This window comes from Nestor notabilis, unplaced genomic scaffold (assembly GCF_000696875.1).
Source record: "Nestor notabilis isolate BGI_N333 unplaced genomic scaffold, ASM69687v1 scaffold26165, whole genome shotgun sequence".
Classification (NCBI taxonomy): Eukaryota; Metazoa; Chordata; class Aves; order Psittaciformes; family Psittacidae; genus Nestor; species Nestor notabilis.
The window spans coordinates 1-53,269 of NW_009928324.1; the positions used below are offsets into that span (position 1 = coordinate 1).

Below are 53,269 nucleotides of genomic sequence, written 5' to 3' on the forward strand. Positions count from 1 at the left end.
GAGGAGTTGGTTACTCCAAGCATCACCATCAGCACGTTGGGTGTGCGCAACCACCTCCATCTCCAGGCAGAAGACACCCCGGGGTGGCTCCGAGCTGGAATCCATGGAGCATGGTGAAGTCCTGGTGGGATGCAGAGTCAATGGCGTGAGGTCCAGGGTGTCCCCTGCAAGCCCAAGCTCTCGGTGACCAAGCACCAGCCACGTTTCAAGGTATAGATGTGTTTTATTTAGGAAGGGTTTACAGGTCTTTCATTGCACACAACTACTGGGGGGGTATCGTCTGGTGGGGTCCAGGTGGCTGCTGGGCCCACACTGCAGCAGCAGCACAAGAGGAAGAAGCTGAAAGAGGTGCCAAAGGGCAAAACACCCCAAATCTCGTCAAGTATCACCCGATGGTACCAAGCACAGGCAGGGAACCCATGGCCGTTGCTGCTGCTGCTGCTGGCACCCTGCTGAAGTGCCAGCAGGACTTGGATTAGGAGGATAAAAGAAGGATAAAAGAGAAGAGAAAGCAGCAAACACTTTCCTGATGGTCATGAGGAGGGTCCTGCTGATGGAGGACACCCAGTAAGTGGGATGGAAGAGGAGCACTGTCTCTACAGCGTGTGTTAAGGGATGGGTTGGAGTTCACCATGGACATGGACACGCACGGCTGATGGCAAAGCTCTGCTCCAGCCTGTCCCCACATCAGCATCCTCCTGCATCCACCAAACCAAGCTGTGGGTGAGGAAGAACTTGGCATGGAGGTTCTCCAACTGGGCCCAAAGCACCAGGTCCCACCACTGAGGGACATGAGCACTTGGCTCTTCATGTCACCCAAAAACCTCAATGCAAAAGGAGATTTGAGAGGAATAGAAGCCAAAGGGTGTTTCCAAACAGTGCCAAGGGGCTGTGACAAGCTTTGGTAGTGAGGAACTCAACCTGGGATCCGTCGTGGGCTGCTGGGAAATTCCCATCACCCGGACAGGGCACAACGTGACACTAACGCTGTTGTATGAAGAGCAAGACCCTCGAATGACCAAAAAGAGCCACGCTGCTTCAGCAGGGCTCCACCTTTTCTTCCAGGCTATGTAGGTGCAGGTGCAGTTACAGACAAGGAAGTTTCTTTTGGGAGAAAGAAGATAGGGGAATAAAAGAGGTGGGAATGATGGAGAAGCAGCAGATGGCAGGATGGGGCTGGGAGCAGCACCCCCAGCCTGCTCCGCGTCATTCCCTAGAAACCCCTCACATCCAGGACTGACATCCTTCACAAGCAGCAATTTGGTAGCTGGGATTTCTCCGGGACAACCCTCTGCAGCGTTTCCAGCACTTGGGGATGTTGGGAAGAGCCAGGATATACACGTTGTGGCTCTGAAGCCACTGAGCCATCAACACACAGAGCTTGGACAAGCCCCATGGTCCCCGCTGCATCCATGCACCCAGGGCAGGAACCCTGGCAAGCTCCAGCTTTAGGGGTAGGCTTATTTCTTGGGAATCCCTGTTTAGCAGAGTACAGCTATCCCAAAAGGAAGGGGATAAATCCACATCAGAGGATGGAGCGCTGTTGTCAGGGTGCCTGATGTGCCCACACTGCAGCATCACTGCAAGAAGAGCAGAAAAAGCAGCTAGAAGAGATGCCAGAGGGCAAAACACCCCTAAAGCTCTTCAAGTATCACCTGGTAGGTCCCAAACACAGGCAGGGAACCCACGGCCATTGCCATAGGGAAGCAAAACCTGGAAGGGGGGGGGGGAGGTAATTAGAACACTATTTTTATACAATATTGAAAAAATACAAATTTTTATTGTGATTTTTTTTCCTTTTTAATCTTTGAAACTGATATCACCACCCAGCACTTAACTCTACTCCTAAGTAGCACCTACAAGTAAAGGTTATAGCACAAGCAAACTGCTAGGGCAGCAGGTAAGCAAGTTAAACAGTGCCAGCAAACCCTGGCCCCTCCCTCCCCAAAGTAATGAGAACAACAGCGTGCTAGATAAGAGTTAAGTACACCATTACATGTTAAATAGTTAATATTACCCTTCCCACAAGCCACAAATGCTAGATAGAGAACTTCAGCACAGTCACTAGCCACAGCCCTAACATTACTGCTTTAAAAACCAAAAGTGGGGGGGAAAGGGAGAGGGGAAATAAAAACCTTTGCTTCATGCCCATCATTAACAGAAAGGAACGTGGTTGTAAGGTTTTATTAAGGAAAATCATGCTAAAGCAAAGTGGTACTTTATGAGTTGTTTCTTTTCTTCCCCCCCACCCGCCCCAAAGAAAAAGGAATTGATTGTGCTTTATGAAGCAGGAATAGGATTGGGACCTTCCAACCCCAACTTGGTGGCATTCCTAAAGAAAACTCCCAAATAAACCCCAAATCATTCTGGGAAAATGACAAAAGAACCAATGTGACATTCCAAACTCTGCTCCAGAGTTGCTCAGGGTGGGTGGGTTCATTGCTCCATGTTGGTTGCACCACAAATCAAAACATCTTGTCCAAAACAACACCCCCCCAAAAAAGAATACAGCAGGTAACATTCAGCTTTAAAGAAATCCAGCTTCAGTTCGAATCTCCAATGCACAATGATCCAAAATCAAGTTACACTGGCACCCCAGGTAGACATTTGCTAGATTAGATTTCATAGCATTAAACCAAAACACAAATCTCAGCTTGCTGCAGGCCACCAGGAGAACTCAAACATTCCAATGCAGAAGCATCCTGGAATAAAGAAGAAAACAACAAACCAAACCCCAAAACAAACCAGAGCAGATTCACTTTGCTTCCTCAGCGGGTGCTTTTAGGCTTTTTTATTCATCTCAATTATTTTTCTAGATCATATTCTTTTGTTAACTTTTAAAGGAACTTTAATCCTGTTGTACACACACAAGCAGATGGCTACCAAGCTGGTGCAGAAGGGGAGGCAAAAAGGAAAACAGAAACCAGTGCCGATGGATTCGTGGACTACAGCCAATGGGGCCAATCGTCGTGGATCTGAAGCTCTCAGCAAGGCTAATCCATCTGGTCAGAGGACCCTCTCTTAGGAGATGGAGAGTGTTTGCGAGGTGTTTAACCATACTTCAAGCAAGAGAAAGAAAACAAACCAACCCCCCAAAAAAAAGCAAACTTGAAGCCATTAAAGGGCAGCAGTTTCAAAACTATGACAAAGGAAGAGTTTTGACTTCACATGTGCTCCAGCTAAATCAAAGCACTGTTCAGAGAGCATCACTTGTGGTTTGTGTTTTTCTCCTTCTTTCTTTTTTTCCTCCCACGAAGGGAACAGCTGGTAATCCAACACCAAGAAAGTGAGTAACATCCAGATGAAAGGCTTTCAATAGTCCCAAAAAAGCAAATAGACCAGTGGTTGTCAGTCCCTACAGTTCAGAAGGGCAGGCAGGAGTCCACATAGGAAAAACAGCCTTCAAATCCAAGTCAACTTAGTTTAAGCTTCAATGCTCTCAAATAGCTCCATGCAGTTGTATTATCTCTTACTGGGTTTTTAATGTGACTCCATGTGAAGTAGGATCAGCAAGGTTGACCTGAAGGAGCACCTTTTTATTCCACTGTCTGATCTACACGCTTAAGTATATCATCCCCCAGACTTTAGGCTTTGAGAAAACGCTGTTCCACGTTAGCATCCAAGGTGGTGTCTTTGGAAACCTTTGATAAAGAAAGCAAACATCTCTTTTGACTAACTCCCTACCTACCAGGGCAGCTGTTTTAGCTGACAGTTCAGTAGCACACAAGTTGACTTGGCCAAATGGAATTTGAATGCATGCATTCGGGCTGCATATTGCTACCAAAATGGAATGTGGGAATATGCTATGCACCTCGGGTTCGAGAAATGACCAAGAAAATCAAGATCTAAAGGGTGATATATATATCTCAATGCTATTATTCATAAAAACCTTGTTTAGTAATAAAAAAAATTGCTTTGTTTAAATATGAATATTATAGTCTGCTTCTCATGGTTAGGAAATTAAGAGTCTCTCTGAAAAGCAGGTTGCCTCTTCTACTACAACTCCATATCCTGAGCCTCATCTTCCGAGAAGTCGGACATGGAGCTCTCAGATGAGCTGTCCCCGGTGCCTTCTTCCTGTTCTTTTAGTGCTTCTTCTGTTGCATATTTCTGAATGTATTCTGTGTGTGACAGAAGAGAAAAGACACATCAGCAGCATATATTCAACAGTCAGAGGATGAGTGAACTATGACTAACAGCTGGGTTGGGGGCACATCGTGGTTGATAGGTCATAGACTCCCATATTCGCCAGACCAAAGATAGGTCATAGATTCCCGTATTTCTCAGACCACTGTCCAACAACATGTGAAAACAGCTGATGGAGACCTTAGAGACCTGCAAGACCCTTGAAAACAAGTATGATCCCAAAGCTCATCACGTATAGTTGTAGCTAGACACAACCAAAGTCCTCCCAGGGATGGTGTTATCTCACTTAACAGGACAGGATTTGATTTACTGCCAAAACAGGAGCTACATGGGGACCTAGAGAACAAGCCTAAAACCAGCAAGGTGTAGCTACAGAGCCTGACTTTGAGAAATGAGCATCTGAGGGTTTAAACTGATAGGGCAGAGCAACCAGCACTGAAGCCAAGCTGAGAGCCAGACAAAGGTTCCAGGCTAAACTCTTCGTGTGTAAAGAAGGATGGACAGAGAAAGCAGAGAAGATGTCTACTGCAGGAAGAGCTGCATTTGTTTAGCCCCAGTATAAACATGGTTCTGCCTCAGGCTCTGTTTTCAAAGCCCAACTCTTGCAACTGCTTCACATCAGACAGCAACCACAGGATTAGCTGAGAAGGACCCGCAGGGAACCGGGGCCACCTCACTGCAGGTCACCGATGGAAACCGTGTCTCACAGCAGGGGCTAAACCACACTGGCTCTGGGCACCCACATCAACACCTTGAACTCCAGCCAGGAGCAAGCAGGAAGCTGTACAACAAGCAGGAAAACTGGTTTACTGGGATTCCTGCAGGCAGGTAAAGTAACTGCTGCCAACTGTGGCTTGTGTGGTCATCTCTGTGCAGAGGGACAGAACAAAGAGGCACCACAAAGTGGGTCAGGTCAGACTGAGTCTGGCGATCCCTCTCCTTCCTTTGCGGCTGCAGGAAGCTCCCAGTGTCCCCTCTAAGATCAAGGAGGTGTTGGTGATCCCACCTTGAGCAGAGAAAGCCTGTTCCTTACACACATGCAGGCCTGCAGAATGGAGCAAGGGTGAAAACCTGGCACAAAACTGGGCTTAAGGAAGCGTGCTCAGCCTCAAGGTCAAGTCTTCCTCTTTATCTCCTCTTTCCCACCTCACACTGAGAAAGGGGCTTCATAGCATGGACAAGTATGAAGACAATACATCCCTCAAACCACAGGTCCTCTTTGGGGAGGAAACGGGGAATTTTGTGTATGAAGGTTCTAAAAGACAGCAAAGCCTCCTCCAAACAGCAGGATGAAACTGAACGAAGAGGGAATACCACCATCCCTCTGTGCTCAAAGGTGAGGCCCTGTGTGGAAATATGAATGTCACATCCCAGTCCCAGCCCAGCAGCCATCCCAACTCTATGTGCTTTAATTCCTCCTAGGGAATGAGGTCCACAAGGATCATCTCTCCTCCAGGAGCACAGATCACTGCTTTTCATCCCATACTGTTTCAGCAGGTAGATGCACTGATAAAGCTGCAGGAGAACACACCTAATGCCAGATAACCAAGTGCTACAACACAGCTTTTAAAGACTGCACTTTGCAGAGCCTAAAGCTGTCCCTCCTTCCCTCTGCACTTCCATCCTTCAGCCTAATGGGAGGGAAAATACTGTGCAAGAGGCCTGCATCACTGTGGGGTTTTCCCACATTTCTGGAGCTGATGTAAGGACTCAGAGCCCAAACGTGTTAATCCAGCTCCAGGAGCATGGCATGGCCAGAGCAACCCAAAGGCAGCACTTCATGGAGGAGTTCCCAGGATGCAGCAGCTGGTGGCCTTGGCAGACCTGCTCCACTCTGGAAAAGCTGGAAGGTGCTTCTGAGCTTCAGCTCCTCCATCTGCTGACGCACTTGGCTTTGGTCAGAGTGTTTAATCTACATGATTGACCTGCTCACTCTGACCACAGAAGCAGCTGCTCAAATCTGGTTTACAAGAACTTGTGAAGAACTGATAAAGCACTGAAGGCAGCTATGTAAACACTGGGAAGCATGGAATGCTCAAGGTCTTGGATTGCCCTCAGGCTGCATGTGGTATCAAACAGAAAAGCACCTCTGTGCTCCATCCTCAGGTCCTGGCCACTGAGAACCCTCTTCTTGAAAGGTGCTGCCCATGTCACCACGAAGCCTAGGACCTGCCTGATCACATCTGCCTATACTGGAGAACAGGAGTTGCAGAGTGTGGGGCAGGGACCATCTGCCAAGAGCTGGATACTGCAAAGTGAGAGGAACTGCTGTGACAGACCCAGTGGTTTAAAGATGAGAGGGGCTAACTGAAGGAGGGACCCAAAAACACAGCGTGTCCTCAGGGAATTTACATGGGAAGGTGGGTTGGCAATAGGTGACGAGCTGAGCTAAGGAGATGGGATGCTGACATGACATATCCTTGTAGAGGCTCCTCCCTTCCCACAGTTATCCAGTAATGTCCCTCTGGAAAAGGGTTGGTTACCCAGAGAAGTTGTTATTCCTTGTACAGTCCAGCAAAGGGAACCCAAGTGCCTTTGCTGTATGACTTTGGATGTCCTTGGATGACAAAGATAACCCCTTAGTGGGAGCCCCAAGACACAGCAGCCATGACCTTGGGCAGGAGAAGCTTCTTCACTGACTGCTTCAAGTGCTCTCTGGGCCACTGGACGTCTGGCCATGGGAGCCACCATCTCTGCTGAAAAAGGCCTGCTTGAGCCTAAGCTAAACACAACTTGAAGCACTTCAAGCTTAAAATGCCACCTTCTACCCAGGAAAGCTACTGAACTCTTGGGCTGGGTTTTTTAGAACGTTTAATCTGGAATATGTCAAACTTCCAGGCAGCTTCTGTGCTGAATATTGGGTTGAACTTGGATCTTCTGCTTATTCAGGGAAGATTATTATGTGGTTGGAATTGGATGATCTTAAGGTCCTTTCCAACCCAAACCATTCCAGGATTCTGAGAAAACCAAAACATCTACATACTGATGAACATGCTTCTGTGGAGGACGGTTTAAGAAGGGAAAGCCTTGATAGAAACATTCCTACCAGGGAAACACCACTTGGATTCAGTTGTTTTAAAATCCTGGAGCAACAAGGACAAGCTGTGGTCATGCCCCGTGGCTGGTCCATGTCTGTGAGCCATGCTGGTGTTTCAAAGGACTCCATGGAACTCCAGAGCTGACACGTGGGATGGGAGGACTGCTCCCAAAGATGTCCTGTGCTCCCTGCAAACACCCAGCCTGCCCCTCAGCACCCTTCAGCTGCCACCACCACCCTTCCAAGAGAAGTTTTCACATTAGATCTACCAAAGAGGAAGAAAAGCAGCACACACCAAAGAGTTAAACACCAATTCCCAACAGCTCAACATGAATATTGAGCTGGTTTTGTGTAGCTGAAGCCCACCTTCTGGTGCTCTACTAGAGATCAGGCAAGTCATCCCATCAAGGACTGTCAGGGAGATGTTAAGGGAGCATTCAGGTCTGTGTCCATGAAGTTCACATCTACCTGAAGGCTCTCATGCTAAGAATCACAGTTTGTATTGGGAGTATTAATGGACATTTACAGGTTTCATGATAAATCCTCACTTGTTTGTGTCTCACACCAACAAGAATCACAAGATCTACAAATCTTGGGCCACATCTCTAAGCTTTTACCCATGTCTTCACTACCACCATGTCAGACAACTGCTTTATGTGCTCATAACTAAAAAATGAAGAAAAGCAGCAATAAATTATGTATTTGCACTACTGAGTTTCCCTGAGCAGAGAAGCTGCTACAACCCATTGCATCAATTTTAGCATGTCCAAGGCTATTTTTATACATGCTACAAGATGAGGGATGACAGTGTTGAGCTCCATCTTCTCCTTGGCACGCAAGCTTGGGAAGAGACAGGAGAGGCAGGACTCTGGGGTATATGGAACACAAGACATGTTGCAAGCACTTAAAGATCCTTCCAGATCATCTTCAGAGCCTATACCTGGCTGTCAGGAGGGAAAGGATGGAGCAGACTGTCCCATTTAGCCTCCCTGAGGGATGTCCTCAGATCTGCCCCCAAGCTCCTGCTCTTGCTAGCATGAGTTGATCTGCTTTTTTTCGGCTGTGTCTTCTTTTATCCCTGTTTCATTAAAACAGAAGAGGACACCCAAAGCGTCCCTTGTGTTGGCCCCAGGGATTATATGTGACAAACCCTTCTGCCTGGAAGCTTCTACATATGGAACAAGCAGCAGTGGACTTCAGGACACCGAGCAGGCCAGATCTGCAGGGTAGTTTTCATGCTCCTGTCATGCAGCTGTCAGAGGAGTCAAGCAAAGTGGGCTGAATAACTCAGCCTTTAAATCACAGCTTTGCTTGGCCTCATTTGGAGTTCCACCCACAAACAAATTGCTGCTGCTGAAGAGTCATTGTGCATCAGAACAGAGTGACTCCGGGTTTAACCACTCTGGAGTGACGTGGCAGAGCTGATGGAAGGACTCCATCACCAAATGCCACTTCTTCCTGGGACACCTGAGCTCTCCAAACACAATGCTGGTAGGAAAGCTGCTATCCCACCTCACACCAGGAAGACTATGAGATTGTGAGGCTCATGGAGGCTGTACTTGTTGAACTACAAACCTATCTGGCAGGGCTCCCGTGGGCAAACAAGCCTTATGGTTACTGAGTAACAGAAACAAAAATCAGGCAGCCATGGCCTCTTAAAACCTTAGTGGAAGGCCAAATGTGGGCCAAAGGCTGTGAATTTCCCACCACTACATGAAATGCTGATTGTGTTCACTGGATCGGGGGAGAAATGAAGTCAATGGCTTCACCACAGGCTGTCACAAAAAGGAATCATGGAATGGTTTTGGTTAAAGGGACCTTAAAGCTCCTCCAGCCCCAACCCCTGCCCCGGGCAGGGACACCTTCCACTAGAGCAGGTTGCTCCAAGCCCCTGTGTCCAACCTGGCCTTGAACACTGCCAGGGATGGGGCAGCCACAGCTTCTCTGGGCACCCTGTGCCAGCGCCTCAGCACCCTCACAGGGAAGAGCTTCTGCCCAAGAGCTCATCTCAGCCTCCCCTCTGGCAGGTTCAAGCCATTCCCCTTGGCCTGTCCCTCCATCCCTTGTCCAAAGCCCCTCTCCAGGTCTCCTGGAGCCCCTTTAGGCACTGGAGCTGCTCTAAGGTGTCCCCTTCAGGAGCCTTCTCTTCTCCAGCTGCCCCAGCCCAGCTCTCTCAGCCTGTGAGAAATGATGCCCTGCACCTGATTCTAGGGAAAGCACAAATTTGAAGCACAATTCTCATTTTTTAGCTTATTTCTTACATTTGCAAGACTAATTCAATTTGCTTCTCATTTACCAGTTTGCTAGGACAGTCCTTCTACCACCAGCCTTATCCAAAGTACTTGAGAGTCCTTACTGGAGCCTTCCCAGGCCCCAGGAGGTACTGGCTCCATTTCCTGGCCCTGTCTAACATGTCCTTCCAACCCTTCCAGAAGCAGACACACCAGCACCCTCACTGGCTCTGCCAGCACTCACCTACCCTCACCAGTCACTGTTAATGTTTAGCCTGGGCTCCCCCACCTCAGTTAAATGCCTGTGACCACATCCTGCTCACACTATCACAGGATAAATCATTCCCTTCCTCTCTGAAGGAAGAAGCTTTGACACATCAAAGCTCCTAACCCAAGTTGGTTCCCTGAATTAGACTCCTCCAGTTCTTTCCCTGCCTCTTCTTAGGACACATCTTCAAGACTGTCTGCCTTTCATAGCATGGTCTGGGTTGGAAGGGACCTTAAAGCTCCTCCAGCTCCAACCCCTGCCCCGGGCAGGGACACCTTCCACTAGAGCAGGTTGCTCCAAGCCCCTGTGTCCAACCTGGCCTTGAACACTGCCAGGGATGGGGCAGCCACAGCTTCTCTGGGCACCCTGTGCCAGCGCCTCAGCACCCTCACCGGGAAGAGCTTCTACCTTATATCCAACCTAAATTACCCCTGTTTCAGTCTGAACCCATCACCCCTTGTCTTGTCACTCCAGTCCCTGATGAAGGTCCCTCTCCGGCATCTTTGTGGCCCCCTTCAGACACTGGAAGCTGCTCTGAGGTCTCAATGAACCCTTCTCTAATTGTTACCCTTGTTACACTCTACAGACTTTACTGGTCTGCAGCTTGCTTCAATGGCAGCCCCTGAACTGGGCACAGCACTGGTGAGCCTCGGCTGCACTAGGAAGTAGCAAGGAAGGATTACTTGGCATTTACCTAAAACTCCTGCTCTGTCACAGTATGAAAGTGCTTTATGCAACAGCACCACCAATTCCTTGATTGCAGCTCTCAAATCACTTTCCATGCCACTTTCTATCCAGTAATTGTGCAACTGGATGCTCCCATTTAAGTTCAGCCCTTTTCCTTGTCCCTTCTTCAGTCACATATCTTTTCTTCCAAGTTGTTTCTCCAATGTCCCAAAATCATGTGGAATCCTAACCCAGTTTGCTCTCAGCCTTCCCTGCTTAGGGTTTGCTATGATTTAAACCCCTGCTCCACACACTGCAGTGATTCATCCACCCCTTACTTCAGACTACCCCAACTTCAAACTGATGAGGGCCCTGCAGTGGGAAGGAAGAGGCAGTGACACACAAACAGGCAGCAAAGGCAGCCCTCACTCCCCCAGGGTGGAATCACAGCAACACCATCCACACCATCATGTGTCATTTATGCCCTTACCTTTAATTTTCTGTTTGTACTCTTCTGGTCGGTGGAGGTACATGGCTGCAGCATCACCATTTAGAGGATCTATAGGGTTGGGATAGGCCAGCAGCTGGGGCAGGAACGATTCAAATATATTGGTGAGATCTGCAAGCAAAGACACAGACACAGCCCCAGAGTCAGCCTGATCTATCAGCCTGCACTGACACAGCAGCACGAAGCTGCAAACGCACTGAAAGCCTGGGCACAAGTTAGAGTAAAGGAAATGGATGTGGAAAGCACACACATGCTTGGTAGGAGAGCTGCTGCTGGAGGAATGCTGCAGCTCCTCAGCTAACTGCACACATTAATCAACATCCCAGCAATGGAATACAGAATCATAGAATGGTTTGGGTTGGGAAGGAGCTTGTATCACCCAGTTCCAACCCCTGCCACGAGCAGGGACACCTTCCACTAGAGCAGGTTGCTCCAAGCCCCTGTGTCCAACGTGGCCTTGAACACTGCCAGGGATGGGGCAGCCACAGCTTCTCTGGGCACCCTGTGCCAGCGCCTCAGCACCCTCACAGGGAACAGCTTCTGCCTTATCTCCAACCTGAACTTCCCCTGTTTCAGTCTGAACCCATCACCCCTTGTCCTATCGCTACCGTCCCTGATGAAGGTCCCTCTCCAGCATCTTTGTAGCCCCCTTCAGACACTGGAAGCTGCTCTGAGGTCTATATAGATATCTGTGGGTTAAGCAAAGAAATGGAAGGGCACAATTGTGTCTTGTTTCCCACTGAAGTTCAGCTCTGGCTTTAAAAAGGGGAAAAAGTTAAACCAAACAATGCTGTGCTTCATCCCTCACTGAATTCTTCTGCTTCTTTCTATTAAGTCTTTAAAAGTCTTCTGCACCACTGATGTATTGATGACTAAATTGATGTACCTTGAACACAAAGCATCTTCCAGAGTGTTTGGGATAATTGTGCTAATGAAAGAGCAACCAACAAGTCCCTTCTCCAACTCAAAACAATTCTCAGAATGTGAAGAGCTCACATTAGCACCTTGGTGCCAGTTGGCACCAGTCACTAAATAATCCACAGCAGGAAACATACTTCTGGTGCTGATGAGTAATTGTGGATACATGAAACCCTCTTCCCACATCCTTAAGACAAGAAGCACCACACTTCAGGGGTGGAGGTGTTCAGAAAGAAGCCCTGCATCATCATTCCTCCTTGGGGCCTTCAGGAGGACCACAGGCACCCACTCAGAGCTGAGATTAAACTCCCAGTGCAGGGCTGTGGGCCAGGTTTCCCTTTAGCCTCAGGAGAACTGCTGATGGAGACAGAGCAGCTTTTGTTTTGTGGGCGTTTCTGATGGGTTTCATCAACATTCTACACATCTTTTATCAGGATTCCTCCTTTCCTCTCTAATTAAAAAGGGTCTTTCATGGTGGCAGAGAAACCCTGCTTTGGATGAGCATCACCAGTCCCATCTAGCATGGATCTGAGTGGAGCTGTCAGAAAGGAAGCCCAGCACTGCCCAGGATCCACCACGTAAGCAGCTGAGCCACCTCAACCTGCCTCTGACAGGAACAAGCTGTGACTATTCCCGAGCCCAGACAATCCTGAGCCTCCTGGAGCTGCTACATTCAAGCAGATCTGATGGTGGGCAGGGACCTCAGAGCCATTAACATTCTGAAGGAGCCATCACAAATGGGTGGGCAGTTAGGGGGGAGAGATCTCCAAGAGCCCTCCCTGTGCAGTCAGTGCAGCTCTGGGCTGCAGCCATAGAAAACCAGGCTCTAGCTCCCTCACCAGCAAAGAAAGAGCCTCAGAAGAGCTGTACTGTATGTCCAGGTAGATCTGTGCCATTGTCCCATGATACCACCTCTGGAGATCTACCAAAGGGTGTGCTTATTAGATCTCTTCACTCAGGAGGCTCAAAGGAGACTTGATGTTTTGTGAGTTCCACCCTCCTCCATCAACACATCCAGGGTGTACAGACACTGTGCTATGACTGCTTCAGTCACCCACTCAGCATCAGCCCTGCTGAGCAGGAGGAAAGGCCGTGGCTTTATGTGCTCAGAAGCGTGCATCACCCAATTCCAAGAAGTAATGACACTAATTGCTATGGAGAGAGATCAGCTGGTCTCTGCTCTACAGGAACACCACTAACAAATCAGGTGCTTTTACCCTGAAATCTCTGCTGCACAGAAGCTGTTGCCCCTTCCAATATTGGCTGAGGACAGTGATGAAGCACTTTAGAGCACACATTCTACAACGAAGCATAACAGCAACTGAAAGAAGGATCCTAATGCAAAAAGGGGGCTCAAAAAAGCAGGGAGTATACTCTGGAAGTATTTGCTGCTGTGGCAATGGCTTGCCCTTGGTAAACCAGTTAAACCTCCTAGGACAGAGTTCAGACACTGTCAGCAAGAAGTTGACTTTAGTCTGTGAAAGCACCTGCTTTGGGACAAGCCTCTGCACAGGCTTAAATCAAGTACCTCTTTGTGGCCATTAGACAACTACAGTCTCATAGAGGCTGAGCAAGCAGAGCCCTGGAAGGACACCACAGCTCACAAGACACACTGCAGGGATTTCATGAGACCTCATAATTCTCCTTCTTTTCAATCCCTAAAAAGCAGCATTGGTTTAGCAGGAACGAGCTGAACACATGTCGAAGCCCAGCCATAGCACTAAGGACTTCCTTAGGGAAGGAGAAGAGATCTAACCATGAGGTCCTCATGAATTTGCTAGTGACTATTCTGGATCTTTTCTGTCTTAGTTGCTCCTTGAATTGTCTGACCCATATCCTCTGACCCAGGAGTGTTCTGGTTTGAAGGGGTGACACTCCAAAACAGAGCTGTGCTGAGAGGTACTTTTTATGTGAGGAGAAAGTTCTTTCCAGTGAAGGTGGTAAATCACTGGCACAGGTTGCCCAGGGAGGTGGTGGATGCACCATCCCTGAAGACATTCCAGGCCAGGCTGGATGGGGCTCTGAGCAATCTGATCTAGTTGAAGATGTCCCTGCTCACTGCAGGACATGGGACTAGATGAGCTTTGAAGGGCCCTTCCAACCCAAACCATGCTATGATTTTCATTTCATGTTCAGAAATGGGCCACATCCTCATGCCCTGGAAGAGAAGAGGTGATACAGGTACCCTAGTGTCGATGACTTCCAAGAGCAGGGGCAGAGGGAATGCAGTCACCCCAGTGTCCTCCCTGCAGCAAGGCAAGGGAAGTTTGCAATGAGGAGACTGTCAAGTGATGCACTTTCTAATGCCATGTTTCACCAGCTGCTTTGGGAAGTTCCCTGTACCTTCAAGTTGCCTAACATCTATCACAAGGAGAAACGCAGGAGGGTTTTGGAGGCTTGCTGGTATGGATACAGCACAAGCACACTGAATATCAAGCTGTTTTCTTCTACCTTTATGAGCAATGATGACAAAAATACAGCAGCACTCATTAGGAAACCTCTCACAGGAAGCCTTCCTATGGAACTGTTTGGCAATAGTGCAGAAACCCCACTGAGGCCTTCTGTGAGTGCGTGCTGCAGCACAGGGAGGTTATCCCTGCATAGAACCAAAGCAGAATCCAACTGAGCACAAAACCAGCACCACACTGGTTATACTGGAGAGATTTTCTTTTGTCCAGCCATCCCCATGATCTGCAGGTGGCATTTAAGGCTGTGGAACAGCAGCACTCGCTGCACTGAGCTGGATTCATGCAGTTTCATCCCCAGCAGAGGGCTTGGTTTGCTAACACTGGCCTCGGATCCTCCCAGGACACAAGGGCATCCTCTTCCTCCATGAACACCACCACCAGGGTTACAGCTAAGCTGGTCTCTCACAGCAAACCCATGTGAAGTGTGTGCCTTGCATCTGCCACATGAGGACTTCAGGCGTTCAGATGAGGAGTAAAGTTCAACAAGTTGCATTAGCAATTTCCCACCCAGGATTCACCAAGGCTGGTATTCCCTTACAAACTGTGCTGGCGAGGAAGGTGAAGTAGCTTGTCTCTCTAGCAACTGCTTCAAAGCTTCAACTTACACAGGTAACATCAGCTTTTCATGGACAAAGGGGAAGGATTGGATGTGCACATTCCCAGGATACTCTTCCACAAAGCATAATTGGAACATCTGAAGAAGTTCACATTTAAATGAAGCCAACCTAGGCTACATACCCAGCTGTACTCCCTTGAACCAATTCAGCTTGCCCTAAATGCTATTTTAATGGGTCTTCAGCTACCAACTGATCTTTTTATGCCTCTAAAAAGGAGAGTTATAGCCAGGAACAACCTAACAGGAAACCCAAAACATCCTGCAGCAAGCAGTGCAGTCACGAGATGCAATCCCACGTCCCAGCCTGCAATGAAGTGATGCTGCCACCACAAACAGGAATGGTTTCTGATGCCAGCTTCTGCACAAGTGGGATCATAGCCCTGTGCACAAAGACTACCAGCTCGAATGCATTTACAAAACATGGATGGGAGAGCTGGAACTAGGTTTACTTGAGATGCAGTCACTCTTTCAATGCTGAATCATGGTGAGGTGCTGTTGTGCAGCTGCCAGACAATGCCAAGTAATGGACTGAGTGATCCTTTGTGAGGTTTATGGAATATCTTCACCTTTCTGGGATACAAACAGGTTACAGAAGTAACCTGTCTAAAACCTGAGTAAAAAACCCCTCCAAAACCCAACCAACAACTTGGCCTAAGTTCACCTGTCTCCAGCAAGCTGTGTTATGTTACCATACCAAACAGGGATGTCCATGTGAGGAGCTTTCAGGGGAATACCAACTCACCGTAGAGAGCTGTCCAAGTTTGATTGATTACATCTAGACATACAGTTCCTGACCTGAAACATACAGAAAGGATGGAATTAAACACAGTCACACTCAAAAATACTCTGGGGTTCTAATAGCATCTACCCCCTCCATTCCCCTGTGCCAGTGTTTCAGGTAAGCTGTGATTTACTCCTGTCTCGTGGTTAAGAGGAGGGGCAGCCTTTATATACATGATGCCAAGGAGGAGGGGGACTACAACCTTGAGTTTTCTGCAAGCGAAGCACGTTGCAATACAAAGACCATGTCTGCAAGAGAATCTGCAGCATGCAGCTCTCTAGTGTTACCCACAGCCTGACCCACCCCTGAAAGTCAACCTGTGACAACACCTACATCTATCAAATCCCTCATGCTGGACCCTTAAGATTGATGAAAGCATCATTCAACTCATCAGCATTAATACTGCGAAGCCAACACAGAGTTACAATTAGGTAACTCCTCAGGAAATGCACACACTGGGGATTTACTTACGCTTCGTCAATGTTGGGATGGAAAATTTTATTCATGAATCCTGCAAAGAAGAAAACAAAGATTTTTCCTTTATTTTTTGTACAAGAGAAGCCTGGAATTCACTGAACAAGGACCCATCTGACTGGTTTCAAAGAGAGCTCAGCCTTAGCTATATATAGCGAGGTAACCTTTAAAATACACAGGCACATTCTGACCCCAGGGGCCTTATCCATCCCCTTGAAATTCAGCGCAAGCCTCTGCTTCCACTGCAGCAGCACCACAAAGGTTTTGTGGTTCAGTATTATCTTGAGAAGAGCTGCCCATCAGAACAATGGAGCAGCCACATCCAAGGAAGTGTTCTTAAAGCTGTAAGGATCTTATGAATAAACACTAAACACAAAACTGAAGCTTAGTATTTGCTTTAAGATGAAAGGCTTTTTAATGTCTCCCAACAAAGACTTTCTATGAACTTGAAGCTGCAACATTAATCATAGAATCAATGAATCAACCAGGTTGGAAAAGACCTTTAAGCTCATCCAGCCCAACCATTCCCAGCCCTGCCAAGGCCACCACTAACCCCTGGCACTGAGGCCTCGGCTCCACGGGCTGGGAACACTTGCAGGGACGGTGACTCCAGCCCTGCCCTGGGCAGCCTGTTCCAATGCCTGAGCACCCTCTGGGCAAGGAATTGTTCCTCAGCTCCAGCTAAACCTGCCCTGGGGCAGCTTGAGGCCGGTTCCTCTGGTCCCATCCCTTGTTCCTTGGGAGCAGAGACCAGCCCCAGCAGCAGAAAACTAACACTTCAAGTTTTGCATCAATACAACAATGAATTCATCAGTTGGTACCTCTGGTCTCTAGAAACCAGCTCAGATGCAAGGTCTAGAACAAGATTGCTCACCATGTCTTTGTCCACATTTCAGGTGTGTAGATTTGACAGTGCTTTCTCTGTTCTGACTTGCAAATTACACTGATAACTAAATCCTGGGGTTTCAAGATGTACAACATCTGGGCAGAAGATGCCTCACACTTGAAGGACTGTATCTGACAGCAGCAGCTGGAGGTAAACTGTGTCTTCCAGCTGCCTACTTAAACCTCAAGTTCAAGTACGGAACCCCAAAACTACTCCCCTCTTCTCCCACAAATAGAGCTTATAAACCAAAGATATTAAAGGAGTTATAACACACCACACTTGGCACCAAGGCCTGTATAGAAGCACATCCTCCCCACAAGCAAAGTTCAGTGTTGCAGAACCTGACTTCCAAACTCTTCCCTTTCCTTTCAGTAGGAGGATCCCAAATATCTGGGTACAGGACACATCCCCAGTGCAGAACTGACACGAAGCAGAGATGGAAAACTGGCTTTTCCAGTTATTTCACTGCCAAATGGATTGAGTATTCCTACACTTTGGTTGGCTTGGCCAAATCATTTGGGCTCTGCCCAGAAGGGCTGCGGCAGCCCTGGATCAGCACCAGGTTAAGCTGCTTCCAGATCCTAGCATTGCCTTTTTCCAGAACTTAAAAATAAAACCTCATCCCCCTGTTGTGCCACCCTGCAGCCTGTAGAGCCCTACAGATACTGTCCATGTAGGAACTGCACCTTCCTGCAATAAGGAGTAATCTGCTTAAGCCAACAGCAATGAATTCTTCTGACAAAGGTTCATGTTTATACAAATGGGTGAGAAATTTAGGTCTGGGATATGGCCTCAATCCATTTCAATAGCTCCTTCCAGACTCAAAACCACACAAACATCTTCTCTCCAGAAGAAACACATCCCTGTGTATCATTCAGGAAACCCCCTTCCTTCCCCACCTTTATCCAGCCACTCCAGCCGAGACACAGCAATAGCACTGATGCACCAGCTCTGCCCAAACAAGCCGCAGTCGTGATTTGAGGAACAGCATGGTTCCCATCTGGGGTAAGAGCTGACATATGGATTTAACTCCCTTTCTTTCCACGTATTATGACACAAATATCATTTCATGTTTACTTGTACTGCTTGGATTTTGCATAAATACAACACAGGGCTGAAACGCTGCCCGAAGCCAGAGCAATCTCTAAAGGAACCACCAAAACCTGCATAAACAAACCCATGCTAACAAGTGTCCTTTTACCTTGCCATGATTTAGCTTGAAACACTGAAGCAGGCTTAAAAAAGGAAGTTCCATCAAATATTTACATTATGGCAGCTCTCACAAGTTTAAATCAGGTCATGGATCCATTATGCTGGCACTGGAGAGCTGCAGCGAGCACTGATCCTGATTCTAAATCCTGGCTGTCTCTTGGGGCGGGAGGAGTGGAAAGGAAGGAAAAGTTAAGCTTCTGATAAAGCAGAACAGAAGAGAGGATGGGGGAAGACACCAAGTAACAAGAATAGGATGGTAATGTGTAGACCTGCTGAATTAAACACACTCTGTTCTGGTATCTGGGACATAGAGTGTCTGTGTCTAACCCAGCCAGACACAGGCATCTCTCTGCCTTCTCTCATTCTGGGTTTGTGATGATTTCTCCTATTTCCCAGTATCTTCTACCACAACCACCTGCAGCTGTGCTGCAAACCCACCTGTAAGGTTTTGGTCAACTCTTCACTCACACACTTTGGCATTTAAGCTGCACTCGATACCCAGGGAGATGAGATTATGTTGTCTGTTGAAGCAGCTCCTGTGCTAGAGATTTGTAATTCTTCTCTGTCATCTTTGCATCCACCCAAGCAAGGAACAATCCCTTCTTTCATTTGGAAGGCTTAAGACCAAGAACAGTGTGAAACAATTGTTCTTCAAGAAAGAACACAAACATCCTCTCCCTGCACTCCTCGCTTCTTAAATTGCTGTCACATCTTCTTGCAACTCTTCAAGGTCCTCCCAGTCTCATTCTCCTACAGATACAAACTGCCCAGGCCAAAAGCAGCTCTGTTCCTTTCATATCTTTCTTTGTCCTAACCTAGAAATAAGCCCAAACCATTGAAATGTAAAGCCTCCTGCAGCAACAAGGCTCTAACATCGCTCCAGTAATCCCAACTCTGTTATTTAGATTTACAACTACAAAAGCCAAAGCAGCACAAACATCCATGTAAAAATGAAACTCCAATTTAAAGAGGAAGCCAGGAGCAAGAAAAACCAGCACTCCCAAGCCAGCATAAACACTGGAGCAGGTTTACTGCCAGCCTTGAACACAGCACACCCCAGTTAATACACTGTGCAGGACTCAAGGTGAGCGCTCCATGAGGAGTGCCAAGGGACAGGCTCATGACTTTGGGTTCTCACCACGGCCTGGAGCATGGAGTCAAGGTCACAGCCTGAGCAGTCGTGATTCTCTCTGCTGGACTGGCTGTAAACCCTTAATTTAATATTTAAAACCAATACTCACACTGAACTGTGGAAAAGCCAACACTTGGGAGGAATCTGAGCAGCAGAGTGGCTGCAGTCCACCCTTTCCATACAGACACCGAGCTCCAGGGTTGGTTTTGAAGGTAAAAAGCAGGACTGCCTAAAATCTGTATAGACAAAAAGCCTTGGGGTGGTAACAGGAGAAAAAAACCCTGTACATCCACAAAGGAGTTACACAACAGAGAGGGACGCATCTGTTCTGATCCTGGAAGATGCCGAAACCAATATGCAGATGCTGACCTTCAAACAGGCTGGTATTTCAGCAACAGCCCTGGAGGAATGAGTCCTTGGGTGGACAAAAACCTTTGAAGAGTAGTTTTAAATTAAAAAGCAGCTCACTGAAAGGCTGTCAATCTTCCTGGTGCAGCAAACACAGGGACATGCATAAAGCTCCGGCAGCCGTATGTGTTGCAGCGTGAAATTAAGTTCTCTTACCGTGCTCACACACCAACTGTGGATGGGGCTGAACATCCAGGGCCTTGACCTGCAGCTGAAGATCAGACCCTGTGGCTGGGTGATAGCTGAACACTCTCCAGGTGAGCAAACCACAGCAGAGAAACAGGGAGGAACTGCAACCTGGTGTCAGTGCCTTAGAACCACGGAATCAACCAGGTTGGAAAAGCCCTTCAAGCTCATCCAGCCCAACCATTCCCAGCCCTGCCAAGGCCACCACTAACCCCTGGCACTGAGGCCTCGGCTCCACGGGCTGGGAACACTTGCAGGGACGGTGACTCCAGCCCTGCCCTGGGCAGCCTGTTCCAATGCCTGAGCACCCTCTGGGCAAGGAATTGTTCCTCAGCTCCAGCTAAACCTGCCCTGGGGCAGCTTGAGGCCGGTTCCTCTTGTGCCATCCCTTGTTCCTTGGGAGCAGAGACCAGCCCCCTCCTGGCTCCATCCTCCTGTCAGGCAGTTGCAGAGAGCGATCAGGTCCCCCCTGAGCCTTCTCTTCTCCACACTAAACCCCCCAGGTCCCTCAGCCCTTCCCCATCACACTTGTGCTCCAGGCCCTGCTCCAGCTCCGGTGCCCTTCTCTGGCCCCATCCAGCACCTCAATGTCTCTCCTGTAGTGAGGGGCCAGCTCTTGGACAACTCCAGACTAAAGCTCCCAGAAAAAAGCTAGAAGGCACCTGAGAACTGACCTGCTGCCGTGGGTTGCTTTGCCAGAAAGCTTCCCTCTGAGAGGCAGAGCCCAAATACCTGGGTAACACAGAGGACTCCTGAGGCATCTCTCACTGTCCTGTAGTCATCAGGCTGACAGCTCCTCCAGAGGTTGTTCCACACGGATTGCTCCCCTATTGCTATGCCTATAGAGCTGGACTGTGATTTAGAAAGGGCCCCCTACCTTGGTACAGCCCCCCCGAACCACTGAATGGTTTGGGTTGGAAGGGACCTTAAGCTCCTCCAGTTCCAACCCTCCTGCCATGGGCCGGGACACCTTCCAGCAGAGCAGGTTGCTCATGCACCATTCAGGCAGAACAGACTCAGAACTTGGAGATAAGCGGGATCAGACTCTTGGGCTGGAGACTTCCTCCTTGCTCCTTCCACAGCTCCAGCTGCACAACACTGTCCTGTAGCAGTGGAAACCCTCCTGCACTCCTCAGTCCTCCAAGTCAGGAACTGGCTGCAATCCAACAAGCAGCACTCCAGTGGCCTGTTGCTCACCTTACCCAGCTGAGTTGGTAGGTTAGGGTGAGAGGTTCCCAAAAAGACACTTCTCTTCCTGAAGTACCCCTCTTCCAAGTGCTGCCAGCCCCATAGAAGCACAGGGGAAGGAGGAAAAGCAGCACATCCCAGCGCCCCAGCTTTGCCTCTTCTCGCTCAGTGGGGCCGACCCACACCAACAATCAACACAAGAGGACGTCCCACCAGCTCTTGGGAGTGTGGAGCTGGTTTCTATCCACTCATCCATCCCAAACTCACCTCTGCTTGCCCACATGCCAGCTCTCTTGGCTCACAGAATAAGGCCAGCTAGACACTTCTCTACCTTAACAACCGGGACAGCACATTCCTACCTGTGTGCCACCATGGTGCCAGCAAACAGCTGATGGGACAAGTGTATGCAACAGCTCCTGACTTTTCAGTGTGGCAAGACCGACCAGCCTCTAAGTTTCCTTTTTAATGGGAAATTAAGGCCCAGTCAGGAAATGGGTCAGGCTGGCTGGCTGGCGAGGTGGGAAGGTGGCTGCAGTGTTTTAAATGCCACACCAAATCAAGTTGGCTTGGGTGACCACCCAAAGCTTGGAGCAGAACTGTATGTACAGAGATCAGCACACAAAGCGCTTGCGTACAGCACAGAGAGGTCAAGAGCAGGGGTTTTTCCTCTGCTTCTTTGAAACCACCACACAACCTACCTAATGGAAAAAGATCTTCCAGGTACTCGTGCAGCGTTGCCAAATGGCCAGATGAGACTGGTCTAAACTTGCTGTTTATTACTTCCCCCTCCCCAAACACCCAAAAGCCTACAAGGGAACATATATTTAATTATTACTTTTAAAAACACACTGCACTCACTTCAGGGACAAAGTTCTTGTGATCATGAGCCTGCCACGCACCATGGGTTGAGAAACCGTGGTAGGAGATGGGGAGAGGGCACAAGAGCAAGACCTCTGCCCCCAGTCTTTGACCGAGTACCTGCTCCCCTCTGCAGAGTGGGGCAGCTGGTTTAGCATGTGGCTGTTCCCCATCTGAGGGGCACAAGATCATAGATCACAGGATGGTTTGGGTTGGAGAAGGCATTAAAGCTCCTCCAGCTCCAACCCCTGCCAGGGCAGGGACACCTTCCACTAGAGCAGGTTGCTCCAAGCCCCTGTGTCCAACCTGGCCTTGAACACTGCCAGGGATGGGGCAGCCACAGCTTCTCTGGGCACCCTGTGCCAGCGCCTCAGCACCCTCACAGGGAAGAGCTTCTGCCCAAGAGCTCATCTCAATCTCCCCTCTGGCAGGTTCAAGCCATTCCCCTTGGCCTGTCCCTACATCCCTTGTCCAAAGTCCTTCTCCAACCTTCCTGTAGGCCATGCCCACATGTGGGATGTGCCCACCTTGGAGGGACACACCTCATCCAGTGCTCTTAGGTCAGTAAACTCTCACTGAAAAAGGCAAAGATTCCTTTCTTGATGGAAGTTGGAGCTTGGGAACCCAATCAGAGCACTAATTCTGGGTTCAGAGTCAGGACTCTGAAGTCAAATACAACGCTGTGTGCTCAGCACAGAGGCATCTGCTGCATGGCAGTGGCGTGAGGTGCTGTGTAACATCAGCTTGCGAACGGCACGAGTAGAACAGTTTCTACCACCACACTCAAATTCTTGCAGCTTTTCAAAACAATACCATAAATAATTCTGTGGCAGTTTCATGAGGGAAACGATCAGCACAGAAAACTACGGCTGCAGCGGATGGAAAACAGTGGCAAGCTGGAAACTCCAGACCTCCTGCTCAGAGTCAATCACTGAGTGGCCCTTGGAAGCAGAAAAGCTGCATCCACAAGCTCGGACTGGTGCTAAGAGCAGCAATCTCTGGAAAAACATCCAGAACTAAGCACAAAGCAATTGCCCACTATCAGTTCATCTCATTGCTTAGATGCAGCATCACCCAGGCTTCAGAGCCTGGCGCAGAAGGCAGTGAATTTGTGCCAAGTCAGGTTGAAAACACCTACCCCGTTTTGTCAGTGTCTTCCCATTCTCTGACTGTAGCAGGGAGTCTGCAGAGGGTGCAGAGTTGTGCGTCAGACAGGAGTGGAGACAGGGATACAAATTACCTTTAGGTGTCTCATCTTTCCCCTTAGACAAAGCCAAAGCACCTTTGAAAGAAGCAGCATTTTCCCATCACTTATAGGTCAGAATAAGGGGCAACACAGGGAGGGAAGAGCAAGCTCAGAATGGTCACAGGCAATAAGTGACTCATGAAATTCTAAGCAGCAGAATGTAAGGCAATCCAGAGAGGAGCTGGAGTAAAAATAGCAGCTGCAGTTCAAAAGCACAGGCCAGGAGAGATCTGTTAAATCCTGGCTGGAGCTAAACACCTCTTCATTCCTGTACCGGCTGCCACAGTGTCTTGTGACAGACATCCACACACATACTTCCATATGTTTTGTGCATATACTGACCATTTTGTTAGCAAAACACTTTGAGAAAGGTGAAATCTAAATGCAAGATATCTGCACATAACTGGGCGAGAGATGGAAGGAAAATGAGAACTGTGTATAAATATACAGAAGTGATTAGAGAAATGGAGGCTCTGAGCACATTGTACACAAGCTTTGACATTTGATCATTAAGAAGCCAGTGCTGGCCTAATATTCCTGCAGATTTGAGCAATAAAATAAATGCCACAGTGCTGCCAGGTAAGAGCTCAGGCTCCCAGGTTCATACGTTACTACTGCTCTTATCATCCGAGCAGGGCAGGACATTCCCACTGCGCTTCCTTCCATGTTTATGGCACCAAAGAGCATTAATCTCCAGCTCTTGGCAGGCGTATGGACTGATTAAAAACATACAAGAGTTACACAAAGTGTTCTCGTGACCTGGGAGCTGAAAACAGGACTTGAAGTACTTCATAACTCCCCTTTGGAAAAGCAGGAACAGACTAAGCAGAAAGTTCCCCTGAAGATATTCAATCCCAGAGGGAAGGGAAAAGCAGCAGAGCTGTGCCAAGAGGGTTACTGAAATCATCAACAGCTCAAAACACATTGTCTGGGTGACAGCAGAGATGGAACCAAACATCTAGCAGAGGAGTGCTTTGGGTCCTCATAAGCACACAGGGATCTTTACATTGATAAAAGCCTCAAGAGCAGCAGCGTTCCCTGGCTTCAGGAGTTGGGTTTGTTTTACCAAACTGCTCTGGTTCAGGTTTGTTTCCAACCCGAAGATGTGGCTATTTAGGGATGATGAGTGGAGTTAGTTCATCTCAACGGGAGCACTTGAGCCCAGAGCCAAGACGACAGCCCCACATCTGGCTCTGGTTAGATCCGTGTTCTTCCAGGATGCACATTGCCCTTTTTCCTCTAAGCTGTATAGGTTTTGTTAGGCACAAAATCACCCTGCACCAATATGGGATCTGTCAGATTACACAGCAAAGAGCAAGCAAGGCACAGGCAGTGCCAGAAATACCAGAGAGGTACTGCAGGACATGCTGAAACACTGGAAGCTCTCCCAGAACTGCTCTTTCCACAGAGATTCCAGGATTGGTTTAGGTCTTTAAGTGGAGGCATCTACCCACATTGCCAGGAGAATGCTGCCCTGGAGCAGCATCATTTAATAGACTACAGCAAGAAGTACCAACCTGAGTAGGGCAGGAAGCAAATGCCACATGTAGTTGAGAAGGGAGCCATGGATGGGACAAGGGAGCTAAGATTTGGCAGGAGGAGAGCTGCTACACCAAGCGAAGGCTTCTGCTGGAGACCCTCAACAGTGAAGGAGACCACCACTCATTTAGGGTTTAAGAACAGGTCCTCACCTCGTCAGATGACAAATCTGAAGCCCACTTTAAAATCCTTTTCTATTCAGGTTTTCAGTCACACTTGAAAGAGAACACCAAGTTTTCATGTACTTTATACTTACGTTGGGATAAAAGCAATTTGAAGCGACTAGAAAGACAACTATTAGCAGTGATTTCTCAGAAGCAGCTCTCTAGAACACATGGATATGCTTCAAGCCATCATGTTATTTGCTGCAAAAAGCCCATGCCATGTTCAAGACTGCATTAAGATGGAAAGAAAATGTTAGCCTACAGTAAAAGGAACAAGGAAAGCTGCAAGGACAGCACTTCTGCTTTAAGCTTCAGCATGAAAGTGTAATTTATTAAAGGAAAAGAAACTGCTGGATTCTATACTTTATACAAGCCAGTGACTTGTACAATGTGAACTCTGCATGTCATCACCATAGTGGGAGCCATGTGGTGGTGAGAAGGGTTGCAAACAAGCTCCATGTGTGCTCTACATGACCTTCTGCCCATTTACAGGCTCCACCACCTCTCAAATCCTTCCATTTCCTTACACATTAGAGATTGCCACAGCAAGTTTCTTCCCTACTAATTCCCCCCCCTGCGTTATCCAGAGCTCAACTCCAGCTTATCAGACTGTTGGGTTAGGACATTCATGCTCACTGAACAGACAGATCTAGGAGAGGATCACGTCTCATTTACAAGCTAGTGAATGCTCCCAGTTCAGCTCTGGAGCTATCTGTAGTGCCAAAACCAGTGGTATCAGGCACTGCACACTGAGCCTGCCTCCCAGAGCACTGGGGTGGAGATCAGGCTGGCCCAGGGGAAGGGGCTGAGACGTCACTCAGCCCTGGCCCTCCAGATAAGCCAGGCTGGGGCAGCAGAAATGGGAACCAGACAAAGCAAAACAAACCTCTTCCTGCAGCTGGCTGGAAGCTTCCACAGGTCCTTGCTCTCTCCTTGGCACTTCCACTCCTTCCTCCTCCCAGCAGAGCCGAGCCCTGCTTTGCTAAGCCAGCTCTTGTCTAGCACTGACTGTTTATTCAACCTGAAACCTCAGCCGCACACTGCTTCACTTGGGAGGGAACTGCACTTCCAGCAGCCCTTGCCCAGCAAGGCAAAGCCCCAGGTCTGATGAGGCTGGACTAAAACAGTTGCCACACAGTGGGTATAAGCAAGAAAACTGCTGTAGTAAAAGGAAGACAAAAGCACCTCCTGTATGGAGACAGGCTGAGAAAGTTGGGGCTGTTCAGCCTGGAGAAGAGAAGCTGCTGGAGACCTCAGAGCAGCTTCAGTGTCTGAAGGGGGCTACAAGGATGCTGGGGAGGGACTCTTCATGAGGGACTGTAGTGATAGGACAAGGGGTAATGGCTGTAAACTTAAACAGGGGAAGTTTAGGTTAGATCTAAGAAGAAGTTCTTCACAGTGAGGGTGGTGAGGCACTGGAATGGGTTGCCCAAGGAAGTTGTGAATGCTCCAACCCTGGCGGTGTTTAAGGCCAGGCTGGACAGAGCCTTGGGCGAGATAGTTTAGTGTGTGGTGTCCCTGCTCATGGCAGGGGGTTAGAACTAGATGATCTTAAGGTCCTTTCCAACCCAAACCACTCTATGATTCTATGATTAGAAGGGACAGAGCAATGTAGTGAAAAGGGGGAATGGCTTTAACCTGCCAGAGGGGAGATTGAGATGAGCTCTTGGGCAGAAGCTCTTCCCTGTGAGGGTGCTGAGGCGCTGGCACAGGGTGCCCAGAGAAGCTGTGGCTGCCCCATCCCTGGCAGTGTTCAAGGCCAGGTTGGACACAGGGGCTTGGAGCAACCTGCTCTAGTGGAAGGTGTCCCTGCCCGGGGCAGGGGTTGGAGCTGGAGGAGCTTTAAGGTCCTTCCAACACAAACCAGGCTGGGGTTCTATGATGATTTAAGCAGAAAACAACTCCCTGCACACCCACCCCACCCAGAGCTCCCAAGGAGAAAGGCCATCCTTGTGGTGTCAGCTCTGAAAGCACAGCTGGGCTCACTCTGATCCCAGTTTACTCCCAACCAGCACGAAACAGCCTCCAAGCCAAAACACCCAAAGGTCAAAGCTACCACCTTCCACACAGCTAACCAGGGCCTAAATCAACAGCACGATGAAGTTACGAGAGCCTGGCCAATGTTCAGCTGCACTGGCTTCACAGGCTACCAGAAAGAAGGTTTGGTTTTGCTTTAAGGCAGCAACCCTCATTTCTGATAAACACAGAGCATCAGGAGAGAGAAAAACAGACCTTGAGCAGACCAGCACCAAGACAATGAGCAACAAGAAACTGGGTTTAAATGGTGAGAGTTTGTCTGTAGCCAAACCCACACTGAAGATTGCCAACGTGACAGTATCCTGATGTGCAGCAGGGAGGGGAAAACGACTGGCACCAAAGAACACATTGTGCATCTCAAACAGTCTCTAACCTAAGAGGTCTATAGCAAGTTTCAGAGCTGATTCAAGAGGAAGGAGAAAAGGTTTCACATAGCTGCAGCATCACTGTGTTGTTACTCAGGGGTGTGCATGTCTCTGTGGTTCAGTTAAGGTTACAGCAGTAAATATAAAGGTAACGGATGGTGTAAACCCAGTGTTGATCTTTCCCAAAGGCACAGTTCACATTTGGGACCAGCCAGATTATTTTTCACACCAGAGATCTTAAATAGAAAGCACTCTTAGTGTAAGAGTCTATTTTAAGAAAGCAGCTAAATACTTATCAACTCCAAATCAGGATGTTGATATTGGAAGAGACCCATCTCGTCCAACCCATCTAGTCAAGTTTCCACAGCACTTCTCCTTAGGCAGTCTTCTCCATTCTTTCCAGTCCTCTTGTGGCTTGAGCCACAAGCACACCCTTCTGATGGAGAAGTGCCATGTCACTGTGTTCCAAGCACTTACTTCATAAGCCAGAATAGAGATGTTGGAACTTCATGCATCTGCTCCAGTTTTTCAAGCACTATTGGCTATTTTACTTAGAGCTTGAGTGATTAGAATAAAGTTGGGTACCAGAAGACATCTGAGCACCGTTACCAAGGACAAACACAGCACGGATACAGGCTAAAGAAGGTTTCCTTCTCAAACTCAGAGGTGAAACAAGCCTGACCAGTCCAGCCAGTTGCCATTTTTCTAGTGATAAGTCCCTGCTTCTATGTTCTTCCACATATGTGCCACCCAGTCCAAGAGGACAGAAGCTTCACATCCATCCACTTTTGGACAGCCCTCTTGCTGTGTTCACCCCAAGATCATGAACATGCACTGTGGTCTTTGCTCTCCATACTGAAAGAGTCATTTCACATAAACAGGCTCCTCCACTCACTGTGGTATCCTGCACCTTCCCCATGAATGGAGCTATAATTAAAACCACACATGGCAGAGAGACTCAGGTCATCAACACACAAATGTGTGACCAATTCACATTTCCAGCTCCTAACCCTTCAGCCAGAAGACCCAACTTCCTCTCTCCTCAGCCTGTGGTATCTGGAAGTCTATGATAAAGCATCCTGCAGTCTCAAAGTAAAGATCTGCTTGCACTGAGGGTTGGTGCAACTTCACCTGCAACAATGCTGCAAGCAATGATCTCTCCCGCATAGACAGCAACATGATTTTGGTGAGAAGTGGTTCTTAGTTACCTATAGATGGGGATTTGAAAGGGTATTTATCAGGAAGGTCGACTCTAACTTTCCACACTCCACCTTCATATGGTGCTGCAAAGAAAGAAATGCAGGTGTTAGACACTTCATAGAGAAGAAACAGAACTACAACATGAAGCAAAACACAGTTTTGGATGAATACTTGGCTCCATCAGGGGGTAAGATTTCACATCAAACCTCCTACGGTAAAAGCCTTTTTCCTGTGCTGCCTGACAGGAAATCCATGATTTTAACTGCAACTGCAGCAGATCTCAGCACAAAGACACAAGAGCTTCTTAAAACCAGAGACTTTGGAGTCATCTACTTACCTTTCGAGATGTTACTATATTGAGGCACGCTGGAGACCTGACTTGGGAGCTTGGCATTAAAAAAGCCATTTTAATTACAAACTCCACCAAAAATTCAGGTGACTGATGCAAAACTTACGAGCCAGGTCTAGAAAAGCTAAGGCTCAACAGGGCCAGAGCAGAGGGCTTAGCTGTCCAAAGGCAGTGTCCAGCTCTGCTCAGCTCCAGGGGAGGTGGTTCATCTGAGCTACTGCTCGCTGTTGTGTTTCTCCCCGCCCTTGAGTAGCCTTCCAACGCTGCTACCCTTAGATTTCTCAGCCCCACTCAGATTTGCTCATCACTTCTTCCACTCCAAAAGAATGTGTCATTTCGGTGTCCCCCACCATTAGTTTGTTTTTACAGAAGGGCTGGGTCATATACTTACTTCCTTGTGGTCCATAAAACTTCACAACAAATTCATTGAGTCCTCCTAAGATTGTGACTTCGTGCTTGCTCTCAATACTGATTTATTAAGTAAAGGAAAACATTTAGGCTGGGAAACAAAACCCATTTAACTCAGATATGGGTAACTAGAAGCCTGTCAAACCAAATAGTTTCAACCCAAATCCTCAGAATATGCTACAACATGCAGTTGAAGCATCTTTACACATCTAAGTGATCACACCACCACAATGACATTAGGAGAAGCCTGTTCTAAGGCTGAAGAATCCCTCCCCCTGTGTTAAGCAATCTTGAGATGATTTCTCCCTTCCCCTCCAAGCTGCTCAGTGTTTTCCATCTACTTCCATGCAGCATAAACTCTGATTTAAGAGGACAATGAGTCCCTGTCAGAGGCATATTTGACATGTATTTGGGCTGTGGAGGGGAGCTAGAAGTCTAGAAACAGCCCCAAAGCCTCACCACACACAGACACGAACCCAAGGGGCACGGCTCAGAGGTGAGGTGAGGACTCAGGCCTCTTTGCAGTGCAGAGGAGGTGAGCCACAAAGCACAAACGACTCCCAGGAAACCCTTCCTCTCCTGCCCAGCTGAGAGGAGCAGAACTGTGCTCTGACAAACGCAAGAGCTGATGAATTCAATTCTCCTTGGCTGCCTTCGGCGCTGTCAGATGGCCTCCCACAGCTACGATGCAAATGATGGCAATCTCATGTTAATCTGACTTGCAAGACCAAAAACCTCCGAGTCTTTGGAGAGACGGCAGAAGGGTGAGATTATGAGGCACAGTGTGAGAAGAACAAGTGTATTTCTCAACACTGAAAGGCAGGAATCAAAGCACCAGTGCTTTGGGAAGAAGGGAATACGAACAGAGAGGCAAGAAATCTTCATTTCAAGTAAGGTTCTGTTAAGACAATTAAAGGTGATGTTTCAGCACCTGAGCTTGCTGAGGAATCCTGCTCTAAATCAGGGTTAATGAATTGTGAATAATATCCTACAGCAATTACCTTTAATCAATTATCTTAATATGAATTATGGGGGAAGCATCAGAAAAAACACAGAGCAGGAGGAAAATCAAAGGTTTATTCCCACCTGAACTTCCGACTGCTGCAGCTCTGCCCCTGTTTGAGGGAGGGGGGCAAGAGCAGAGACTATCAAACATGATATCCTTCACATCACAGCAGTGAGCCTGGCAGAAACACTTAGGCTAAGAGGAACTGAAGGCAGGTTCCCTTTAACAACCCAGACTTTTCACTCTGATGCAAAAGGTTTTCTGCTTTCAAGGCACAAGATTCGCCCACAAAGCTCTCTGCTGTGTGCCTTCATGGCACTGGGCACACACACACACTCACTTAAATACTCCTGACCCACCAGGAATGTAACTGCCCAGGACCTACTACCAGGAGCACGTAATTCTCACCTCAGGCCTATCCCTGATCTCACACGATGATCTATTAAGTCTGCTTAAGGTGCGTCATGAACTACTTTAAGAGAAGAGGCTTCTGTATCCCAAAGTACCAATTCAATCCCGGCAGTCTCTGTGTGTGCTCCTCAGGATTTATTACAGTTCCTCAAGTACAATGACTCCCAGATTGGACAGAGTTTTCCCACAGTGCCAGCTCCAAAAGAGTTTGGATGCAATAACCTCCTCCTTCCCCTCGTTCTCATGGGGAGGGAGAAGAGTTTATAGCGGTTTGGTTTGGCTCAAGAGTTCTCTTGGTTCAGCATAAGCTGCTCTGCCCTACAGTGAAATGGCAAGTAGCTCCCTGGACCTGGCAATAACCCAGGAGCAGCTCACAAAGGGCAAATCCATGCCTAAATGCCCCAAGTGCAAGTCATTTCTCTCCCTAAAAGTCAACAGGCAGCTCTGGGAAAAGCTCCATCCCTCCAGGTTTGCAGGCAGTAGCTTAGTGTTACATATACAACTATTGCAGCATGCTTCAGACCTGGCATTAAGAGACACTGGTCACCAGATCATGTCACCCAGTACTATGATGGTAGGCTTTAAATATAGGCTCAACTGAGGTTAAAATGTACACACTCATATAAGGGATAACGACTCCAGGTTGAGAAACGGGCTCTTACACAAAGCCCAGGGTGAAACGTTTAGTGCTGAAGTATGTTAACACTTGCAGCAGCTCTGTGGATCAGGTTAAATACAAATGGTTTTACTTTGGACTAAATCAAGTCCCACTTAATAAAACCCAGCTCTCCCAGCCTGATCTTCAGAGCCAGCTCCTGAGCAGCTGAAGGTTGTAATGCTCTGCAAGTTAATACTGACCATAAATTAAAGCAGAGCTTTCTGCACTCAGACTCAGTCCTGGTGTTCCCAGCTTCAGGAGACTGCTAGTAAGCAATGTGGTGCCACATTTGATTACTGGCCCTGCTGCGGCAAGGACCTAAAATTCCCACAACATTCCCCAACAAAGCAGTAAATGAGTTAGGCTGACAAAAGGGATATGTATTGGGATGCAGATATGGGAGGTTTGGGAACGACCACATTGTTTACTGACATGATAGAAGAGTTTGAGGACAAACAAAGTGATTTTCAGCAATAAAGTCCTTGTGTCTACACAGGGGAAATCTCTGGAAACGCATTAGCAGTTCTGTTTTCCTGGGCAGAAGGTGAATTCCACGTGCCAGTGTCTCAAGATCCCACTAACAAAACAACTGAGAGCACTTGTGGGGGAAGTACAAGGAGCAATCACAGAAAGAAGAACATTTACACCCTTACAAGCTCTTTCCATCTCCAGGAAGTCTTCAGAGAAGGAAACACTTGGGACTCAGGAGGAGCAGGAACATGAGGCAGAGCTCAAGGCAACTCCATCCCACAAAGCCAGACAGGGAACTCTCTAACAACACAAGGGAAAAGCACAGTGGAGCAGCAGAAGGGACTTGACATGTTCAGAGGACTGTCTGGACCCTGATCCCAGGGAAAGCTCCACCACCACAGCTCATGGCAATGTATCTGAGTAATGAACGCAGGCTCCGACCCAACTATTCTCTCAGCTCAGACAAATTTTTTCCATAATCCCAAATGAATCCCATTCCAAACGCGTTTCAAACAGCAGCAAATCAGTTGCCTCAGATACAAAAGAGCTGCCAGTCTGGAGACCCACAAGACTTAAGGAACCCAATTGTGCCTTAGTGCACAATGAACCTCCCTTCCCCTGAAGACTTTAACGTTCTCAATTCCAGTGGCAATCCAGTGGTTCATACTGGTTATGAGCAGCCTGTCTTGTTTCCACAGCAGGGCACCCAGCTACACTATGAGTATATGGGGTGAAAATCACAGAGCTACAAATCCAGCCTGTAACACATCACAAGTGCTAAAATGTTTAACAAAAACACAGCCAAATCCCTTTCAAGACTCTCAGCTTGCTCCTACGAGTCTAGGTGACTTCTGGCCTTGCTGCTTTTATCTCCTTATCATCTCAGGATACTAATTTGACTTGGCGTCAGATATAGCCAGTGTAAAAGTCAAGAGAAAAGAGGAAAATCAGGATACAAGTCAGGTTTCTAATGGATTAGAAGTTCAAAAGCTTTACCTTAACACCAAAGGAGTTCTGAGGACCTGAAGGAAAATTATCTTAGTCCCAAGACTCTTAAGAGAATTTCAATGACAGCAAGTGTTGAAAATATTTAGATGCCGATATGGAAAGCGAGCTTCTTTTCCAGTATCAGTTCAGAAGGGGTTGCTAGGAGAGAGACAGGAGGGAATTTTTCTGCAGCTGATTACAGGCTCCCTATATAGTGCCTGAAATGTGCCAGAAGCGCAAAGGCCAACGGTGGCACGTATTAGCATTACAGTAACATCCACAGCCCCCTATCAAGATCAAGGCTCCATTGTTCAGGGTTGAGCTCGTAGGAAATTGTTTCTTCAGTGAGAATGAGAAGTGATTTAAAGCATTTTGCCTATTCTGCTTTGGGACAAAACCCTTTCAAATGTGGAGAGTGAGAGACTGCCCGACCGCCAGCCAGAAAGAGAGTGGCCACTGTGGATTTGCCTGTTCCAGGGTTGAGTTCCCATTCCCTCATCTTTGTGCAGGGCCACCCACCACCATAGGGCTGGTAGTAATAGAAAAGATAATGTTAGGATTCAGCTTTACACCCAGATCTCCCCGAATCCCAGCTGAACATCACAGCCAACAGATGCGGGTCTGTTTGCAGGTCTGTTTGCTTCTTCCTGGCCTGAAAAACAATCCCAACAAACCCTTCATTAAGTTTCTTTTAAATTAATGTAAGTTATAAGCTTGGATACATCAGTTTCCAGCTAAAAATATTTCACTGACAGTATCTTTGCAAGCCTAGCAACACAAATGGCCACGAGCACCCTGCCCTAAGCCCAAAGAGGCAGGCAGAGGAGAAAGGGAATGCCCAAGGAAAAAATAAAGTTGTATATTTATCTGTGTGCATCTCAAAGTCACAGACAGGTCATTACCAGAAAGTAAGTTCCTACATTCTAAGGATTGTTGCTGTGTCTTCTCTTACTTACAGGCTTGGCTACAACTATTCTTTCAGGTGAAGAACCTCACCAGAGCAGACATTCTGAATTTGAGGGGAAAATCAGAAGGCCACATTTACATGTCTGTAAAATATAAACAAAATCTTAGAATGGTTTGGGATGAAGGGACCTTAAAGCTCCTCCAGTTCCAACCCCTGCCCTGGGCAGGGACACCTTCCACTAGAGCAGGTTGCTCCAAGCCCCTGTGTCCAGCCTGGGGTGCCAGCGCCTCAGCACCCTCACAGGGAAGAGCTTCTGCCTCAGAGCTCATCTCAATCTCCCCTCTGGCAGGTTAAAGCCATTCCCCCTTTTCACTACATTGCTCTGTCGCTCCAGTCCCTGATGAAGGTCCCTCTCCAGCATCCTTGTAGCCCCCTTCACACACTGGAAGCTGCTCTGAGGTCTCCAGCAGCTTCTCTTCTCCAGGCTGAACAGCCCCAATGTTCTCAGCCTGGCTCCATACGGGAGCTGCTCCAGCCCCTGATCATCCTCGTGGCCTCCTCTGGACTTGCTCCAACAGCTCCATGTCCTTCTGATGTTTAGGACACCAGAACTGCACCCAGTGCTGCAAGTGGGGTCTCACAAGAGCAAAACAGAAGGGCAGGATCATACTCCTTTTGATGCAGCCCAGTATAATCATTCAGTTCTGCCACCTGAGAACCCACCTTTGAGAAAGAATTAGATGTATTTTGTGACAAAGGGTATTTTAAACTGACATTAATAGAGTTGATCTTTTCCCTTGTGACGAGCTTCGCAGGCAGCGAGTGCCGCTGCAGCTGCTCGTGGTACAGAAAGCACCACTGCTTCTTCAAGGCATCAGAGGTGTGAATCCTGAAGTATTTACAAGCAGTTTTGCAACATAAACAGCCTCTGCTATTGGGACTGATGGTTATTCATGTTTATTTTCTTACGAAGGCCGTGTGTTACGCTGTAGGAAACACACAACCTGCAGTTACCTGTAAGGAGCTTTACGATTCAGCAGCATTACTGGTTATGCTGACACGTGGGCAGCAAGAGGGCAGGTTCAGCTCCATCACCTCCCTGCCTCCAAGCCTTCCTCACCTTCTCCAAACTCCCTGATACAAGTTACCTGAGGTGCCAGCTGTGCATGTGAAATCACAGCCAGCACTTTGATGCTTTAAGCATCAGGAATATATATTCTTATTCTCCCCACGTGAAAGTCCCTGTCCTTTACTCACATTTCATGTTCTTCACACTTCTCTGTCCATCCCTGCAGCACACCAGAAGAAAGGACACTTAGAAGTGGAAAAGGTTATCAAGAACAAAAAGCTCTTCCAATTTCTTTGAGCAGCAAGAGCAGCACTTTTTAGTCACCCTGTTTGTAGCAAACTTCTTGAGAACTCCAGGCTAAACCCATTCAGACTATTCAAACCCATCAGGTTTTCCCCAATCTAGTGATTCTCCTTGCCACGGGGCACCCCTCCCAGTTTCCAGCTTCAAGTAAAGGGATTTTCTAGCATCAGACACAGGTTCACTATTTGCTATGGCTGCTGTGTTGCACCATTTCTCATGTTGGCATCCACAGCCCCATGTTCTGCACCAGCTCCAAGAAGGGAAGATACAATGGGGGCAATCTGCAGTTTATCTTCACATCCCTGGGGCAAATCTCAACCTTCCTTCATCTGACTTGGGCTTGCCCAGGAATCCCACAGCTTTGAAAGACACAAAGCTCAAATCCTACAACGTAAAGGACAGCAAATCACTCACAGGCAGTTGTGGACAGCTCTGGAGACAACCAGTTTTCCCATCCCTTCCACCTCCTACTGCTGTGACAAGCAAATCAGGGGCTGCATTACACAGAGCTGGTTTCACTCCTTACAAGCTGATGGCTGGTTATGATTGCAGCTGAAAATGCTCTGGAAGTGAGGGAATAGCAAATGAGTAACTGCACAGCAACCTGGCCTTGGTTGCTGAGGTTTTATTTTGTTGCACAAAGTGTTTTCTTGTTAGAAATACAGTTTTGCTTTAAAAAAGCCCCAAAACTTGTTCCCTGCTTCTCTACCAGCTTTTAAACGGAAAAAGGAATCCCAAAAGAGCATTCTTAAGTTATTCTGCACACCCCCTTCAGCATTTCACATCAAGGATGGCAGATCTCCCCAAGACAGACACCCTGGTCACAGCAACCCCAGCAAAAGGCACTTTCCTGCTGCACCACGTGTGCTGAAAGGCACCTTGCGGGTGCCGTGAGGGTTTTGGGGAGGAGGAACTGCTGCTCCAGCAAACCCTCCAGCCTGCCTTGCTTTCTTTGGAGCTCTTGATGATTTAAGTCTGGCCACTCTCCACCAGCTTTGTGCCAAGAAACTGGAGTAATAAAAGGTAGAAGGAAAAGCCAGCTTGCCCCAGAAGACACTTTGCATACGAGGTGCCTGCTATGAACTGATTATAAGCTAAGTCAGCGTTTTCGCTGCATTCCAGGCTTCTGACCTGGTCTTCTCTCTCCAGACACAAAGGGAACCACCGTAAGGCAACAACAAGGTATATCTCACACCATGCTGGATTGAGTAATACCACTCTTGTCCTTCAGAAAACAAATGAATACATTTGTCCTCCCCAGTTCCATGCTGTTCCCTTGAAAAGTTCCAACTTGTTCCGTAAAAGAGATAGCACACAGATAAGGTTGTGCCACAGAGAAAACAGACTGGAATTGAACTTGGTTAAAACCCTGTTCTCAAGCTGGAGACCCACTGGATGGGTCAACATTTAATTGCAGTGGTGGCTCCAAAAGCTCGTCCACAATTAGATTAGACAGGGACACAATCAGGGTCATTCTGACTGCAGATAAGTGCTGTAGCCAAACTTCTGTGGTGCTGATTCCTCTGCAATTCATTTTCATTTACAGATAAGGAAGAACACATTGTGTACAAGCAACAGGCCCCGGTTTTACCAAGTGTTGTTAGCCAGTCCCAGGAGCAGCATCTTGGAAGGAAACAGCCTGAAATCACTCAAAACTCTGACCTGCACAAGGGTTGCTGAGGTGCTGCTCGAGAAAGGCAGGGAGATGCATTGGGCAAGGTGAGAAGAAGGTGGCACATGAGGTTTTTAAACACAAAAGGAAGGACTTGATGAAAGGGAGTTGGAATGAAGTTGTGATCAATACAGCTTAACTGATGTTCCGTGTGTGACTATACCACAACATAGCGTTGCCTCTACGAGCACCTCTGAATCTCGGTAAAGAGGGGACACAAAGATCCAAGAGAATTCCAGTGCAGTTAGTCCATAATTATAAGCAACTGTCAATGAGCAAACTCCTTAAGTGGATCCTACCTGGAGATGAGTTCGAGGAAGGCATCGTACCCGAAAGGACTAGCAAGGAGGACAACGTGCAGAGCCACGATGCAGGAGTGTAAGGCCCTGGGCTTCCCTGGCACAACAGGAGAGGTGGAAATGTCCCATGACACGACTGCACTGGTCTCCTCTGACCTGAAGAGCTCAATACGAGCTGCTCACCTGGTGTGAACGAGGTGGAAATAACCAGGAACCTTGTGCTCTCAGCCAGCACCAAGCCCGAAGCCATTGAATTCACTACGCTGAAGTCAGTCACGGGTGAAGGCAGAGTCAGATCCAGCAGCACTGAAGATGACAGCAGTAGTACTTTACATGGCCATAGCAGTAGTAGCTTACACGGCCATACATCTGTCTCTGAGCTAAACCACTAGATGTAATATTTGCATAAGTACAGCTCCCATCAAGAGGAGTTTGTTACCATGGTGATTGTACATCCTGCTGGAAACTGAGTATTTCACTGCAAATAACAAACTTCTCAAACAAGGGAGAAATTTCAAGTGTGTTTTCAGGGAAACATCAGAAGGAGAAAAATCCATCCATTTCTTTTTCCAGTTGTGTTGGCCAAAGCTGATTTCCTCTTTGTGAGGATTCAAGAAGTGCCACAATGCTTCTGAAAGAGAAACTCTGGTTGTAAAACCACAGAATTGAGAGCATGACCTCAATTGTGTGCTAAATCTGAGGCTGGGTGTTGGGTCTGACTGTGCTTTGGGGCCTGTGCCCCATCACACGTTTTACAAGAACATATCAAGTGTGTTAAGAGCAAGATGCCTTTGAATACTTCCCTAATTCAGACTTCCCAAAGACCTGGATTACTTTAAGATGTGGCCTCTTCCCTCGAGTGAAGTTTTAGGTTTCTGTAGACTTTACTGAAAGGCTTTTTCACTCCAAGAAACCCACAGAGTCATTTAGAAACTGCAAGCACGTTAATCTACCTCAGCAACATGAAACCCCAAAGTACAATCAACCGCCTCCTCGCGCTGTGAAACCCTTGGGACAGGACGTGTTTGGAGTCACAGCACACAGATGCAGGGCAGCAGCAGAGAGTTTTTAGTTAGGGAAACACACCCAGAAGTATCTCAAGTTCTTGATTTTAAACAAGATGAAGAGTTTAATGGGGGAGGAGAAAGGATTTTCCTTCTGCTAAAGTCAGAGTTATATTCTCTTGACTATAAGCTTAATATTAACATGCTTTGACCCAGAGCAGTTACCAGTTCTGGAACTGGAGTCCCCATCCTCTTTGCTCGCCTTTACAAGGATCTTTCCTTGCCCGGAAGGGCTGCACAGACTCACTGAGCAGATGCTGACACGCTGCATCATCTTGAGCTACATCCTAACACTGAATTAACAAAGTGGTAAGTATGGGAATCCTGAGCATTGCTTTAATAAACACTTCACAGCAGGACGTCTCTTCAACAAAAGTCCTGAAGCCCTCTCTGACAGAGGCTGCACACAAACTTAACCTTGAACCATCAAAACATCACAGGGGGGAGGAAACAAAGTCCTGTCTAGGATCCTGCTCCCTTGAATCAGGGTAACACACCCCAACAGCTCTCCATGGCCTGCCAAGAATATAGTTCAGTGGGATTTTCCCCCTTTTCCTTGTGTACAGGCACAACAGAGGTGAGACTCACCAGGAAGTGCTGGTTTAGCACAAAACCCCTGGCAACACACCAAGAACTGGTCCATGTGATAAGCATATGTGATGAGAGCAAGTCAGTTAGTTGCTGGGGCTGCCTTTCTAACAAGTACAAAAGGGTTTGGCAACGTGACTGGAAAGATAGCTGTGGGGCACCTACTGGGATGTATTGCCTCTGATGGCTTTAAAATGGAATCAATGGAAGAGGTTTGCTTTGCTGACCTTTGCTATAAACCTCACGGAGCCAAAAGCTGGAGCAGAGCATCATAGCAGAACCAAAAGGCATAACTGTTCCATAAGCACCTTTGCAACAAGGATATGGAGCTACCTACAGCGAAACATTGATGTGCAGAGCTCCTCATCCCCACACCAGCAGATGTAAGAGAACATGGAAATACTCAGTGGAGTATTCAAGGGTTTTCTAAACCATAGTCTTCAGAATTGAGCCAGCAGCAACGATGTGAAATGCCAGCTAGAGCAAGCTGTGCTTAAACTGCAGCTAAGACTCAGAGCCCAGAGCAAGCATTGGGATGGACAGTGCCAGTGGATATTAATCAGTGTTGGTCCTCATGAAGCTTCTTCAACTTTAAGCATTCAACAGCAATTAATGTCCTGAGCTTATGGGCTGAATATCAAAAATCCTAGTAGTGAAGTGCCACCCATCTGGATGTTTTCTGTTCTAACAGAATGGCAATAAGACATTTTGGAAGTGATTTCTCCCTCTGAAGAACAGGGCACAAGTGACATTTGTTGGTTACAGAATACTTTGCTACTGGAGCCAGAAGCTTCAGCCCTTCTGAGCCATCCTGGAGTCTGTTATCTGCCAGTCCTCAAAGAAACGAGCTTTAAAACACATCCCAAAGCCCATCAGTATTTCTGTAGCATGGGTGTAGGAAAGAAAAGCAAAGTGAATCTGGAAATTAACCTAGAGATTAGCACAACTCCCTTGACCTAAAGTAACACAGGGGAATAGTCACTGTGTGTCTTCAATCCCACTGCCTTTAACAGCCCAATTTGAAGGCACACACAACACTACCAGATACAGGTGTTTGTTTCAGGGTGGATCAGAGCCCGAGGCACGTGTGGATTTCTGTTCCTTTCAAACCACTTTATTAGAAACAGCTATTTCCAAGACCAAGTTAAATTCTGCATTTCTGCTCACTCTCAGGCTCAGCAGGCAGAGCACACACCAGCTCACCTGCAGGTGGAACATCAACTGATGAACATCACCTTTGGGGCTGTCTCCTTCTTGTCTATACAAAGGGATTTGTTATTTCATTAACAAAATGCTCTCATAAAGCCCATGGATACAGCACCCACACATCTGAAAGCAGAGAGGGGGAACCCAAGGGCACTATACCTTTTATAGAGCACTTTAAAACCATGAGGATCAGATGTGTCCGTTTCTCTGAGCTGCAGCAAGGACTCCTGGAGAGCCTGCCACAGCTTCTGGAGGGATCAGATTTGCTTCTCTCCTCCCTGGTTTTGTTCAAAGGCACCTCAGGAATGATTATAAAGGACCAGCACAGACAGGACTTTACACACAACGTTGTGGGGTTGTTTTTAACCCAAATGATCTGCAGGTCAGAGCTTGACATGACTTCACTCCATATGGGAATCGCAGACCTGGTGAAGTTATCACAACCACGGTTTCCAACACAGACCATACACTGTTTTCTCTCAGAGCAAAGCAGAAAACAGCCAAGTGCTTTAGGAACAAGCACCTTTCAGGCTGCTGGTTACACACAGCAGCCAGAGCTTATAGACACAGTTTTCCTTCTTTCTAGGTCACCTGCAACATGAACACACCAAACAGCCCCACGTAGCAGGAAACTGCAGTTCAGTTTTGCCAGAAGAAGAGGTGTAGGAGCTTCCTGCATGCCACAGTTTTGTACACAAACACCTACAACAATCCAACATGCCTCTGTCACTGCTATTAAATCAATTATCCCCTTTATTCTTACTGTGTCATGAGAGCAATGGGGCGCTGCAGCCTATTCAATGCTGCCTCAACAGATCCCATAAACAGATCCAACATCCTGGTGCTGGCTGTCAACAGACAAGACGCATGAGGCAAGTGGTTTTGCTGCAGCTTGGCTGTGTTCAGTCTATTTGGCCACCTGTATTTGGAGGTTTAGTTTATAAAGATGGGTCTAACACTCAGCTTTCAGCCTACTCCAAGTCAGGCTGGTTCAGGTCTTGAGAAGATCCTGGTTAGACGCACGTTCCCAGGTTAGGCATTAGGTTCCCCATCCATCAAGCCACTAACTTAACTGCTAATGTGGCACAGCTTTGTTGGTTCATAGAATCATAGATGGTCTGGGTTGGAAGAGACCTTAAAGATCATCATATTCCAACCCCCTGCCATAGGCATCACCAAAGCACCTGTAAAACGTTCACTTTATCAGCCACGGAAAGGGAAAATCAAGCTGGTGCTTCCATTAGTCTCAGCAATTCCTCTTGCATCCAGCTCCTATCATCAGCTTTTGGTCCAAGAAGTTAAATACTTGACTGTGAACAAGTATCTTTAAAAGTCTCAAGTGCTTCCGAAGGGGTTTTTGGCCTTTCCCAAAGGATTAACTGCTCTTTAAGGTATAAAGATACATTGTGTTGGAGAGGAAGACACGAAAGAGCCACGCTTGGAGCCTAACAATGATCCCCACACGAGCGCCCTTGTGCAACGGAAAGGCAAGCTTCAGGGACACAGCAGAAAGGTTGCCAAGGAAGGAGCCTCACAAAGCTGCTGGGGCTTTGTTTGTAGAGGTTGAATGCACCAGCAGGCCCCAGCTCGCCAGCCACCAACAAAACCAGAGCGAGGCAGCGCCGAGGTGGCACCGGTGCCCAGAACACAGGGTGCCCTCCCCTGGGACACCCGCCACGCTGCTTTCAGGCATGTCAAATACCTTTATTTAATGGTTTCCAGGCTTTCAAGACAGGGCCTTCACGCAGCAGCTGCAGCAGAAGCAGAAGGAAGTCAGGCAGGCTGTTCCTAGCTCGCTCTAACTACACGAGGGCTCCGATCTCAGCATCTCACAGGAAGGTTCATTAAAGCTGCTCTGGCACAAGCGACACCACCACAATGAGAGGAAGGGAAGAGGTAGGGTTGTTAATAACATGAGCAGCAGAACAGCAGAGGGTGTTGCTAAAACACAGGAACACATAGTCCTGGTCGCTGAGGCCAGGCAGCTTCCTCTAGAACAACCTCTGAGCTGGACAGATGGAAGGGCTGGAGGGAGACGGGACCCTGGAAGGGAAGCTGGACATTTTAAAGCTCTTTGAAGCAAAGCATCCTGCCCAAGAGAATTATAGTATGGGTTGGGTTGAAAAAGGACCTTAAGATCACCCAGATCCAATCTGAACCAGTTGCCTGCCACGGGCAGGGACACCTTCCACTAGAGCAGGTTGCTCCAAGCCCCTGTGTCCAACCTGGCCTTGAACACTGCCAGGGATGGGGCAGCCACAGCTTCTCTGGGCACCCTGTGCCAGCGCCTCAGCACCCTCACAGGGAACAGCTTTTACCTTATCTTCAACCTAAATTACCCCTATTTCAGTTTGAACCCATCACTCCTTGTCCTGTCACTCCAGCCCCTGATTCCAGGACTGAGGAATGAGTTTGTACCTGCTGGAGACAGGAGCTCCTCATCACTCAGCCCTTTTGCTTCTGGTCTAAGAGCTTGTTGTAGCACATCTGCTCAGGGTTCATTTATCCCTTTTTCCCTGATGAGAGGCACATCACTTATCTGAAGACAGAGCCCAGGGCACTTTTACACATTAGCCATCCCAATTTATGTCCACAGATTCCTGATAGCTGCAGGAGTAACACTTGCCTCAAGGCTTCCTGCAGGAATAACGACACATGAAGTTTGTTACATGGCTCAAAGCCCACCCCAGTCAATTTAAAGCTGAACTTGTAATCAGGTTTTGCATAAATCACCACGCTGCAATCCACACTATCAATATAAATCCTATTGTTAGAGACAGCTTTTCGACTGCATTCCGGAGCTTTGGGAGGGTGAAGGCAGTGCTTGCTTATACTTAAATGCAGCTGAAACAGAAGATTCCTTGACATCATCTGGTTGCTCACCATTACAGAAGGGACAAAGGAACACTACAGCAACCGCGCTAAAGCCCAATTAGCACAGTTTAGTCGTTAGTGGGTGCAGCTGCATGAGAAGAGGGATTTTGTCCCCCAGTTTGAAGTATCTCCTCCTTCAGAGATGAGCTGAGCAAAGCCACAAAACCCAACGCTTCCACCACTGCAGAACAAAGCAGCCTCGTGCTGACCTCCACCAGATGCTCTGAATTACAGGTGACCCCAGGCAGAGTTTCAAAGACACACATTTATCACAGCCCTCTTTAATACAGCAGAATTAAGCAGACTTGACACACTTGAAGGCATTTTGGATGACAGGATTCCTAATGCACAGAAAACCCCCCAATTAACCACTGTGCTACTGCAAAGTAAAGAGAATCCTGCAATAACCAAGGAAGTTAAAATAAAGGAGAGTTTGGAACTGTCGAGCCAGAGCACTGCTCCAGCAGCCTTGAAATGTTCCCTTCTGCTGTCACAGTGACTTATTTCCCCCTTTACTCAATCTCTGCCACCTTGACAATTTTAGCAGAGATGTGGGGCTTGAAAGGAAGGAGGTGGGAACATCCCCTGCTTGAGATGTATTTTAAGGTTAATGAGAAAAGTGCTTCTCCCTTTCACTCTGAGCACGAGTTGTTCCTACCCCTGAACCTACACAGAGCACCCAGAGCTCAGCAATCCACAGCTTTTGGGCTACAGACGCAGCCAACTCAAAACTGGACAGGCTTATCCTCTTGGCCTCCTGAAGCCACTGTCAACCCGAGATGGGACTCAAGCCCATCATCCACGAGCTGAGAAGCTCCATGTCCTAGTTCAGCAAACTACCTGTGTCTTCTCTACATCTCCATACGGTGTTATTCGGGGTCTTCGGATAGTTCAAGATATGACCACAGACTTTAAGTGAGAACTCTGCCTCAAACACAAGAGACTTCTGCTTCTCAAGAGACAGTTCTCCACTATATTACATCCTACATGTTTCAGCACAAGGTGGGCTCAGACCACAAACCATTCTGTAATGAGCGGGACGTTTACTCCTGTCTCTCATCTCTTGCTGGATGCTCAAACTCTGGCACCATTAGTTCACAAAACATTAACCAAAGCATAAAGCACCTTAGAATAGAAAATAAATCAATTCTTGTAAGACAGAACAAATGGGCAAGTGCACTACTGAGTTTGAGTCCCTGGCACAGGGTGCCCAGAGGAGCTGTGGCTGCCCCATCCCTGGCAGTGTTCAAGGCCAGGTTGGACACAGGGGCTTGGAGCAACCTGCTCTAGTGGAAGGTGTCCCTGCCCAGGGCAGAGGTTGGGGCTGGAGGAGCTTTAAGGTCCCTTCAACCCAAACCATTCCATGTTCCTTGCAGACAAACCTCAGTGGTGTCCCTGCGCTGTGTGATTCAAAGGAAAAGCAACCAGAGATTTACCCCTTGTCTTCAGCACTGGTGTGACTGGCTGTGGGGCACAGCCCAACAGACAGACCTGGAACAGGGACCAGGCACGGGGCTGGATACAAAGCCTCACACTTCTGATTCATGCACTAAATTTAATCCAGCCTGGTAATGACCTAAACCCAGCTGATGGGGGTTTCTGTGACAGATGTGGCCGTCTGCTCAGCTCCATTCAGCTCCTTGGAGAAGAACATGCACACTGCAAAGTCCTAATGCCTTTTGGGTGACTTCAGGAGAACCAAGCGGTGAGAAGTAGCTATTGATTCACACTTACATACAACGGCTTCAGCTGAGCCAAATGGTTTCAGCTCCTGACCCATTCTATATCTTACAGGAATTAGAGGTACATTCCCCCCTCTCTGGGTGTTTTCCATGCTCCTGACCACAATTTGCGCGTATTAAGGAAAACCAGCAGGAGAAAACTTCCACCACGGACCAGGCACACACTTCCAGAAGCACATAACCCGCCAGCTTAGGACCCTCTGCCCTTTAAGGGGCTCTTCTGCTGTTTGAAGCACCTTGTAAAGGAGAGTAAAAGCCTTCAGCACCATACACCTGCCTGTGCAACCTTCTGGGTGCTCAACAACAGATCCCCAGCTGCTATGTGAAATAAAACAAAACCTACCAAGGATGAGGAAGTCCACCTATTCCAAGACTCACTTCTTGTGCCTTCCAAGTCTGCAGACAACTGGTGAGAGAATTGCACACAGGATATCCCAAAGTGTCCTGATGACGCAGAACTTCAGGTAACAGCCAAGAAACCTGGGATTTTGGAAGCCACCAAGACACACAGAGGACACTTTAAGGGCTCACTTGCTGCTGAGCTGGACATATTCTAAGACTCTCCTAGACTCTAATGCAACTCCTGACCCTGAAGAATCCTGCTGCACGCCAGGCACCCCAAGCAGAAAGCCCTTGCAAAGAGATAACCTGAAGTCCAAACCCAAAGGAACTACATCAAACGCAATACTTGTCAGAGGACCAAAACCTTTGGTTCTAATGAGACAACGATGCTGGTTCAGCCTCAAACCAGCCGGTTCTAACATGAGCTGTTCTCATACCCCATCCCCACTTACACAACCAGCTCCAGAGCAAAACTAATGCAGGAAAACGACTTGTAAGGCACTGAAGCCACATCCACAATGGTGACAAGAGGCACCAGCAGCACCTCTCTCCAGGCACCTTTGCATAAACCTCAAATCACCTTCACTAGAATCCCCACAAAGCATATTTCATGCTATGACTGAACAAACAGATCTTTGCTTAACCCTGACTCTTCTCTGATGCATCACGCTGAAGTGATGAGTGTTTCTTCCTTTTCCAGAGAACTGACATTTCAAAAGCTACAGCAGGTCACTGAGAAGGGACAAACCTTCAGCAAGTAGAGGATGAGGCAATGGACCTGTGAGGATCTGCCCAAATCAATGCGTGTCTGCAGGAACTGATGTGAAGCACCTCAGGGAGAGGAACTCCCCTGGTGGCATTTGATCTCTGTATCCCACTGCAAGAATCTAATCCTTTAGCTTCAGTGTACATCAAGAACCAAACATACCCCTCTCCTAAGCAATCTATATTCTAAATCTGTAAAATTGAGCTTAGCAGCAGAGGATGGGCAATGTTTAAGTGTCCAGGAGTCAATAAGCTTTGCAGGGCTGAACACTGAGTCCACTGCAGTGGGTCAGCAAATTTCCTTCTCTCTGAGCACATGCACATTTGTGGGATGCTTTGAAATGCAAAGCAGTGCCTTCTCAGGGATGCAGGGCCTGCCCGTTGTGAGCACATTCTTGCTAATCGGGTCAGTTTTACAGTGGGTTTTGTTCCATTTGCCCAGATGTGAGTCTCAGTATTATGCTGAGGAAATTCAAGTGGTGACCAATAACTAGAACAGGGTTTGCAGTTTGAGTGACCTGCTGAAACCACAGTGGGGGTATTCCTTCAGTCCTGCACTTAACCACAAGTAGTGATCTGAGATCCTCATCTCTGCCCCAGTCACTGGTGCTGGGGCTCTTCTCCACATGTAAATGCACTGCTTTTGCCTTAGCAAAGATAGCAGAGCACAGCTATTTACTGACCAAATCTCCTCCTTCCGGAGCCAAACAAGGCAAGTGTTTAAACTTACCTTTTCATAGCAACCTTCTGGTCACACTGCCAGCACCAAACAAAAGAAAACATGGCAGAAACCACAAAGTAAGGATTAGGACTAACTTATCACTGTCTCAGCAGTTGCAAGCACACCAGAATCTATTTAAATCCAAGACCTTGGAGCTTTGCACAGAACACAGGACTTCATTCTGGTGTCCACACGTTTCAAACCAGTGTGAAACAGCACTAAGCTCCCTTGCAGGGTGCAGTCACTCCTGGGAGGCAGGAGAAGGGCGAGTTCACACCTCCTCACATACCTTCCCTTTCAAGGAACGAAGACGCCGGTGCTGGGTTACAACGATCTGATTTCTGACATCTCAACTGAGCAGTGTGTGTCCCCCTCCTGGTCTCTCAAAACCACATTCTCCCTCTTGGGATCTAAGCTTACCCCAATTACCAGGCAGGGATTCCTCCCCTAGGCCAGGAGGATTGAGTTACCTACAGTGCCAGGCCTGTTAAACAGAACGCTCATCATTTGGCTTCCTTCTTTTCACTCCTTCCCTCATTTCACAGCTGACACTGGGGCAGGTTGAAAGCCTTTTAAGGTGAGAAAAGTAGGAGGTGCCTTCAGGAACACCAAGGAGTAAATCAGTATAATCATCCTGAGTCACATCTCAGTTAGACTTGACAGTCCTAGGGTAAGTGCTTCACTCCTAGAAGGGTTGCTGCTTTATTTCACCCCTGTTTAGCTTACAACCCCATCATACAAACTGGAGGATCCCAGCGCAAAGCCACCTCTTCCTTTTTTGAGGAGATCAGACCATGATGTGTCACCCTTGTCCAAGCAAACTGCAACTGCCACAGCCAAGCATGAAGCAGGTGCCTTCAAGAAGCATCAGAACACACCACTACGGGGGACTGCTCCCAAGTACCATCGACAAGGACACATCTGTCACGCAGAACATGAGCTCAGCATGAAAGCAGCCCAGTTACTGAGGTTTCAAACCTGCTGCTATGTGAAACCAGCACTCTGCACACATTCAGCTGGGTTGGCTTTGAAGACTGGAGGGGAAGGCCAATGAGTTTGAATTAATGGTATTAGATGGAAGAAGAACAGAACTGGTTTCATTTGCCTTCAGCAGAGTGGAGGGTGTAATCCAGCATTAGCTTCCACCAGCACTCCCTGATGAAGAAGCTTTCATTGAATGTAGCATCAGGGAGAAACCTCTCCCCATCCCTAAAAAGAAAGAAAAAGCTAAAAAAGAGGGGAGCTGTGTGTAATAAAAAGGACTTTCCCCAAATGAAGCACTTTGGGAACAGCCAGGACACAAAGGCAAGTTTGGGACTTCATCTATCACCAACCCCATGCCATGTTCTGCTCCTCCAGGTTCATCTCAGTGCAGATCTCCCAAGGGTCATCCTGTGTTTTAAAAAGCCAAGAGCCCTTTTCCCCAAATGCATTTGAAAGCCAAACCTGGTTCTCTTCAAAATAAAAAGATTTGGCTTGAAACCATTCACACTTGACTGAGCAAGACTTAAAGGAGCAGCTTTATTTGCCCCTAAACCCAAGATGAGCCCCCAACTCTCCAACCATGTCCACACTGATGACTGAACAGCTCCATAGCATGGATTTAAGATACCATTTCAATCTAGAAACACCCTGCAGAGCAAAAGGATTATCAACCTCTACTCAGACCTCAGCAAACAACCTGGGTTTCTGTTCTTGCCCAGCTTTCCAGCTGCACAGGAGTGGGTGCCTCGTTGGACATTCATCTGTGCCCTGCTTGGCAGCTCCAGAGCACGCCTGGTCCTGCCACCATCAAGCCAGACCAAAGCAGCAAAGCCCACCAAGAACCTCCAGAGTGTTCCAGTTAATAATTTATCCATCTTTCCAACTTTGCATCTATTAATCTACCACACCAGAGGTTAATCAGGGACACCCAGGCCTGCTTCAGCATTGCACGCTGATTTCTGCCTTCTTCAGAGAGAGTGCTTGAACACTGCATAAATAACTGATCCTATCCCAAATCCAGTTTGGATTTCCAGTCAGAATCTCATTCTTTACAGCCTGCCAGAGTCCGTCTCCAGTGCAGACATGCTTAACCTTACCTTTCAATGTCATACCTTGCTCAGGGGCCAGGAGCAGGCAGGCTGGACACTATTCATCCTCTCTCAATACCAGTGATTCATTATTCATAGCACCACCTCATCCCCTTCTTGTTCACCTCCATTCCAATACAGTCCATCCCAACACAGTCATTATGAAAGGTCCACAGACGACTGACTAGAAACAATCAGCAGTTACACAGAGAGTATGAAGGCAGCAATGATTTGCACATCTATAATTCACATGCACAGTCCCCCATCACTGCTCTCGCAGGAGAAAGAGCTCAAGGCCAGGTGAAAAGCCCTCTGGAATTTGGGAATAATGCAAAATGTATCTAACAATCAACTGTCAGCTTTTAACCTCAACCTTTCACAGGGGATGACAAATGCCTCCAGGGTTAAGCTCCCCTAAAGGGCAGCAACTGTCAAATGCAGCCTTTTCCTAATGAAAACATGCACACAAATGGGAAACATTCGTTTTTAAGGGAGCAGCCACCCCCAAATTAAAGGCAGCTCCAGGCAGACAGTGCAAAATGTTACAGAACAATCCACCCAACCACTCTATTTGTATAATCTCAAAGAAAATACGTGCTGCTGCTTTCTTCTAGCATTTAATCCCAGGAAAGCATGCACCAGGGAAACGTAATCATTGCTGGAAAGCTTGGGAATGCTCAAAAACGGTTATCCCTTCCTACCACTGAGTCACTGCTATCTGGAAGTCTACCCCACCTCCTGTGTTTTCCTGTCCACGGCTCATGCAGAATACACAGGCATGCTCCAGAATTCCCAGGTTAAAAGGGATTAGAGTCCACAGACCACCACGACCTCCGTTTAGAAACAATACCCACAGATCCAGCCCTCTGCCTGATTTGAAACACCTAATGCCAAGAAAACGGACTGTGAGTGATTCGGCTTCTCTTGGAAGGTTGAATCAATTTGCTCCAGGGAATAAGGCAAATGATTTAAGACTAAAGGACAGCTCTTGGAAGCTGCAGTGCTAACAAAAAATACAGTACCTCAGTCCTGAAGCCAGGACTGAACCCAGACCTGGTCCCAGCCCCAGTGTGCAGAGAATCAGTAATAGCTACACAAAGCCAAGCCGTGAAATCACCTTTTCCCAAGAGACTAAATCCTTGGACAGATGATTATCAGAGAGGCACTGGAAGAAGATGGAGACTGAAGATGAGGAAGGAGATAGGATTTAGAGGTGAGTGGTCATAAGGGACAGGAGAGGGAAGAGCCTGACAAAGACTAAGCAGAGAATTACCTTAGGAATGAGGAAATGAGTCCCTGCACTTCCCTGCAACAGCTGACCGGTATTCCAAGTCTACCAGCCTCAAGGAACGACCAATTCTGAACACTCCAAGAAGGTGGAAAAAAAGAATGAAGAATTAGTGTGGGGGGCAAGTGAGAACCACATGGTTCTGCCAGGAATAAAACTGACTCAGACCATTTCCCTGGGATGCAGCAGAAGATCCATCACACGGGCTGTTTGTTAAGAGTGAGGGCTGCAAGCTGCCAGCTAGGATGCCTGACCCAGGAGAAACGAGAGATGGCCAAGAGATGATCCTTCAGTCACACGAGCTCTATTTTGGTGCAGAAAAACAAAGAGTGACTCTCTATGCTCATTATTCCAGGAACACATGGACAAAATCCACCGGGAAATGGAGGGAGGGAAAGGAGGGAAGCTGAATGTACACCATAAGACACACAATGGAACACTCAACTCCTATATGCACACCCACATATAAAATTCCATTCAGTATGAAGGATATATTGTCAAAAAGCTCTCATTTTTGATGCCAGAATGATGTCCAGAAGGGCAGGAGAGCAGAGCAGAAAGTTCAGACACCTCGCCCTCAGCACCACAACCCCTCTAATTTAAGCAGACAGCAAAACCAGACAGCTATTTGGCTGGGAACCCACCCCATACAGGAGCTGCCACTTCAACTGTGGCACTTCCCTGCCCTAACAACAACATGTTATGTGTTTATTATGACTCTGATTAAATCAGGGTTTAAGAAGGGCACTGAGTACCAACAGGTGCTGAGAACATGAAGTTACACTGCAACCAGGCATTGCTCTGTGCTGGGGTGGTTTCAGATGCACCTTTCCCTTCCTAACAGCCCAAAATGCTGCTTTTCCTTACTGAAGGGAAAAAAAGTAGGAAAATAACTGGGGAGAACAGTCTATCAGGACTCTTTAATTTAAGCTTTTGTCCCCAACAGGATGGGAAAGGGCAGAGAGCTCTGAGAACAGGAGGGAAAAGAAGGGAAAGCCTGTGCATTGAGTTGTCCCAAGAGCAGAGCAGGATTGCCCAGGGCCACCTCTGCCCTCAGGAATCTCCCTAGCAAACCTGGAGCCTCCAAGGAGTGAGCTGCCACCACCTCCTCCATGAGTGATCCAGCATCGCACTCAGCATCGCACAGGATTTACTCCTTTGGCTTCCAGGTTATGTCTGCTCAACCTGCTGCAGGTACTACAGGTAGGCACAAGGTAAGGCAGCGATTAAGTGTGTATTTGAAGGCGCAACTGATGTTCTTCTAAAAACAAAGAAAGAAAACACTCTGACAGAGCACACCTCTGCTTGCCACGAGCTCAGAGAGGAAGGAAGCAGCACAACACAGGGCAGCTCCTGCTTGCCACTTGGGTACCAACAAAGCAAGAATCCAGCGACCTCAAAGCTTTGCTTTGTAAGAATAAAAGCACGTAATTCTAATGCCAGCGCACAGAGCCAGGACAAAACACGAGCTGTACCTCCGTGAAGCTTACATGGACTATTTCCCTGGCAAATGAGACAATGCGGAGCCTCATCAGGGGGCATCTCCTGCTTAATGCTACCCATGAAGACTTGAACAGGGGTTGTGAGACTTGCAGCCGGGCTCAAAGGGAACGTTATTGGTTGGTGCTGCTGCTGAGAAATGTTGAACACGTGGGAGTGCTCTCACAGAGCTTGCTGGGATTGTAAGATATCGTGATGACACTCAAAAACAATCACCTACTACAAATCCAAGCCTGCCTGGATCACAGCAGAGCTTCAGCACACAAGACAGAAGAAGTATCACTAGACAGAGCAGCAGGAAGGAGAGCAGAGACACCATTTTACCAGGCAAGCCACTTGTTTCCTCTCAAACTGTTACTACAAAGGAAAGAGCCTCCACAATTTGTTTAATCAGCAGTTTAGTCACTTAATGCCAGTTTAGTCCTAAGAACTGGGTACCATAAGGATAATCCTAACTGATGACTGCTGTATTATTCAGAATACCCAAATCACTGCTCTGAATGTGGGGAATGAGATGGAGAAATAGTTAAAATGACCCGAATGCAGAGGGATACAAAGGCTTTATTTTGCTTACTTTAAATAGGGGCCAGGATGTCAAGCTACAACAGGCTCTCTGCTCCAAGCTGCACCAGATTCACATTCTACAGTTTCATCTCAATGACCAGAGCAATTATATGATTAAGCAGGTGCACTGTGCTTTCAGGTCTGCTCCGCAAGCCCCAGCCTCTATAGGCTCCACCATCAAACTGACAAGGCAACAATGGAAGAGTGAACTTACAGTTCCAGCCAAGAGCCCGTCCTTATGGAGGGAGGGGAGCAGAATATAATCCAGCCTCCAGCAAAGATGCTACATTCAGCTCTGAAAGCAGCAGGGTGATACCCTTGGAAGTTATTTAGGCAACAAAGATGATTTATCTCATCTTTAGCTCTAGTTGGTTTGGTTTGGGCAGAATGGGTTTCAAGTTCTCCTAACAGCCGGTACCACTGGATGCTCTGAGCTGTGTTTAACTGGGGTTTATTTACAAGCCACGGCCTGTGCCAGCTTTTCTGGCTGCACTGGGGGGAGCAGAGGGGTTCTCCCAGCCCTGCAACGGGGCTGCTGCCATGTCTTTGTGTGTTTTGAAGTACCACCACACCATTACCCTCGTCCCTGGAGACCTCATTAAAACAGAGCCCCAGAAGTAGAGCAGAGCGAAGCGGAACATGACATTGGAAAATGTACATTCCGACTTGGAAAAGTTTCCAGAAATGGCTGCCCTTTAAGGAAAAAAGCACAAAAGAACAACAACAAACCACCACCAAAACCCTACCAAAACAAGACATTCCAGTGCACATGCTCTTCCCCTGGGGACAGGCCAAAGAGAACAAAGCCACGTGACAGCCCTATTGCTCAACGCCACTCTTGGAAGGTGTTCAAGTCGGATGATAAGTGTGGTGTAAGCCTCGACTGAAGAGAAAAAGGAATTCAGCCCAAATGTAAACTGTGTCCTACCCTTTGCCTCAGCTGATCTCAGTGGAGCAAACACAGGGGAGTTTTGCAATTACAAAATACTCCACAGGTAAACTAAGGAGCTTTGTACCTTTATTCTCCTTGACTCAGGACGAGCCTGAAATTAGCAGGGAGCGCAATGCTCCGTGTATTGCACTCCCCGGGAGCTCCGAGGTGCGTTACCAACGTTCAGCTCTGGTAAACTGGTCAAAACAGGGAGATTCAAATGAAGCTGGGTGCTATTTATAATTCCCTTCATGCACAAAACAGGGTGACACTTCCCTTTTCCAGCTCGGATGCTTAAAAATAGAGCTCAGGGGACTACAACCCAGCCAGGAGCTTGTAATCCACCAAAGGAGGAAAATACATCAGCACAGAATAAACTCCCCACCAAGGGGAGGCTGCGGGGAGCTCACCCTGTTCTGTCTTGCTCCACGGTGCAGAACAATGAACCCCGGGTTGGAACTGCAGGAGCCAAAGAGCCCTGTGGGCACTGGGGGTGTCGGGGTGCATCCCCCCCATGTATAAACACACTGGCTGGGGC

General features: G+C 47.8%; 1 protein-coding gene across 1 annotated transcript; it reads right to left on the minus strand.

The window, feature by feature from the left end:
* Positions 1–3,248: 3,248 nt before the first annotated feature.
* On the minus strand, positions 3,249–29,351 carry UBE2H (ubiquitin-conjugating enzyme E2H; the record flags this gene model as incomplete). The annotated part of the gene is made up of 6 exons (XM_010014459.1): positions 3,249–4,121; positions 10,839–10,967; positions 15,601–15,653; positions 16,111–16,150; positions 28,543–28,617; positions 29,275–29,351. Coding segments are annotated over 6 exons (499 nt in total), but the record flags the coding sequence as incomplete, so codon positions are not given.
* Between the last annotated feature and the right edge of the window lie 23,918 nt (positions 29,352–53,269).